The following is a 72,089-nucleotide window of genomic DNA, read 5'->3' as shown; positions in this document are numbered from 1 at the left end:
CTCAGAAGGCAAAGCCTTTCTGACTACACAATATGACACAAATAAAAACCCAAGAAAATAGAAAACAGAAAGTCTCATGAGTGGGACGCCTTAAGCATCGGTGTCTGGTGTGGTGCTGCTAGTGAACCTGAAGCGACATCCTCATCCACTGTCTGCTGAATGTGATAAGTGTCAAAATATACATATTTTAGTACATGTATTTTATACACTTAGCATGTATTCTTATAGGAATGGATGACCGTTTTATGTTTAATCGAGTATTATATGCTTCGCAGGGCATGGACGAGCCATGGATAACACGAGGATACGATTTGGACGAAAAAGAGAAGAAAACCAGGTCTCGTAGTACTATAGCGTATTTCATTGTAGCAGATTACTGTAGCTGGGGTACTATAGCAGGATCATTATAGCAGATGTACTGTAGCTGAAACACTATAGCATTCACTGTAGAACCTGGAGAATTTTCTGGCCAGAAAGTGTTCTAGTTCATGCGGCCTCAATACAGCCTGGGATTGACCCCGAGATTGACACTGTAGCACATGGAGGCAAGAGATTTGGCCTAAGCCATACGGCCTCAATGACCGCCTCATTGACCCCGGGATTGACCCTAGGATTGACCCTGTTATTGACCCCGGTATACATTGATTTGGGGGTATAAAAGCACATCTCTAGGACAAAGCAAACAGACTTCTTCTTGGCCTTTTGGGCTACCGCCACCACACTTTCTTGAGGCCTTCTGGCTATCTTCCAGTAATGATCCTTGTGGGAAACGTGCACACATCATCAACAAGTGGGAGAGGAGTAAAGGAGAAGGAGTTTGAGTGAAGTTCATAACCACCATTGCATCACCATTCAAAGCTTGATCGATTCAAGGAGATCAAAACCTAGAGGGGGTTTTCATGACTTCTTTTATGTTTTTGTCTTCCTTGTATGATGTATAAGTCTCCCTTATCATAAGGGATTAACTTATTTTGGTATTAAGATTTGGATGAATCCTACGGTTCATCTTGTATAAGAACTTGGGATGTTGATATTCATTTAATTAGATGGTTGTTTGAGATTCTATTTGATGCTTAGAATTACATTTATGGAGAAATCCATAATTCTATTATGAGTTGTATGCATAGATGTGACCTACTCATGCGTACTAGATCTAGGAGAGATGAAAAAGGGATGCCTATGCTGACACACCGAGAGATCGGGTGTTGGTAGCCCTCCATTGTTAGGTTTTAGTGGAATAATAGTAGGTTTACTCTTATTTAGTGAACTCCTAGAACTTAATGCAATTATAGGTGTGTTGATCCGGAAGAGATTCTGATTAACATTCGTATGGGATTAGGGGTTAGTCGTTGAGAGATTGGGGCTGATCTACTCATGAGGTTTCTATGTCTCAACAATCGTCAATGCATCTTTAAACCATCGTAGTTTGGGCCTTAATGATAACCCTAGGTGGATTCCTTGTCCAAACACTCCTTTCTCATGCTTCATACTTCCTTGTTTGTTTACATCCATATGCTAGTTACCCGGCCATAGGATTAGCTTAGATTTGTGTATTTGTTTTAATTCTTTTTCACTTATACTAATTTGTAGGCTAGAAAATAGATGAAAAGTGAGTAATAATACTTCCTTGGCCGTGGAATATGACCCTTATGTCACTCACAGGGTATTACTTGGCGATTCTGCACAATTTCAAGGAAATAATCAGTATGTGATCAAGGCGCTCCACAATCTGTACTAGGTTCTCTAGGATTGTGGTTACTACAGCCTCAAGGTGAGCATGATGCTTATGAAATCAAATAGAAGATGTACCAGGATCAGATGATGCTACTGGCACTGGCTCTATAACCATAGGCTCTCCCTCAAGTGGTGCATTAGGGACTTCAGTAGGCTCATCATCAAACAATGACACCACTAACACATATCCACATGAACTTGTGCATCACACTATGCCCATAAGTTAAAGAGTGACCAGTCCCAAAGGTGTAAGTGTACTAATCTTCTCTTCCCCTCACACTGAATGAAGGAGACCCATCTTGAACAGGAACCAAGTAATGAATAACCTGGTGAAGAGTACTTCTATTTGCAAATACTAACTCTGATGGCGAAGATAGTCAGCTACAATGTATCGCAGATAAAGGGCGTCTCTTTGAGTCATGGAATAGAGGTATAGAAAATCTAACTTGCTAAGTGCACCTGTACCATCACTATGACCAGTCACAAACCTACTGAGAACAGTATGTATATACTTGTGTGCTAGTCATGAAAGCAGAGAGCCCTTCGACTGGCCAGGAACTAACTGATAGCCGTCGCACAAATCAAGAAATACTTGGCTCTATGTAATACTAATAGGGTAATCGGTAAGAAGCTGCTACGCATACTCTATTGTGTCAACATAGTTCTCATCACACTAGCTGAGTAATGTTGCAAATTCTAGCAACGACGCCCTTGTCAAAATCAGTATCTACCATGGAGTGATTGAAGGACAATGAGGAAAGAACATCCAGAATAATGTCTCGCGAACAAGATCACAAATGGTAAGAAGTTGGTTCCAACCCACCACATGAACAAGTGCTCAAACCTCATCAGCGAGTCTGATCTCCTTAAGTGTATCAAATCAATGTAGCATTATTGTCCAAACTTAAGCTTATGGAGACACTAGAACCTTTGGTGATGTTCAGGTTCAGCAATATGATCTCTGGTGGTGGTGTTGGCTCCCTGTCTTGGCGAGGACATTTCAGAGCCACTTTCTTGGTCCCAGACACTGTACCTATGAGTAACACATCAAAAGAAGTTAGCTCGGCATGAATTTGGTGAGTACAAGAGTCCACATGGGTGTGTAGGCAAGCCACTCGCCCGCGTGGCCTTGTTTGCCATGAATCTAGCCACATGGGTGCATAGGCTAGCCATGCAGCCGTATGGGCAATATTTTTGCTAGGCAGAAGGGCCACGTGAAAGTTTAGGTTTCTTGGCCATATTCGGCTAGCCCACGTGACCCCTTGGGCTGGCAACATGGTCGGGTGGGCTGCCAATCAGCCACACAGTCGCGTGAGCTTAGCCACGCGCCCGTGTTGGTCCCCAACCTTGGTCAAAAGGCTAATGTCAAACTTTAACGACCTTCTAAACTTGATTTACATGCATTCTAAGGTGTTTGCCATGAATTTTTAGATGCATTCTAAGGATTTGAGTGTTAGTGTCTAGATCTTTGATTGATTGCCCGCAAGTGTACGGGGTCGCCAAGTAATACCTTGAGCAAAAGCCCAAGGATCGTATTCCACGGGGTTAAGGAGCTCCTATTACTCCTCCATCACTCATTTTCTAACCTTACAATTCAAGCATGGTATACTAATCTAATACAAGCAAGATTGTAAATAAAACACAAGTGTAACAACTCCAAGTCAAGCAAGAAAATCACAAGAGCAATGATGATAAGAATAGGCCTAGGGATGAGGATTCCCAAGAGGGGTCATCAAGATATAAGGATGCATGAAAATACATGGCACAGGTGATTTAGACCGACGGACCTCAACAATAGTTCAACCCCAATTTCTCGGCGGCTAAACCCTAATCCCATACAAATGATGACAAGGATCTCTCCTTAATCACATTCCTACGATTGCATTAAGTGAATGGAGATCACGCAACAAGGACACACTTAACCTAAGTTTATCCTCATGGTTCGGAGGGGCTACCTACACCCAATTTCTCGGCATGTTGGTCAACAAATACCCCTATTAGCTCATTAACGATCTAGTACACGCGAGTAGGTCACATCTACAGGTACAACTCAAATAAGAACTAAGGATTTCTCCACATAATAGTTCTAGGCATGAAACACAATGAGCCAAATCATAAATCACACCAATGCATATCAAATATAAATGTAGCATCCAAAATACAAGATGAACCCCCCAAGGTTCACCTACATCCGACGGCCTTGGGGTCTAGTGTGCCATCATACAAATAAGTATCTCAAACACAACAAAAGCAAGAAGTAAATGCATAAATGACACTCCCTAGTCCGAATGATGAAGAAGAGAGAGAATGTTGGCCGAATGATGCTTCTTCTAGCCCTAGAGATGTCGAATGATTCTCCTCCTTTGATGATGAGGCTTCCCCTTTAAGTTCAAGCTCTTGATCTTCCCAAGCTTCAAGCCAAACTCTCCCAAAGAATGGTGTCTTCATTTCTCTCCTTCCTACAAGTGATGGCTGCCCAAAAACCCTTCAAAAGTTTGCCCTAGAATCTCCAAGAAGTCCAGCCAAAAAGTCCCCAATCTTTCTCCAAAAATCCCTCTATATACCACTCATCATACCCGCTTGATGGCCTCCATCCCGAGTGCTATACCACTCCCTATAGCCCCCTTGATGGCCTCCATCCCGAGTGCTATACCACTCCCTATGGCCCTCTTGATGGCCTCCATCTCGAGTGCTATACCACTCCCTATGGCCCCCATCATGAGTGCGATACCACTCGCTATGGAGCTCAACATTGACACTATTTGGGGTAGGCAAACTCCATCAAGTAAATATCTTCTATTATAGCTACAGTGATCATCCCGGGCTCAATACCGGGCAGCGTTGAGGCCGTATGCCATGATCCAAATCCTGACTTGAAACTCTCCAGGTGCTACTTGCTACAGTGTCGATGCTACATTACTTCCAGCTACAGTACTGCGCCTTGGTTTTCTTCTCTTTTTCACCCGAATCATATCCTCGTGTCATCCATGGTGTTCCCGTGCCTTGCAAAGCAAATAACACACGATTAAGCACAAAACGGGCATCAATTCTAATGATAATACATGCTAGAGGTAACAAATACATACACTCAAATATGTACATTTAGACACTTATCAATCTTTTAGATGCTTTTGTTGTGCTTTTCTTCTGGATCAATTGGTGTTATCATGTGCTTAAATGTATATGGCAAAGTTGTTAGTCATTTGAGCGAGTTTGTTGTGTTTTCCCTGGTATATTTTGCATGATAGGGCAGGTTTTGAGTGTATTGAGATGTTTAGGAATTTCTGCAGAGCCTCCATTTTTTCTAAGTCATCCAGAGAAAACACACGGCCATGTGAAATTTCCATACAGCCGCGGGTCTCTACTCTGAGCTCTTCCCAAGAGGGCACAGGGATGTGGACTTGCCCCTGTTAACGACCTTCTGATAGTCACACGCCCGTGGGTAATTTCTGCACGGGCGTGCGTTTTCCTGCAGAGACTGAGATTTTTCCCGACAAGACACAGGGGCGTGGACTCGCCCCTATGGATGACCTTGTGATAACCACACGGGCATAGATAATTTCCACACGCCCGTGTGGATCTTTGCAGAAGAGCTCTCCACCATCCCGAGAATACACAGGGACATATGGGTGCCCCTGTAAGCTGGCCCTGTGAATGTCCACACCTGTGTGGAATTGTCGTACGGGCGTGTGAAACACTTAGAAGAATTTCTCGGGTTGGACAGAGAATACACAGGGGTGTGCGTCTGCCCCTGTGGGTCAGGCACATAGGCGTGGGTAATTTCCACACGGTCATGTTGATGTATTCAGAAGCATAGGACGTCATCCCGAGAAATCACAGGGTCTTGAGTCTGCCCCTGTGGGTCTCTCCTGTGGAGTCACACGGGCGTGGATAATTTCCACACGCCCATGTGGATGTACAGAACTCAAAAAGGTTGCATTTTCTATTTATAAATTTATTTTTCCTTTTCATCTTTTCACTCCCAAACATTCTCATAACGCATCCTTGCACTCTGCCGACCTCTCACCGTCATTTTAGAGGATTGTTACTTGTGTTTTCCGGCCGGTTTCTATTCTTTCATTCTCATTTCATGGGTAAGCTTCTCTTTCTCTCTTCTTTGCCCAATCTTCATTTATTTTGCAGCACCAACATCATCTTCACCAGTAGTGGCAACAAATGCACCAGCTATTGACACCAACACTTGAGGCATATTTACCTTCTTTGTTCTTATTTTTCATATTTTATTTTTGCATTTTATTTTGGACTTGTATATTCAGAAAGGATCTTCCTTCTGAGTTTATCTTTTATTTTTGTCTCGAGATGTATTTCATTGCTCTATCTTTTATATACTCTTGTCAGTATTGCAATTGAGAGTTAGTCATGGACACAGTCAAGGTGTTTTACACTTAGCCGTGTGTGGTTCACAACCCGTTGGAACTTCACTCCCAAGGACTTAGCTCCATCAAATGCACCACTAGGAGTCAGGGTAGTGTTGTTTCGATTGCCTACTCCCACATGTGTTTTAAGTTGTATTACTTTTATTGTTCCAGCATGTGTACATTGAAGGCAATGTACATCTTAAGTGTGAGGGGGGAGGGGAGTTCACATTGCACATGTCCTTTATATAAATTTTGATTGACATACATGCTAAGGTAGCCAATGGCGGTTCACCTTAGTTGCAATGATTGTATTCTCGAGTTTAGTATAATTTAACGCTAAATGTTTTCATGCTCTAGTTTGTTCTTGAATTTACAGGAATTTTTGCCTAATTGACACTTGTTGCATCACTCGCTCATGAAACTCTTTTAGGAAACTCAAGTTTGTTATTTAAGGGACTAATTAGTTTTGTTTCTTGTGCTATTTTGCTAAAAAAATTGGAAAAGGCAAAGAAAGAAAAAATAGATATATTTTTTAGTTGTGCATTTTGGGTGGAAAGAGCTACCACCTATGAAGTATGAAGCTACTCTCATAAGTTGGATACTAGTTATGCCCTAATGAGAGAAAGAGCTATCTCATGGGATAAGTGAAAGCTACCACCCCAGTAGAAAGAGCTAACACCTCGAAAGTGTGAAAGCCACCTTAGCGGCAGCTTGGAAATGGTTACCTTAGAGGATATGTGAAGCTACTACCATCTTGTTGTTTTGTAATGTTTTGTAGATAAATAAGTCCCTTTTACTTAGAACTTTGAGGAGTATACTTTGGGTTGAATTGAGTGAGTTTATACACACTTATATGATTTCGGGTTGTTTTCTTTTTTGATTCATGTTTTTGGCGAGAGCATTGATTTTTCGTATTTAGTGTTGAAATTTCCCTTAGTTGTAGAATGCTCTCCTTGCATTCTTTGGTGAACCTAAGGTTGAGCGCTTTCAATCTTTCATTATTCGATGCTTCAATGTTTTATTTCTTTGCTTGAGGACAAGCAAAAGCTTAAGTGTGGGGGAGTTTGATAAGTGCTTGTGCGATAAGAATGTGAAGTGTTCTTTCCTTATGATGACCATTACTTTTATTAGGTTTAAGCGCTAATACATGTGTATTAGTGTTCTTTTGTTCATGTAGGGTTGAGAAGCTAAATATTGAGAAAAGAAGGCAATGTAGATCGTGAATGCACTATTTGATGAAATCTTGGGAATGAACAAACGTGAAGACACAAGTCTAGCTCAAGATATGAGAATTTGTGCCAACCTCCAGGTATTCAATCGAGTACAATGATGTCGAGGGGCACATAGGTAATCACATTCAGGTATACTGATTTGTCCATTGATAGCAAGATCTTCATAAATGAGGCCGTTTATTGAAGAAGCGATGTGATCTATGGCGTAAACGTGTGCCCGTTTATGTTACCTCGATGAAAAACATGGATTTTGGAGTATTTTTGGTCACAACTGTAGCAGATTACTGTGCTGAAAATGAGATTTCCAAAGAATCCACACGGGCGTGTGGAAATTTCCCACGCCCGTGTGGATGCCTGATTCCAGCCCTCTCAAAGCTCCGATTCAGCCATATTTCAGCATCCTTTTTCCCATCTTTTATCCAACTTTTGAGAGGCCGGCGGTTAGGGTTTAGAGGGGATTTGACAAAGGCTTTTTGGAGTGGTTCTCTGGCTTTGACACCTTGATTCTCTTGGAAGATAGTTATTGGGGGAGCTTTCATCGGTACTGATTTGGCGAGTTGTGCCCTAGGCTTGACAAGGAGACCTTTAGAGAAGATGAGCCCACTCTACAAGATCATTGACATAAATACCGAGGGGGGTCTTTCCATGGATTACATGTTTTTATTTTCAATTTCATTATTGATTGTATCTTGCTCCGTGGAGAGCTAAAACCCCTAGTGGGTACTTGGATTTTATAAACCCTAGGATGTTTTTATTTCATTGACCTTTTATTATGCTTCCCTTAATTGATGTTTCTAATTGAGTTTTAATCTTGAATGCTTGTTGGATGATTTCTCCTTTAGAGTGACACTAGGATTGAGAGACCATCTTAGTAACCTTTCTGGATTAGCGACACACTATGAGGGTTACACTAAGCAAGTTTGGAGAGGGTTGAGATGGTGAATCAAGAGGTAGTAGAGCGTCCCCTTTCCCTTCTGATGTGTTTTATCCTACTTCCATGTTCCTAGAGTTCTTTGCAGTCATAGTAGAGTGAATAGGCTAAGGGATGACCTCCGCTGGGGCCTAGTTGCACAGGCAACAGAGTGAAGCGTTGAAGTGACTTTAGCACCCAGGGCTTAATTGCATCTAGGGGTCTTTCGCCTGGACCAAAGGATTAGATCTATATATTGTAATAGTGTTTATCACTTGGAATCCCTAGAGTGTCTTGCAACTCTACACAGTGTGAGGTGTTGAGATTGATGGATTTCTCCACCGGGACATAGTGTTGAGTTAGTCACGGTTGACCTTAAGTTTGGGACTGTGTGTTTAAGGATTTCCACAACTTATTAAGCATCAATTAGGATACATAATAGTTGGTCTATCACTTGAAATATTAGTCCTAGTGGGACCATTGTCCGAGTACCCCACTTCTATCGATTGCAAGGGGCGTTGTCACTTGCTAAGGGGATGTTCCGCTACCTCTCTGCTCACCCTCTGGTCGCTCTCCAACCTAGCTTTGTCTAATCCTAATGAAGCATCACTAATTCACAAGGATTACCAATATAGATTCTCAACCCTAGTATCACTCTAAGGAAGAATCAATTCAACAAGCATTCAAGGTTGGAACTCAATTAAAATATCAATTAAAGAAAAAAATACTAAAAAGGTCAATGAAAAAAAATCATTCTAGTGTTTACAAGTTGATAAGTGCTTGTGCGATATGAATGCGAAGTGTTAATTCCTTATGATTGAGCAATACTTTTCTCAGGTTTTTACACTAATATGTGTGTTTTTATGTTACTTTTATGCAGGTAGGGTTGTGAGGCCAAGTATGAAGGAAATAGGCCAATGTGGATCATAATGCACCTATTTTGGAGGAAATCTTGCTAAGGTCCAAACGCGAAGACATAGGTCAGGTGTGAGATGCTAGAGTGTGTGCCAACCTCCTAGCATTCGAGTGAGCACATCCATTTGGAGGGGCACAAAGGCAGTCACACTCGAGCACTCCGATTTATGCACATAAGAACGAGAGCTCCACCAACATGTATATCATTGAAGAAGCAAGTGATTCACGATGTAAACGTGTGCCTGTTTGCGTTACCCCGATAAAAATACGAAATTGGGAAGTTATTCAGGTCGAAGACTGTAGAAGAGCATTGTAGAAACACTGGAGCATGTACTGTAGCAGCACTGTTTACAGCCGGCCAAGAAATCAGATAAATAGAGAATCCACACGGGCATGTGGAAAATTATCCACGGCTGTGTGGAAATTCCGCACGGGCGCGTTTACCGTCTACACCCGTGGGGTCGCCCGATTTTAGCCCTATTTAAAGCTGATTCAACCCCGATTTTGGCATTCTTTTCTCCACCTTTTCCCCAACTTGAGAGAGGGCTTCAGCTAGGGTTTTGAGGGGTATTCGCTAGGTTTTTGGAGAGGTTCTATGGCTCAAACATCGCGCGTTGTTTGGAAGAAGGTTATTAGGAGAGCTTTCGTCAGCATCGATCCGGTGAGGTATATCCTAGGCCGGACAAAGGATCCCTTGCGACGAGTAGAGGACTCTCCACAAGACCATCAACACGACCATCGAGGGGGTTTCTTTATGGATTCATTGCTTTTACATTCGATTTCTTTGATTGTACTTAGCTCCATGGAGAGCTAAACCCCTAATGGGTACTTGGGTGATTGTGAACCCTAGGATGTATTCGTTTCATTGAACTTCTTTATTATGCTTTCAATAAATTTATGTTTATTGTGAGTTCCAACCTTGAATACTTGATTGTATGAACATTTCCCCTAGAGTGACACTAGGGTTGAGAGTTCTTGTTGGTAACCTTGTGAGTGAGTGACACACCACGAGCGTTAGACAAAGCTAGGTTGGAGAGGGTTGAGAGGGTGAGTCGAGAGGTACAGGAGCGTCCCCTTTCCCCTCCGACGTGATAGATTCTACCTCCGTTCCTCGAGTTCTTTGTGGCCATAATAGAGTGAATGGTCTAAGGGATGAATCTCCACTGGGCTTAGTTGCGCGTGTAACGGAGTGAAGCGTTGAGGGGATCTTAGTATCTAAGGCTTAATTGTGGTTAGGGACCTTCCGCCTGGACCAAAGGGTTAGGTCTATAATTAGGAAGAGATTTATCACCTGGAATCACTAGAGCTCATTGCAACTTTATTCGAGTGTGAGGTTGAGAGATTATTTAATCTCTCCTCCGGGACATGAATAGAGTTAAGCATAGTTGACCTTAGATTTGGGACTATGTATGTAAGGATTTACACGACTCACCATTGCATTGATTAGGAAGCATAATAGAGAGTTCTTGCACTTGAAGCGATTATCCTAGTTGAAGCATCATCTGAGTACCCCATCTTTATCGATTGCCTTACCTCCTCCTTACTTTTGCTCTTTTACTAGTTGCTTTTAATTGTTGAGAATTGAATCATTGTCACACTTATCATTATTAATATTCCACATAGCTAAGAATCGAATTAAGTATCTTTACTCCCTACTCCCCTCGTGGATTCGATACCCGCTCACCCGGGATTATTACTTCGAGAAACCCTGCACTTATGGGATATACACAAGGGGACCTTTGTCAAGTTTTTTTGGCGCTGCTGTCGTGGAACTAGGCGCTTAGAGATACTTTGCACTTTGTTTTCTTAGCTATTTCACCACACATTCTAATTCATATCTTTTTTTATTCTATCATCGCTCGATTGTCTTTTTTTCTTTATTTTTTTGGTGCAGCTCTAGGTTATGACCCGAGGGAATCCATCAATATTGATTGAAGGAGGCCCTGAGCTTGAACGTACACTTAGAAGAAAAGGGAAAGAACCTGTCCAAGAACAATATAATCTAGCAGATTTGGAAGTAGAAGGATATCAAAACATGGCAGAACAAAATGAGCAACAATGAACACTATCCGATTATGCCAGACCTTCAGTGTTGGGGACACAATCGAGTATTGTGCGTCCCCCAATTACAGCTCAGAACTTCGAGCTAAAGCCGGCATTCATCCATATGCTGCAGCAGTCCGCACAATTCAACTGTTTGGTCGATGAGGATCCAAACAGTCACATAGAGACCTTCCTCGAGGTGTGCGACATGTTGAAGATAAATGGTGTGATGGATGATGCCATCAAATTTACAGCCTTCCTATTTTCCTTAAAGGGGAGAGCAAAGCAGAATTTCAGGTTGGAAGAATCATCCCAATTTTTCATGGAGTAATCAAGGACCACAGAAGACCATGGGGCCATCGGGTTTCCAACAACAACAACAAGCCCCTCAAGTGGAAAACAGAATTTCAGGCTTGGAAACCCGAATGACGGATTTGGAGAAGCACTTGGCTAGATTTGTTCAATCGGCAAATACAAGGTTTGAATCAGTCGAGGCTACACTTTGCAATCACACCGCCTCCTTGCACAACCTTGAAAATCAAGTGGGGCAAATTGCGAAGTCTCTCTCCGAAAGGCCACATGGAAGTTTACCAAGCATCACGGAAACCAATCCTAGAGAACATGTAAAAGCGATCACTTTGAGAAGTGGTTATGAGGTTGAAGGGAGGCTTCCGAGTGAAAAGCCGAAAGAACACGCACCCGAGGTTGTAGAGGTTGAGAAGGGAGTAAATAAAGAGAAAGAGGTGGCACCCCCACCATTCAAGCCAAGAATCTCTTACCCCTCTAGATTGAAGAATGACTAAGGGATGAACAGTATAAGAAGTTCTTGAGTCTGTTCAAGCAACTCCACATCACTATTCCTTTTTTAGAGGCATTGGCTCAAATGCCTAAGTACGCGAAGTTCCTAAAAGATCTATTGACCAACAAGAGGAAATTGGAGGAGAGTGCTTCAGTGGTGCTAGATGCTTCATGCTCGGCGATGTTGCAAAAGAACATGCCAAACAAGAAGAAAGACCCGGGAAGCTTCATCATTCCGTGTAACATCGGCAACTTAGGTGAGGAAATGGCATTGACGGATTCAGGGGCAAGTATCAACGTCATGCCATATACTTTCTTCCAAAAGCTAGGCTTAGGAGAACCTAAGCCTACTCGGATGACTTTACAATTGGCGGACCGAACGGTACGACATCCGAGAGGCATCATTGAAGATGTGCTTGTCAAGGTGGTCAAGTACATTTTTCCGGTTAACTTTATAGTGCTAGATGTTGATGAGGATGCGAATGTACCCTTGATACTTGGGAGACCATTCTTGCGGACTTCCAAAGCATTGATTGACATGGACGGCGGAGAGCTCACATTGAGAGTTGGAGATGACAAGTTCACATACCGCTTTGCTGAAGCCATGCGGCATTCTCTTGATTTCAATGACACTTTATACTTTCTAGACACTACTGATGAGCTTGTTGATGAATATGTGCAGGAAATGTTCAACCCGGATCCATATGAAGGTTTGTTCGACCAAGAGGAGAGTAATGAAGAAGTAATGATGCTTTGTTCGACTGGAGAAGAAACATCTACCCCGGAGATCTTGAAGACGGTGCTCCGGAAAATGAAGAGGGCTCGGAGATGCCACCGAAAACGCTCCAAGATTGTTGGAGACGTACATGAGCCAAGGAAGTTGGATGAACCATTGCTAGGTGGTCCGAAGCCCGAGAGTAAACCCTCTACCCTCAAGAGATTTTGCTCATCATGCTTTCAAGCCATGGGTGAGAGGGCAACCTTCATTTATGAACCCCCGTGAGGTAAGAAAGATACGTCAAGCTTAGTGACATTAAACAAGCGCTTCTTGGGAGGCAATCCAAGTGTTTATTGTTCTCGCACCTTTTAGTTTAGTTTGTTTTCATGAATAAACTGTTAAGTGTTGGTGTTTAAATTTTTAAGAGCTTGTGCTGCGATTTTGTTGTGGGATTTTTAGAAGTATTCATTGTGTGTTTTGTTGAGAGTTGGTGAAGTTTGATCGTTTGAGTTCTATTTCGTGTTTTTATCTGGTAAATTTTGCATAGTAAGGCAGGTTCTGAGTGTGTAAAAACATGTTCAGAATAGTTTTGTAGAGCCTGCAAGTTTTTTTTTAAGTCATCCAGAGAAAACACACGGGCGTGTGGAATTTTCACACGCCCGTGGGTGTTTACTGCGAGCTCATCCAGAGAAAACACAGGGGCGTGAGGCTGCCCCTGTGAGTTAAGCATGGAATGTCCACGCTGGGGAAATTTCAGACGGGCGTGTAAGACATGATATTTTTCTGATGTCCGTGGAAGCCAGTGGGCGCAGCGCTTGCCTCTTTGTGGGTCCGGGCGGACGGGCGTGTGTAATCTCGACGCCTGCAGTGGATGCATGAACGCGAAAAAGTCACGAGTTCTATTTTCAAAAAGAAGATGATTCCTCCCTCTTCATGACTCCTTTTCACTTGAAAAACACTCTCACAATACCTCCCGAGTCCATAGCGCCAGCTTTGGTGATTTTAGCTAAGTTTTTCGGATCGGCTCTTCATTTTCTCACCCTCCTCATCGGTAAATCCTTGTTCATCATCTTCTTCATCAATTCATAGTTTCTATCGATTAATTTGGTTAATAATGCTTCGTTTCTTCAATTAGAACGATAATTTATGTTTAGAACGAGTTAGAAGTATTATTAGTTGTATTTTTGGATTGTTGATGCGGGTCGCGCGGTTCCTCACGACTGTGAATCTACACAAAGCGTCTGGAAATTCTCACACCCACTCGCGTGGATTTCGCAAAGCATTGTTTTTTTATCAACTTGTTTGATCAATTTTCATTTAAATTTTTGGAGATCATGGCACCTAGGTCAAAAGAAGCAAGCTGATAAGAGGGCTCACATGAGTCATCCCCCGAGCCCAATGGCATGCGATTTGGCGATTCCCCGAACATCAGGTCCGCTATGAGCGCTTTGTCGGGACTCCGCTTCGCATGCACTCGATTTCTAGACACGCACTATATTAAGTGGAGCTTCAAACTAGGGAGATGAGTTTGCCGATGAGATCGAGGATCTAGTTTCGTATGGTGCTTGGCAGGCATTTGTCGACAATTAGAGAGCCATCTATCCCGAGAGTTTGTACTCGGAGGTGCTATCCCTGCTCGAGTTTGATAGAGCGATTCGAGCTTCAATAGTTTGGACACCATCTCGCCTCAGTAGTATTTGGACGCCACCATAGCTTGAGCATTACGCAGCTTTCTCCGTCCCTACTTGGCTTGTAACGAGGAGGCATTCACGGATACGTAAGAGTATGCACAGCCTGCATACCGATTATCCTGGAACCTTGACTCGCAGAGCTTACAGAGTACCATGTGGTCAAGGTCGCAAGACGAGCTAGGTGTCCCGTGCCACGCATCTTTCCCCGACCGCGATACTCGATATTTGCACGCCATCATGAGTAGGTCGGTGAATGGCCGCGGTGATAGTACTGGTGTTTTGAGCCGTCAGGAGCTGCTGTACTTGTACTTGATGGTAGAGTTCGTACTGATTTATTTAGGGCACATTCTGGCAGAGTACATCAGGCACCAGGGATACTATGCTAGACTGGGAGCAATCTTCTCGGGCCCCTACATTACGAGATTAGTGCTGGGCATGGGTCTCTTAGATCTCGATTCAGGGGCCGAGAAGATGAGTGTACCCGCCACCTGAGCTTTAGAGACATACGGTTGATGGGGCATGGTCCGCAGTGGTTCGGATAGTGGGGTCTTTGCTTTAGTCCCTACCAGGCCCAGAGATAGTGAGGGGAGGTGATGAAGCCGGGAGCATCTCAGCCTGCCCTCCCGAGCCCTCACCCACTATCGACAGAGACCCGAGGTACCTCCAAAGCACTGAGGAACCACCCCCAAATCCCAGATAGCCACCATCTCGAGCTAATGATCGCTTTGAGAGGCTCCGAGAATGCTATAGGAGTGGTCCGAGCTGAGGTTGCCGAGATTCAGGCTACGCAGGCCACTCAGTATACAGAGTTCATGGCATGTTTCGACATATTACAGCAGATCCTAGAGCGAGAGGTTGCTTCATCATTTTTCCTGTAGCCGAGGACCTTCAGTCCTCGGCCGCCCTCCAAGACTCTCCATCCCCGACTCCAAAGACCGGAGGACCCACTATATGCTTCCACATCACAGCTAGAAGCATAGAAGGAGCCCGAGAGTGACTCCGACACTTGACTTTTTCTTTTTACTTTCGCATTTTTACTTTTATTCTATTTTATTGTTTTTTTAGACTTGTTCACTCCGAAAGGATTTTTTTCCTTCTCGAGTTTATATTATGTTGCATTTACCGAGTTGTATTCTATTGGTTCATCTTTTTATACACTCGAGTTATTTTTTTGTTTTTCTTGAGCATCACCGAACCCCCTCGCATGCGCAAGTGTATGGTCTTGTCATCTTGGGAATTGAGACTTAGTCATGGGCACGGCCAAGGTAAGCTCAGCACTTGGCCGTGTGAGCTTCACAACCCGCTGGAACACTACTCCCAATGAATTAGCTTCATCAAATGCAACACTAGGAGTCGTGAGTATTGTTTTGATTGCTTCTCCCACATCTATTTTTTTGAATGATATATTTTGAGTGAGCTTGCATGTGTACATTGAGGACAATATACAACTTAAGTGTGGGGGACGGAGTTTCATAATGCGCACATTTTTTTTATTGTTTTTGATTGATATATGCTCACATAGCCAATGGCGGTTCACCTTAGTTGCAATGATTGTATTCTTAAGTCTAGGATAATTGTTAACATTGAATGTTTTCATGCTCTAGTTCTTGCTTGAATGTTTAGGAATTTTTGCCCGATTTATACTTTATGCACTACTCACCCTCTGAACTCTATTGGAAACTCATGTTCGAATGTTTAGGAATTTTTGCCCGATTTATACTTTATGCACTACTCACTCTCTGAACTCTATTGGAGACTCATGTTCGATGTTAAAGGGACTAGTTAGGTTTACTTCTTTTGCTAAATTATTTTGAAAAATGAAAAATAAGGAACAAAAATAGTTTTTATTATTTATTTGTATTTGTTGGGTGGAAAGAGCTACCACCCTATGAAGTATGAAGCTACTCTCACAAGTCGATACTAGTTATGCCCCTAATGAGAGAAAGAGCTATCTCATAGGATGAGTGAAAAGCTACCACTCGGATAGAAAGAGCTACCACCTCGAAAGTGTGAAACCTACCTTAGAGGCCGCTTTGGAAAGGGCTACCTTAGAGGATGTGTGAAGCTACTACCATCTTTTTAAAAATTTTTGTCACTTTTTGTAGATAAATAAGTCCCTTGTACTTAGAACTTTGAGGAGTATACTTTGGGTTGTTTTTGAGTGAGTTCACACACATACACAAAAAATTCGGGTTTGTTGTCCTTTTTATTCAAGTTTTTTTAGCTAGAGCATTGATTTTTTTCATATGTAGTGTTGAAATTTTCCTTACTTGTAGAATACTTTCTTTGTATGCCCTCGTGAACCTAAGGCCAAGCACTTTTCAATATTTTCTTCATTGATGCACGTATCGTTTTAATGTTTGCTTGAGGACAAGCAAAAGCTTAAGTGTGGGGGAGTTTGATAAGTGCTTGTGCGATATGAATGCGAAAGTGTTCATTCCTTATGATCGAGCATTACTTTTCTCAGTGTTTTTTTACACTAATATGTGTTTTTTTATGTTACTTTTATGCAGTGTAGGGTTGTGAGGCCGAGTATGAAGGAAATAGGCCAATGTGGATCATAATGCACCTATTTTTGGAGGAAATCTCGCTAAAGGTTCAAACGCCAAGACATAGGTCGTGTGAGATGCTAGAGTGTGTGCCAACCTCCCAGCATCTCGAGTGAGCACATCCATTTGAGGGGCACAAAGGCGAAATCACACTCGAGCACTCGATTTATGCACATAAGAACGAGAGCTCCACCAACATGTATATCATTGAAGAAACAAGTGATCCACGATGTAAACATGTGCCCGCTTATGCTACTCCCCGATAAAAACAGAATTGGGAAGTTATTCGAGTCAAAGACCGTAGCGTAGAATGTAGCAACACTCGTAGCATGTATCGAGCAAAGCATTTTTTTCACAAACCGCCGAGAAATCAGAGAAACAGAGAATCCACACGGGCGTGTGGAAATTATCCACGATTGTGTGGAAATTCCGCATGGGCGCGTGTACCATCTACACCCGTGGAGTCGCCCGATTCCAGCCCTATTTAAAGCTGATTCAACCCCGATTTTGGCATTCTTTTCTCCACCTTTTCCCCAACTTGAGAGAGGGCTTCAGCTAGGGTTTTGAGGGGTATTCGCTAGTTTTTCGGAGAGGTTCTATGGCTCCAACATCGTGCGTTATTTGGAAGAAGGTTATTGGGAGAGCTTTCGTCAGCATCGATCCGGTGAGGTGTATCCTAGGCCGGACAAAGGATCCCTTGTGACGAGTAGAGGACTCTCCACAAGACCATCGACACGACCATCGAGGGGGTTTCTTTATGGATTCATTGCTTTTACATTCGATTTCTTGATTGTACTTAGCTCCATGGAGAGCTAAACCCCTAATGGGTACTTGGGTGATTGTGAACCCTAGGATGTATTCGCTTTCATTGAACTTCTTTATTATGCTTTCAATAAATTTATATTTATTGTGAGTTCCAACCTTGAATACTTGATTGTATGAACATTTCCCCTAGAGTGACACTAGGGTTGAGAGTTCTTGTTGGTAACCTTGTGAGTGAGTGACACACCACGAGCTGCTAGACAAAGCTAGGTTGGAGAGGGTTAAGAGGGTGAGTCGAGAGGCATGTGAGCGTCCCCTTTCCCCTCTGACGTGATAGATTCTACCTCCGCTCCTCGAGTTCTTTGTGGCCATAATAGAGTGAATGGTGTAGGGTGAATCTCAGCTGGGCTTAGTTGCGCGTACAACGGAGTGAAGCGTCGAGGGGATCTTAGTATCTAGGGCTTAATTGTGGTTAGGGACCTTCCGTCTTGACCAAAGGGTTATGTCTATAATTAGGAAGAGATTTATCACCTGGAATCCCTAGAGCTCATTGCAACTTTATTCGAGTGCGAGGTTGAGAGATTATTTAATCTCTCCTCCGGGACATGAATAGTGTTAGGTATAGTTGACCTTAGATTTGGGACTATGTATGTAAGGATTTCCATGACTCACCATTGCATTGATTAGGAAGCATAATAGAGAGTTCTTGCACTTGAAGCGATTATCCTAGGTGAAGCATCATCCGAGTACCCCATCTTTATCGATTGCCTTACCTACTCCTTACTTTTTCTCTCTTTCTTGTTGCTTTTAATTGTTGAGAATTGAATCATTGTCACACTTATCATTGTTGATATTCCACATAGCTAAGAATTGAATTAAGTATCTTTACTCCCTACTCCCTATGGATTCAATACCCGCTCACCCGGAATTATTACTTCGACAAACCCGTGCACTTGCGGGATATACGCAAGGGGACCTTGTCACAAGTCCAAGCACCGAGTAGGGATTTAGCTCTCCATGGAGCAATATACAATCAATAATAAAAATGAATGTAAAAGCAAGCAATCCAGAAGTAAAACCCCATCGTAGTCCGTATCGATGGTCTTACGGGGGCGCATCATCTTCTCCAAGGATTCTCTCATTAAGCCTAGGACACACCTCACCGAATCGATGCAGACGAAAGCTCCCCTGATAACTCTCTTCTAAATGAATGCGATGTCGAAGGTGGTGGAACCACTCTAAAGATGGGGAAAAGATGAGAAAAGGATCCTTCAAAATGTCTAACATCGCGGTATTTATAGGGGCTAGAATCAGGTATCCACACAGGCGTGTAGAATTTTCACACGGCCGTATGGATTTGTAGAAACTGCTACAGTAATTCACCAAAAATGCTCCCGAATACACTCTTTTCATCGAAGCCACATGAATGGGCACACATCCATGAGGTAGATCGCTTCGCGTCTTTAATAAAACCACATTGACCAAGATATTGCTAGTATTACACAAGTTGGAACACATGAGTATGACTGCCTTTGTACCCCTCCACTTTGTGTATTTGCTTGAGCATTATAGAGGTTGGCACATACCAACATGTATGTGATCATAACTTGTGTCTTCACGTTTGTTCAATCTGAGACTTCATCAACAAATGCATCCAGAATCTACTTTTGTTTCTTTTCTTCAACAATTGTCTCCACAACCCTAAATGCACAAAAGAACACATATACAGATGAATAAGCGATAAATCTGAGAAACATAATTCTTAATGTAAGAAAAGAATACTTCATATTACTTATACACAAGCACTCATCAAACTCCCCCACACTTAAGCTTTTGCTTATCCTCAAGCAAAAATAAAACATTCACGCATATAAAAAGGAAAATTAATAGTGCTTGGCCTTAGGTTCACAAAAAGCATGCAAAGGAAGCATTCTACAAGTAAGGGAAAAATTCCAATCACTTCAAGAAGCATCCATGGAGAGCTAAAAGCTTGAATCAAAAAGGACAACAACCCAATATCATGTAATTGTGTGTAAACTCACTCAAGCTAACCCAATGTCTACTGCTCAAAGCTGTAAGTTAAAGGGACTTATTTATGTGCAAAAAGAAAAAGAGGAGGTAGTAGCTTCACACATCCTCTAAGGTAGCCTTTCCTAAGTGGCCGCTAAGGTGGGTTTTACACTTTCGACATGGTAGCTCTTTCTACCGAGGTAGTAGCTTTCACTCATCCCATGAGATAGCTCTTTCTCCCATTAGGGCATAAGTAGTATCCAACTTATGAGAGTAGCTTCATACTTCATAGGTGGTAGCTCTTTCCACCCCAATGAACAACAACAAAAGAAACTATTTTTTTAAAAGAAATTAAAGACAAGAAATGAACTAAAATAGTCCCTTTAAATGTAGAACTTGAGTTTCCACAATATTTAATGAGTGAGTAGTGCAACAAGTGTCAATCAGGCAAAAACTCCTAAAAATTCAAGTAAAACTAGAGCATGAGAACATTCAATGTAAAAAATTCTCCTAAACTTTAAGAATACAACTATTACAACTAAGGTGAACCGCCATTGGCTACATGAGCATGAACAATGGAGCATAAATATAGAACAAGTGTAATGTGACTCCCCCTCACACTTAAGATGTACATTCCCTTCAATGTACGCATGAAAGCACAATAAAGTATAACAATCAAAACATGTGTGGAGATGGACAATTGAAACAATACTCCCTTGAACTCCTAATGATACATTTGATGGAGCTAATTTTATTGAGAGTTGAGTTCCAATGGGTTGTGGAGCACACACAGCCAAGTGGGAAGCACAATAACCGTGTCCATAACTATTCCTCAAATTCCAAGACTCACAAGACTATCTGCATGTATACACAAGATGGTTCAGTGAAGCTCAACAAAAACAAAATAAACTCGAGTCTATAAACATATGAAAGTGAAGGATCCTTTCAAAGTAGTATATGTCCATAAGAAAGTAAAAAAATAAAAACGAAAACATAAAAATAAGTAAAGTAAAGACGCCTTAAGCTTCGGTATCTGGTGCTGCTATCTCTGTTGCTGCTGCTGGTAAAGAAGATGCTATTGGTGGATCAAGTGGTACTGCTGGTGGTAGTGATGGAGATGTCGGTGGAGTGCGGGGTCTTATAACAAATGGGAAGGTCGCGTCTCACTCGAGTAACTGCTGTAAAGTATCGAGATGCGCCATCATCTCTACATGGTACACGACCTATGTCGAGCAATCCTTAGCCAACTCTGACTGTAGCATCCCTACCACACTCTCGAGCCTCTCAAAGTGATCATGGGCTTGAGTCGGTGAAAAGATCCACACTGGAGGTGGCTCCTATGCCACAGGGGATGCGTCGGTCTCGATCTGCTCGGGCTATGGCTCTTGCGCAGGATGAGACACCTCTGTTGCCTCCTCCTCACCCTCGGCTGTCTCATGTGGGTCTGTGATCATCCCCATTAAACAAATGGTCTCTGATAAGTGCTTGTGCGATATGAATGCGAAGCGTTCATTCCTTATGTTGAGCATTACTTTTCTCGGGTTTTTACACTAATACATGTGTTTTTATGTTACTTTCGTGTAGGCAGGGTTGTAAGGCCGAGTATGAAGGAAAGAAGCCAATATGGAGCACAATGCACTGATTTTGGAGGAAATCTTGCTAAGGTCAAAGACGAAGACATAGGTCGGGTGTGAGATGCTAGAGTGTGTGCTAACCTCCTCGTATTTAAGTTTGGCACATCCAATTAGAGGGGCACAAAGGCAGTCACACTCGAGCATTCCGACTTATGCACATAGAACAAGAGCTCTACCAACTTGCCTATCATTGAAGAAGCAAGTGATCCATGACGTGAACGTGTGCCCGTTTGCGTTACTCTGATGAAAGTATGGATTCGGGAAGCTATTCAGGAAGACACTGTGGCAGAAAAATGTAGTAACACGACAGCGAGTATTGTAGCAGCACTGTTCATATCCGGCAGAGAAAACAGGAGTTCAGAGAATCAACACGGGCGTGTGGAAATTATCCACGCCCGTGTGGAAATTCCGCACGGCCACGTGAAGTATCCACGCCCGTGTAGTCGCCCGATTCCAGCCCTATAAAAAGCTTATTCAGCCCCGATTTTAGGATTCTCTTCTCCATCTTTTCCCCAACTTAAGGGAGGGCTTCGGCATGGGTTTTGAGGAGTATTGGCCAAGGTTTTGGAGAGGTTCTATGGCTCCAAAATCGTAATTCCTTAGGAAGAAGATTGGTAGGGGAGCTTCCATCGAGGCGCATCCTATACCAGACGAGGGAATCCTTGGACGACGAGTAGAGGACTCTCCACAAGACCATCGACATGACCATCGAGGGGGTTTCTTTATGGATTCATTGCTTTTACATTCGATTTCTTTGATTGTACTTAGCTCCATGGAGAGCTAAACCCCTAGTGGGTACTTGGGTATTTGTGAACCCTAGGATGTATTCGTTTCTTAGAATCTCTTTATTATGCTTTCAATAAATTGATGTTTATTGTGTGTTCCAACCTTGAATGCTTGATTATATGAACATTTCCCCTAGAGTGACACTAGGGTTGAGAGTTCTTGTTGGTAACCTTGTGAGTGAGTGACACACCACGAGCGTTAGACAAAGCTAGGTTGGGGAGGGTTGAGAATATGAGTCGAGAGGTACAGGAGCGTCCCCTTTCCCCTCTGATGTGATAGATTATACCTCCGTTCCTCGAGTTCTTTGTGGCCATAATAGAGTGAATGGTCTAAGGGATGACCCTACGCTAGGGCTTAGTTGCACATGCAATGGAGTGAAGCGTTGAGGTGATCTTAGTATCTATGGCTTAATCGTGGTCAGGGACCTTCTGCCTAGACCAAAGGATTAGGTCTATAATTAGGAAGAGATTTATCAGTTGGAATCCCTAGAGCTCATTGCAACTCTATGCGAATGCGAGGTTGAGAGGTTATCTAATCTTTACTCCGGGACATGTATAGAGTTAGGCATAGTTGACCTTAGATTTAGGACTATGTATTTAAGGATTTCCATGACTCACTATTGCATTGATTAGAAAGCATAATAGAGGGTTCTTGCACTTGAAATGATTATCCTAGGCAGAGCATTATCCGAGTACCCCATCTTTATCGATTGCCTTACCTCCTACTTTACTTTTGCTCTCTTACTTGTTGTTTTTATTGTCGAGAATTGAATCATTGTCACACTTTATCACTATTTATCTTTCACATAGCTAAGAATCGAATTAAGTGTTTTTATCCCCTATTCCCTGTGGATTCGATACCCGCTCATCCGGGACTATTACTTCGATAAACCAGTGCACTTGCGGGATATACGCAAGGGGACCTTGTCAAGTTTTTGGCGCCGTTGTCGGGGAGTAGGCGTTTAGAAATACTTTGCACTTTGTTTTCTTAGCTATTTCACCATACATTCTAGTTCATATCTTCTTTATTCTATGATCATTCTGATTTCTTTTTCTTTCTTTTTGGTTGCAACTTTAGGTTATGACCCGAGGGAATCCCTCAATATTGATTGAAGGGGATCACGAGCTTGAACATACACTTAGAAGAAAAGGGAAAGAGCCTGTACAAGAACAGTCTAATTTAGCTGATTTGGAAGTGGAAGGATCTGAAAACATGGCAGAACAGAATGAGCAACAACAAACATTATCCGATTATGCTGGATCTTTCGGTGTTGGGGACACAATCGAGTATTGTGCGTCCCCAGATTACAGCTCAGAACTTTGAGTTGAAGCCGGCATTCATCCACATGTTGCAGACAATCCGAGTCAGCTTTCAACGATTTGGGTCGATGAGGATCCAAACAGTCATATAGAGAGTTTTCTCGAGGTGTGTGATATGCTGAAGATAAACGGAGTGACAGATGATGCCATCAAGTTGAGAGCCTTCCCATTTCCCCTAAAGGGGAGAGCGAAGCAATGGCTACACTAGTTACCTAGAGCGTCAATTACCACGTGGGAGGAGATGGTAGAAGCTTTTCTAGCCCGTTATTTTCCTCCCGGAAAATCAACAAAGCTTAGGAACGAGATCTCATCCTTTGTTCAGTTGGAATTGGAGTCTCTATTCGAGACATGGGAAAGGTTCAAGGAGCTCTTGAGAAAGTGCCCGCAACATGGATTCCCGGAGTGGATGATTGTTCAAACATTTTACAATGGTTTGAACCTGAGTAAAAGGCAACTCTTGGATGCGGCAACAGGAGGTACCTTAGGTAGGAAGACCCCCAATGAGGCCCGTCAATTAATTGAGGAAATGGGGTTAAACAGCTACCAATGGAATGCTAGGGAGAAAAAAAAAGGTGGCCGGTCTCCATGAAATAGATGCGGTAACTTCATTGGTGGCTCAAGTGGAGAATTTGAGTAAGAAGTTAGATCTTCTAACTTCAAATAGAGTAGCGGCCGTGACTAATTGCACTGGGTTTGAGAGTTCTTGTTGGTAACCCTTGTGAGTTAGTGACACACGACGAGAGTTAGACAAAGCTAGATTGGATAGGGTTGAGACGGTGAGTCGAGAGGTAGCGGAGTGTCCTATTTCCCCTCTGATGTGATTTATTCTACCTCCCAGAAAATCTGCAAAGCATAGGAATGAGATCTCGTCCTTTGTACAGTTGGAATTGGAGTCTCTATTTGAGATGTAGGAAAGGTTCAAGGAGCTCCTGAGAATGTGCGCGCAACACGGATTCTTAGAGTCGATGATTGTTCAGACGTTTTACAGCGGGTTGAATCCGAGCACGAGGCAACTCTTGGATGCGGCAACACGAGGTACCTTAGGTAGCAAGACCCCCAGTGAGGCCCATCAACTAATTGAAGAAATGAGGTTAAATAGCTACCAATGGAATGCTAGGAAGAAGAAGAAGGTGGGCGGGTTTCATCAGATAGATGAAGTAACTTCATTGGTAGCTCAAGTGGAGTCATTGAGTAAGAAGTTAGATGTTCTTACTCAGAATATAGTGGTGGCCGTGACTACTTGCACCGGGTGTGGTGGAGGACATGCTTCTTCCGATTGCCCGATCTCTATTAGTGATGCATCTTTGGTTGAGAATGTTGATTTTGTGGTTAATGTGATGAGGAATCAAGGGAATCCATATATCAACACCTACAATCCCGGTTGGAAGAATTATCCCAATTTCTCGTGGAGTAACCAAGTTCCACAAAAGGCCCTGGGGCCACCGGGTTTCCAACAACAACAAGCCACAAACATGGAGAACCGAGTTTCCAGTTTGGAGACCCAAATAACTGATTTAGAGAAGGCCTTGACTAGATTTGTGCAATCATCGGATACAAGATTTCAATTAGTTGAGGCTACACTTTGCAACAACACCTCTTCTTTGCACAACCTTGAAAATCAAGTGGGGAAAATTGCGAAGTCTCTATCGAAGAGACCACAAGGAAGCTTGCCAAGCAATACCGAGACCAATCCTAGAGAGCATATGAAGGTGATCACCTTGAGAAGTGGTCGTGAGGTTGAAGGTAAGTTTTCAAGTGAGAAGTACAATGAACACGCACCGGAGGTCATAGAGGTTGAAGATGAAACAAGCAAAGATAAGGAGGTCGCATCCCCACCTTTCAAGCCAAGAATCCTCTATCCCTCTAGGTTCAAGAATGACCAAACAGATGAATAGTATAAGAATTTCCTGAGTTTGTTCAAGCAACTCCACATCAACATTCCTTTTGTTGAGGCATTGTCTCAAATCCCTAAGTATACAAAATTCTTGAAGGATTTGTTGACTAACAAGAGGAAGTTAGAGGAGAGTGCTTTAGTGATCTTAGATGCTTCTTGTTCAGCAGTTTTGCAAAAGAACATGCTGAACAAGAGGAAAGACCCGGGAAGTTTCATCATTCCGTACAACATTGGCAATTTGGGTGAAGAAATGGCATTGGCAGACTCAGGTGCTAGTATCATCGTCATGCCATACACCTTCTTTCTGAAGCTAGGCTTGGGCGAACCTAGGCCTACTCGGATGACTTTGCAATTGGCAGACAAAACGGTGAGACATTCGAGGGATATCATCGAATATGTGCTTGTCAAGGTGGACAAGTACATATTTCCTATAGATTTTGTTGTGCTAGACGTCGATGAGGATGCGGATGTACCATTGATACTTGGGAGGCCGTTCTTGCTGATTTCCATGGCATTGAATGACATGGATGGCAGGGAGATAGCTTTGAGAGTTGGAGATGACAAGCTCACATACCGCCTTGCTGAAGCCATATGGCATTCTCTTGATTTCGTTGATACTTTGTATTTTCTAGACACTACTGATTAGATTGTTGATGAATATATGCAGGAAATATTCAATCCAGACCCGTACGAGGGTTTGTTCGACCAAGAGGAGGAAAATGAAGAAGTAATGATGCTTGGCTCGATGGAAGGAGTACCATCTACTCTGAGGATCCTGAAGAAGGTGCTACAGAAGATGAAGAAGTTGAAGAGATGCCACCGGAAATGCTCCAAGGCTGTTGGAGATGGGCGTGAACCGAACAAATTGGATGTAACATTGCTAGATGGCCCCAAGCCCGACAACTCCCCCTCTACCTTCAAGAGACTTTATTCATCATGCTTTCAAGTTATGGGTAAGAGGGCAACCTTCATCTATGAACCCCCATGAGGTAAGACAAGGTACGTCAAGCTTAGTGATGTAAAACAAGCATTTCTTGGGAGGCAACCCAAGTGTTTACTGTTTTCTTAGTTAGTAGTTTAGTTTTTGTGCAAATAATGTGTTGAGTGTTGGTGTCTTTATTTTTAGATTCTTTTGTTGTGTTTTATTGTGGGTTTCAAATGTCATCGTGTGTTTTCATGTGGATTTGGTGAAGTTTAGGTTGTTTGAGCTTAATTTTTTTGCGTTTTCTCTGGTTAAAGTTGCCTTGTAAAGCAAGCTCTGAGTGTATAGTTATGTTCAAAAATTTTCTACAGTACTTGCAAAGTGCTCTAAGTGTCCAGAGAAAACACACGGCCGTGTGGAATTACCGTACACGGGCGTGCGTTTTTGTTCAGAGCTTATCCAGAGACAACACAGGGGCGTGGACACGCCCCTATGAGAGACCTTGTGATAGTCCACGCCCGTGGGTAATTTCCATATGGGCGTGCGCCTTCCTGCAGAGACTTAGTAAATTATCCCGAGAGCACACAGGGGCGTGGACTCGCACCTGCGGGTGAACCTGTGACAAACGCACGAGCATGGGTATTTTCCACAAGCCATGCGGGTCTCTGTAGAAGAGCTCTTTCCATCCTGAGAAAACACAGGGTGTGAGCGTGCCCCTATGAGTTGGAACTGTGCATGTCCACGCCCGTGCGTAATTTCCGCACGGGCGTGTAGAACACTTTCCGATTTTTCTCGATTATACAGAAAAGCCACAGGGGTGTTCGGCTGCCCCTGTAGGTCGAGCGCATGAGCGTGGGTATTTTCCAGATGCCCGTGTGAGAGCATCCAGAGATAATGAGGGTTTTCCCAAGAGTGCACATGGAGGTGTACTTGCCCGTGTAAAGCTTTCCTGTTGAGGCGCAGAATTCCAAGAGACGCGAGTTTTTTTTTAAAAATTCTTGTAAATACATTTTTCTTCATCTCTAATCACTGGAAACCACTCATGATTAACTTCCCGGCCGCTCACCATTGTTTTGGAGGATTTTTCTTCACATTCCGCTCCGATTTTTGAAGTGTTCACCCTCTTTTCTTCACCAATTCATTTTTTTAGTGGATTAAAAGTCTTGAGTTGCACGTATTTTCACTTTATAATGGTCTATGAATATCTAGACAACATTTAATAGTGGTTTTGAGTTGTATTGTTGGAGGATTGTTGTGCAACCGTGTGGTTTTCACGTCCCGCAGATCCACATGGGCGTGGATAATGTCCATAGGCCCATGTGGAATTCTGCAAGATGTTTTTGAGCCTTGTTGATCATTTTCTCATCAAATTTTGCAGATATGGCACCTCGAGTAAGGACACATGAAGCGAAACATCTCCGAGATACCCTGCCTGAGCCGATGCACTTAAAATTCTCGAATGCCGAGCATTAGGCTCGATTTGAGAGATTATTAACGCTCGGTTTTGGTCAGAATCGCTTTGTAGACTTGTAGGTGCTGAGAGATATTCAGGGGGATAACGAGCTAGCTGATGAGATTGATGAGATGCTAGCAGTGGGGAGCTAGAGGAGGTTATTAACGATTTGTGAGCCACCTTTCCGAGCAGTGACACTAGAGGTGTTGGCGTCTTTCGAGTTTGATCATCCGTATGGGAAGGTTGACACCATGGATGCTATATAGTTCCGAACATTTGGGCATCCATTCTGCATGAGTGTCACTGAGTTCTCGATTTGTATGGGCCTGTACGACAGTACGTACATAGGTACAGAGGAGTATAGACGTCTGCCAACATATTTCCCATGTACAGTGACTCCGCATCAGGCGTACAGGGTTTTGTGTGGACATGGATAGTATGAACCGGGAGTGTCTAAGGCCACCAGCCTATCCCAGTTGACCTACAGGTATTTGCACTTGGTCCTCAGCAAGTCTGTGTCTGGTCAAGGCAACAACACAGCTGTTTGAGCAGGAAGGACTTACTTTATCTATATTCCATGGTCCACAATGTGTCGATTCATTTGGGGCACATAGTGGTAGACGTTTTGAGGCACTAAGGCCAGTTTGTGAGAGTGCGATTACTATTTGCTAGTCCTTACGTCACAAGACTCATCTTGGGAATGGGCTTGATGGACGCTATACGTGGTGCTCTGAAGACAGTTGTGCCTGCCCCCGTGGGATTTGAGACGATCAGGATGATGGGGTTGGTACACAAATGTGGGCCTGGGACATATATCATAGTTGCGTCCACCTAAGAGACCACTGGGAGCGGAAGGGATGTAGCGTAAGGTCCCCGACAGATTCCCGGGCCTTAGTTTGCACAGACGGGGTCCAGAACACCCCTGCAGTACAGGAGACATTCTGGTGATCAATACCCATTTTTACTCCTCCTAGAGATCATGATCGTATTGGGAGGCTCGAGAATGCTGTGGGTGAGCTTCGGACCGAGATCGTAGAGCTCTGGGCTATATAGATGACACGTCCATATATGCGTGTAAACCGCAAGTGCACGGGTGCTGAAGTAATAATCCCAGATGAGTGGGTATCGTATCCAGACAGAGTAGGGAATAAAGACACTTAAGTTGTTTCTTAACTAATGTGGAAGATGAATAGTGATAAGTGTGAGAAAATATGAAATAACGAAAATAAAAACAACAATATATAGGGCACAAGTAAAGGAGAAGGTAAGGCAATCGATAAAGATGGGGTACCCGGATATTGATCCGCCTAGGTCAATCGTTTCAAGTGCAAGAACCCTCTATTATACTTCCTAATTGATGCAACAATGAGTCGTGGAAATCCTTAAATACATGATCCCAAATCTATGGCCAACCATGCCTAACTCTATACATGTCCCGGAGGAGAGATTGAATAACCTCTCAACCACGCACTCGCATAGAATTGCAATGAGCTCTAGGGATTCTAAGTGATAAACCCTATTCCTATGTATAGACCTAACTCTTTGGTTCAGGTGGAAGATCCCTAGCCACAATTAAGCCCTAGGTGCTAAAATCATTTCAGCGGTTCACTCCGTTGCACTCGCAACTAAGCCCTAGCAGAAGGTCATCCCTTAGCCCATTCACTCTACTATAGCCGCAAAGAACTCTTGGAACGTGGAGGTAGGATAGATCACACCGGAGGGGAAAGGGGACGCTCTGCTACCTCTCGACTCCCTCTCCTAATCCTCTCCAATCTAGCTTTGTCTAACTCTCATGGTGTGTCACTCACTCACAAGAGTTAACAACAAGAACTCTCCACACTATTGTCACTCTAGTGGAGTTTTCATACAATCAAGTCTCCAAGATTGGAACTCACAATAAACATCAATTAATTGAACGCATAATAAAGAGATTCAATGAAATGAATACATCCTAGGTTTCACAAATACCCAAGTACCTACTATGGGTTTAGCTCTCCATGGAGGTAGATACAATCAATGAAATCGAATGTAAAAACAAACCATCCATAGAAAACCCCCTCGTTAGTCGTGGTGATGGTCTTGTGGAGAGTCTTCTACCAGTCGCAAGGGTCCCTTGTTCGGCCTAGGATACACCTTGCCGGATCGGTGCCGACGAAAGCTCTCTCACTAACCTTCTTCCAAATGGCACGCGATGTCGGAGTCGTAGAACTTCTCCAAAGCCCTAGCCAATATCTCTCAAAACCCTAGCCGCCACCCTCTCTCAAGTTGGGGAAAAGATGGAGAAAAGAATGTGGGTGCCCCTGTGGGTGCCCCTGTGGATTTTTCACAAGGGCGTGTGGAATTTCCATATGCCCATGTGGGTTCTCTTTTTTGTTGTTTTCTCGGCCGGCTGTAAACAATGTTGCTGCAGTAATTTTTGCTACAGTATTTTCTACAATACCCTACTACAGTACCGGCCTAAAATACTTCCAAATCCATACTTTCATCGAGGTAACACAAACGGGCACACATTTACGTCATGGATCGCCTTGCTTCTTTAATAACGGATATGTTGGTAGAGATCTTGTTCTATATGCACAAGTCGGAATACTTGAATGTGACTGCCCTTGTGCCCCTCCAAATAGTTGTGCTAACTCGAGTACGAGGAGGTTGGCACACATTCCTGCATCTGGAACCCAACCTATGTTTTCGCGTTTGACCCTTAGTAAGATTTCCTTTAAATTAGTGTATTATGACCCACATTGCTTCTTTCTCTCATAATCAGCCTCACAACCTTACCTGCATAAAAATAACATAAATACACACATATTAGCATTAAAACTAGAGAAAAGTAATGCTCAACATAAGGAAAGAACGCTTCGCATTCCTATCGCACAAGCACTTATCAACAGACCACACAGTATACTGAGATGTTGGCCTGTTTTGATATGGTACAGTAGCTATTGATTAGCAGACCTCTGGCCCCTCCTGTATCCCCACCACTATTCCCACCTGAACCTTTTGAGTACCTAGCAGAAGAAGAGGAGCCAGAGCACTGCACCGACACTTGATTTTTTCTCTTTTGTTTTATTACTTTTTGCATTTCATTTTGGACTTGTATATTCAGAAAGGACTTTCCTTCTGAGTTTATTTTCATTTTATTGTCTTGAGTTGTATTCATTGCCTTATCTTTTATATATACTCAAGCTGTTTTGTTTTTGTTGAGTTTTACTGAACCCCCTCGTATATGCGTGTAGATAGTCTTGTCAACATGGGACTTGAGAACTAGTCATGGACATGACCAAGGTGCTTCGGCACTTCGTCGTGTGTGCTTCACAACCCATTGGAACATCACTCCCAATGATTTAGCTGCATCAAATGCAAAACTAGGAGTCAGGGGAGTATTGTTTTGATTGCTTCTCCCACATTTGTTCTTGTTTGATATACATTATGAGTGACCTTGCATGTGTACATTGGGGACAATGTATAACTTAAGTGTGCGGGGAGTTTCATAGTGCATACATCTCTTTTATATTAGTTTAGATTGATATACATACTCACATAGCCAATGGCGGTTCACCTTAGTTGCAATGATTGTATCCTTGAGTTTAGGAGAATTTTTAACATTAAATGTTCTCATGCTCTAGCTTTTGCTTGAATTTCTAAGAATTGTTTTTCTCGATTGTCACTTGTGCACTACTCACTCTTTAAACTCTTTTTGAAACTCATGTTTGATGTTAAAGGGACTAAGTATAATTGTTTCTTTTGTTGAGTTCAAAAAAATTGGAAAAATCAAAAGAAAGAACAAAATAGTTTTATTGTTCAGTTGTGTTTGTTGGGTGGAAAGAGCTACCATCTATGAAGTATGAAGCTAATCTCATAAGTCGGATACTTGTTATGCCCTAATGAGAGAAAGAGCTATCTCATAGGATGAGTGAAAGCTACCACTCTAGTAGAAAGAGTTACCACCTCGAAAGTGTGAAAGCCACCTTAGTGGCCACTATAGAAAGGGCTACCTTAGAGGATGTGTGAACCTACTACCATCTTTGAAATTTTGTTACTGCTTGTAGATAAATAAGTCCCTTGTACTTAGAAATTTGAGGAGTATACTTTGGTTTGTTTTGAGTGAGTTCACACACTTACACGATTTCCTGTTTGTTGTCCTTTTTGATTCAAGTTTTTAGCTAAACCATTGATTTTTCGTATTTAGTGTTAAAATTTCCTTTGCTTGTAGAATGCTCTCTTTGTATGCTTTGGTGAACCTAAAGCCAACCACTTCCAATATTTCCGTCAGCTATGCAAATAATGTTTAAATTTTTGTTTGAGGACAAGCAAAACCTTAAGTGTGGGGGAGTTTGATAAGTGCTTGTGCGATAAGAATATGAAGTGTTCTTTTCTTATGATGAGCATTATTTTTATCAGGTTTTAACGCTTATATGTGTGTATTTATGTTACTTTCATGCAGATAGGGTTGTGAGGCCGAGTATTAGAGAAAGAAGCCAATGTGGATCGTAAATGCACCCTTTGGAGGAAATCTTGAGATGTTTCGAACGGAAAGAAATAAGTCAGGCTTGAAATGCTGGAATGTGTGCCAACCTCCTTGTATTCAAGCTAGCACAATGATTTGGAGGGGCAAAAGGCAGTCACATTCTAAGTTTTCTGGCTTGTGCATGTGTAACGAGATCTCCACCAACACGGTCGTTTATTGAAGAAGCAAAGCGATCTACAACGTAAATGTGTGCCTGTTTACATTACCTCGATGAAAGCATAGTTTCGGGAGTGTTTCAGACCGGAACTGTATCAGGACTACTGCAGTAAAACACTGTAGTAGGTACTGTTCATAGCCAGGCGAAGAAGGATTTGGCCAGAGAAGCCACATGGACATGTGGAAATTCCACAAGGCGGTATGGAATATCCGCAGGGGCGTGTGGAATCCAGATTCCAGTCCTTTAAAAGCCGACTTCAGCCCCGATTTCAGCATTCTTTTCTCCATATTTTCCCTAACTTTAGAGAGGGTTTTGGCTAGGGTTTTGAAAGTATTGGCTAGGAATTAGGAGAGGTTCTATGTCTCAGACATCGCGCTCTATTTGGAAGAAGGTTAGTGGGAGAGCTTTTGTCGGCACCGATCCGGCGAGGTGTATCCTAGGCCGGACAAAGGATCCCTTGCGATGAGTAGAGGACTCTCCACAAGACCATCGATACGACAATCGAGGGGGTTTCTTTATGGATTCATTGCTTTTTCATTGGATTTCTTTGATTGTACTTAGCTCCATGGGGAGCTAAACCCCTAGTGGGTACTTGGGTGATTGTGAACCTTAGGATGTATTTGTTTCTTTGAACTTCTTTATTATGCTTTCAATAAATTGATGTTTATTGTGAGTTCCAACCTTGAATGCTTGATTGTATGAATATTTCCCCTAGAGTGACACTATGGTTGAGAGTTCTTGTTGGTAACCTTGTGAGTGAGTGACACACCACAAGCGTTAGACAAAGCTAGGTTGGAGAGGGTTGAGAGGGTAAGTCGAGAGGTATAGGAGCGTCCCCTTTCCCCTCTGACGTGACAGATTCTACCTCCGTTCCTCAAGTTCTTTGCGGCCATAATAGAGTGAATGGTCTAAGGGATGAATCTCCGCTGGGGCTTAGTTATGCGTGCAACAGAGTGAAGCATTGAGAGGATCTTAGTATCTAGGGCTTAATTGTGGTTATGGACCTTCTGCCTGGACCAAAGGGTTAGGTCTATAATTAGGAAGAGATTTATCACCTGGAATCACTAGAGCTCATTGCAACTTTATTCGAGTGTGAGGTTGAAAGATTATTTAATCTCTCCTCCAGGACATGAATAGAGTTAGGCATAGTTGATCTTAGATTTGGGACTATGTATGTAAGGATTTCCATGACTCACCATTGCATTGATTAGGAAGCATAATAGAGAGTTCTTGCACTTGAAGCGATTATCCTAGGTGAACCATCATCCGAGTACCCCATCTTTATCGATTGCCTTACCTCCTCCTTACTTTTGCTCTCTTACTTGTTGCTTTTAATTGTTGAGAATTGAATCATTGTCACACTTATCATTGTTGATATTCCACATAGCTACGAATCGAATTAAGTGTCTTTACTCCCTACTCCCTGTGGATTCGATACCCGCTCACCCGGGATTATTATTTCGACAAACCCGTGCACTTGTGGGATATACGCAAAGGGATCTTATCGTGCACTCTTTCCTGATTTAGTGCTACCTATTTAGAGGGATTTTTCACTTGGTTTTCTGGCAGAATCAATGGTTTCAAGTTCACCTCATCGGTAAGCCCTACTTCTTGTTTTTTATTCATCTATTCTTAATTTTAATCGATGAAACTGGTTAATGTTGCTTCATTTCTACAATTAGAGCGGTATTGCATGCTTAGAACAAAGTTAGAAATAATTAAATAGTGTTTTCTTGGATTTTGAGGCGCGCCCGTGCGGTTTTCATGTCCCGTCGATCCACATGAGTGTGGGGAAATTCCACGCGACCGTGTGGATTTCTGCAACAATACTTCATTGAGCCAATTTGTATGATTTCTTTTGTAATTCTTGCAGTTATGGCCCCCCAGTCAAAGAAGCAGGATGGTAAGCAGCCCTAAGAGTCATCTCCTGAGCCAGAAAACATGGATTTCATGATTCTAGAGCATCAAGCTCGCTTTGAGAGGTTATCGAGGCTACATTTTGGTCAGACGCATTTTCCTGACATCGATGCTTTACAGGAGATTCAGATGGTAGGTGCTATGGTGGAGGAGATAGAAGACATGCTGGCGGTTGGCTACTGGGGCTATTTATTGTCGATTAGAGACCCCACCATCCGCACATTGACGCTCGAGGTCCTAGCATCATTTGAGTTGGATCGCTCGTATCCTACTTTTGATAGTATAGGTGTTATACAGTTTTGAGCCCTCGGACAGTATCATAGCTTGAGCGTGACTCAATTTACTATCTTGATGGAGCTATATAATGCATCATATACAAAAACAGGGAGTATGAGCAGTTGCCCACTGATTATCCCTAGAGATTGACGCCGCAGCTTGCCTACAGGGCGCTGTGTGGACAAGGGCAGTATGAGCCCGGGGTTTCTAAGGCCACCTACCTCTCCAGACCGAGCTACAGATACATTCACACCATTCTGAGTAGGTCAGTGAATGGGAGTAGTGATAGTACTGGTGTGCTCACCCGATAGGAGCTATTATACTTATATTCGATGGTACAAAGCACACCGATATATTTGGGGCATATTCTGGCAGAGTATCTTCGACATTAGGGATAGTATGCTAGGATCGATGCCCTATTCTCTGGTCCCTACATTATGAGACTAGCCGTCAGTAGAGGTCTACTTGAAGCGATCAGAGGGGCTAAAAAGGTGACTGTACCCACTCTCCTGGGCATAGAGATGATGAGATTGATGGGTATGGTTCGCAGGGTCCAATCTGGAGTTTATGCATTAATTACACCTACCCCCGAGGTAGCAGAGGGAGATGATGTTGATGCCAAGGCTTCTCAGTCCGATCTTGAACCACAGCCGACACAGATGGATACAGAGGGATCTCGTGCAGCACAGAAATCCGTCCCTGGTGCACATGTTTTCACCATCTCGAGATTGTTTTGAGAGGCTCAAGAGTGTTGTGGGGGTGCTACGAACCGAGATTGCTGAGGTCCGAGCAGAGATATCGGAGGTCTGACGTTGCCTCATCATTTGTTCTTTGACCACGGACTCCTCAGGCTCCTCCAACATCACCATCACCACCTCCACCAGCACCCTTTTGTCTAGCACCAGCATCAGTAGCAGAGTAGAGACATGATGACACCAATACTTGACTTTCGTTTTCATTTCTTTACTTTTGTATTTTGTTTTGGACTTGCACTATTCAGAAAGGACTTTCTTTTTGAGTTTATTTTGTTATCTCGAGTTGTATTCATTACCTTATCTTTTATATATATTCGAGCTATTTTTGCTTTTATTAAGCTTTACTGAACCCCCTCGTGTATGTGTGCAGATGGTCTTATCAGTATGAGAATTAAGAACTAGTCATGGACACGGCCAAGGCGCACTGTGTGGTGCTTCACAAACCGTTGGAATTTTACTCCCAAGGATTTATCTCCATCAAACGGAACACTAGGAGTCAGGAAAGTATTGTTTCAATTGCCACTCTCACATCTATACTTGATCGATTTATTTTCTATTGTGCTTACATGGTACATTGCGGACAATGTACAACTTAAGTGTGTGGGGTGGGGGCGGGGGGGAATTTGATAGTGCACATATCTTTTATATTAGCTTGATTGTTATACATGCTGACATAGCCGATGGTGGTTCACCTTAGTTGCAATGATTGCATTCTTAAGTTTAGGAGAGTTTTTAACATTGAATGTTCTCATGCTCTAGTTTTTACTTCAATTCCTAGGAATTTTTGCTCGATTCACACCTGTTGCATTACTCACTCTTTAAACTCTTTTGGAAAATCAAGTTTGATGTTAAAGGGACTAGTTATAGTTGTTTCTTTTGTTAATTTAAAAAAAAAGTGGTTTCATTGTTTAGTTGTGCTTGTTGGGTGGAAAGAGCTACCACCTATGAAGTATGAAGCTACTCTCATAAGTCGGATACTAGTTATGCCCTAATGAGAGAAAGAGCTATCTCATGGGATGAGTGAAAGCTACCATCCTGGTAGAAAGAGCTATCACCTCAAAAGTGTGGAAGACACCTTAGTGGCCGCTTTGGAAAGGGCTACCTTAGAGGATGTGTGAAGCTACTACCATCTTTTCATATTTTCAATACTTTTTGTAGATAAATAAGTCCCTTTAACTTAGAACTTTGAGGAGTATACCTTCGGTTGACTTGAGCTAGTTTACACACACTTACATGATTTTGGGTTTGTATTTAATGTTGAAACTTCCCTTACTTGCACAATGCTATCTTTATATGCATTGGTGAACCTAAGGCCAAGAACTTCCAATTTTTCCTTCATCTATGCCTCTAATGTTTTAATTTTTGCTTGAGGACAAGAAAAAGCTAAAGTGTGGGGGAGTTTGTTAAGTGCTTGTGTGATAGGAATGCGAAGTGTTCTTTCCTTATGATGAGCATTACTTTTATCAGGTTTTAGCTCTAATATGTGTGCATTTATGTTATTTTCTTGCATATAGGGTTGTGAAGCCGAATGTTAAAGAAAGAAGCCAATATATATCATGAATGCACCATTTGGAGGAAATCTTGAGAAGGATCAAACGCGAAGACATAAGTTGGGCTCAAGATGCGAGAATGTGTGCCAACCTTCGTGTATTCAAGTTAGCACAATGATTTGGAAGGGGCACAAAGGCAGTCACATTCGATTATCTTGTCTTGTGCATTAATAGCAAGATCTTCACCGATGAAGCCGTTGTTGAAGAAACAAAGTGACCTATGACGTAAATGTGTGCCGGATTATGTTATCTCGATGAAAACACGGATTTGAGAGTGTTTTAGGCCGATACTATAACAAGGCACTATAGTAAACAATGTAGCAATTCATTGTAGTAGGTACTGTTCACAACCGGCCGAGAAAAGTGAATTTCAGAGAATCCACATGGGCGTGTCGAAATTATCCACATCCGTGTTGAAATTCCACGGGCCGTGTGGTGAATCCATAGGGGTGTGTGGATACCCTTGCCAAAAAGTCCCTCCAAAATAGGGCAAACGCCCTATTTAAAGACCAAAACCGCGCCTGTCACGTTCCCTCATGCGCCCGTGTGGATTTTCCACGCGGCCGCGTGGGCTGCAGGAATTGCTATAATGAAATTTCTACAGTGAAGGGATGCGATCCGAACACTCTTCTCTTGAGGCCACATGTCCGGGCACACGTCCATGTGGTAGGCTATAAAACTTTTCTTCATCGACATATCTTTCAGAGGTCATGCAATCTTCACAAAGAGAAGGAACATGAAGATGTGGGTGCCTATGTGTCCTTCCAACTAGTGAATTGACTTGAATCTTCTTGGAAGTTGGCACACATCTCCATGTTTATTAACTCCTCTCGTGTCTTGGTCTTTGAATTGAACAAGAACTCCCAACATTGTGTCTTTATAGCCTATCTTTGCTTCCTTTTTACTCTTCAAGGCATTCACAACCTATATGCATAAAAGAACACCAAATACACAATATGAGACATAAACCATGGTAAAAATGATGCTCAATGCATGTAAAATATATATAAAAATATGTCTACTCAATCACTTATCATGCTTCCTAAGGTACCTCCTGATACTGCATCAAGTAACTGCTTTGTGCTTGGGTTCAAACCTTTGCAGAAAGTTTGGATGATCATCCACTCGAGGAGCCCGTGCTGAGGACATTTCCACAAGAGATCCTTGAACCTATCCCATGTCTCAAAAAGAGATTCCAATTCCATTTTCACAAATAAGGATATTTCATTCCTAAGCTTCGCATATTTCTAGGAGGGAAATATCGTGCAAGAAAAGCTTCTACCATCTCCTCCTAAGTAGCGATCGATGCTCTAGGTAATGAATGTAACCACTACTTTACTCTTCCCTTTCAAGGAAAATGGGAAGGCCCTTAACTTGATAGCATCATCCATTACTCTATTAATATTGAGCATATTGCATATTTCCAAGAAGTTCTCAATATGATTGTTTGGATCCTCATTAGGCAAACCATTGAACTGTGTTGACTACTACAACATCTGGATGAAGCCTGGCTTGATTTCAAAACTCTGAGCTGTAATCGGTGGCTACACAATACTGGACTACGTACAAAGAACTATGGGTCTTGCATAATCTGAGAGTGTCCTCTGCTGCTCATGCTGTTCTGCCATATTATCAGACCATTCACCTTCTATCTCAGCTTGATTTGATTGTTCTTGCATAGGTTTTTTTCCCTTTCTATGAATTCTTCTTCTAATGTTTGGATCACTTTCAACCAATGTCGAAGGGTTTCCTCGAGTAATAATCACTAGAGCTACAACTAAAGAAAGAAAAATAAATCAGAACGACGGAAGAATAAGAAAGTGTGAAATAGAACAAGTGAGGAATAGCTAAAATAGCAAAGTGCAAAATGCTTCCAAAATGCCTATTCCCCAGCAACGGTGCCAAAAACTTGACATACCCCTTATGTGTGTAAACCGCAAGTGCAAGGGTTTCTGAATTAATAAAGTACCCTGGTTAGTGGGTAGTTGATAAGTGTTTGAGTAGACATATTTTTATATATGTTTAACATGCATTGAGCATCATTTTTACCATGGTTTATGTCTCATATTGTGTGTTTGGTGTTCTTCTGTGCAACTAGGTTGTGAATGCCTTGAAGAGTAAAAAGAAAGCAAAGATAGACTTTAAAAGACACAATTTTGGGAGTTCTTATTCAATTCAAGGACCAAGACATGAGAGGAGTTCATTAATGTGGAGATATGTGCCAACTTCCAAAGATATTTGTTAAGTGCTTGTGCGATAAGAATGCGAAGCGTTCTTTCTTTATGATGAGCATTACTTTTGTTAGGTTTTAGCGCTAATACGTGTGTATTTGTGTACTTTTATGCAGGTTGGGTTGTGAGGCCGATTATTTGTGAAAGAAGCCATTGTAGATCGTTTTACGCATTATTTGGAGGAGATCTTGAGAAGTCTCAAATGCGGAGACATGAGTCAGGTTTAGAATGCTAGAATGTGTGCCAACCTCCTTGTATTTCGAGCTAAGGCAATGATTCAGAGGGGCACGAAGGCAGTTACATCCTAGTATTCTGGCTTGTGCATATTTAGCAAGATCTCCGCCAATGTGACGTTTATTGAAGAACCAAGATGATCTACAATGTTAATGTGTGTCTGTTTACATTACCTCAATGAAAGCATGGATTCGGGAGTATTTCAGGCCGTAATGTAGCAGAGTAATGTAGCAATCACTTCAACAAATCATTGTAGCAAGTACTGTTCACAGCCGGTCGAACAAGGAGCAAAATAGAGGAGCCACACGAGGGTGTTAAAATTCCACACGCCCGCGCGTTAATTCCATAGGCCCGTGTGGAATATCCGCAGGGGCGTTTGGAATCCCGATTCCAACCCTATTTAAGGCTAATTTCAGCCCCGATTTTCAACAATCTTTTCTCCAGCTTTTCCCCAACTTGAGAGAGGGCTACGGCTAGGGTTTTGAGAGGTATTAGCTAAGGATTTGGAGAGGTTCTATGGCTCCGACATCGTCATCACTTTGGAAGAAGTTTGGTAAGGGAGCCTCCGTTGGATTGATTCGGCGAGGCGTATCTTATACCAGACAAGGGGATCTTGCGACGAGTAGAGGACTCTCCACAAGACCATCGCCACGATTATCGAGGGGGTTTTCCTATGGATTGCTTTTTGACACGTCCGAATATGCGTATAAACCGCAAGTGCACGGGTGTCGAAGTAATAATTACCCGGTGAGTCGGGTAGTCGAATCCACAGGGAACGGAAGTATTAGTAATAACCACTTCTCAATTATCTAGTCGGAATCAATGAATATGATGAAGTGAACTAATTGAAAGCAAAGCAAACAAGTATGCAAGAAATAAAGTAGAAGAGTCTCAATCACTAAGGATGAGGTATTCGGGCAATGATCCCCCTAAGATCTTCCTTGAAGCTCAAGATTCACTAAATGCTCTAGAATCGAGTCTAATGAGTCGAGGTAGTCCAACGATAACCAATCCTTGTCTCCAAGCAAAAAGGCACTAGTCCCCTACAAGGTCCCGTGGAGAAATCGACCAATCTCAACACTTCACACCCTATATGACCGCAATATGCTATAAGGAAACCTAAGAGTGAAACCGATTCCTAAATGTAGATCCAATCCTAATTCCCGGCGAAGGATCCTAACCCCCTACAAGGTCCCGCGGAGAAATCGAGCAATCTCACGCCTCACACCAAATATGGTTGCAAAGAGAATATGGAATACGGAGATAGGAAACACTCAATCGAAAGGGAAAGGGGACACTCCTCCATCTCAAGGCTCACCCTCTCAACCTTCTTTAATCTTGGAAATCTAACTCTAATGGAGACCTCTCACATCAAAGTATTAAATCATGCAATGTAAATCAACCACAAGGATTAACAACACTAGCAAGCAATTAAATCACAAGATTAAAACTCAAGACAACTCGGATTAACTAGAAGCATTAAGAGAATCAATCCAACATATAAATCTTAGGTTTCACATGCCCAAATACCCACTAGGGTTTAGCCCTCCATGGGCCTAGTTACAAAACAATAATGGATACAATGAAAAGCAATAAAACCCATAGAGAAAACCCCCTCGAATTCACGTGGATTGGCCTTGATTGGTAGTTCTACGTCTTGAAGGGTTCCTCTCCTAAGCTAGGTTACCAATGGCTCCCCAAAATGCTATGACGTCAAAGGAACCTATCAAAGTTGGTGAAGAACTCCCTCTCAATCGGCAAAGACCTTCTCCTCAAACCCTAGCCGCCTCTCTCTCAATGTCTATGCTCAAAGCTCCGCCAAAAATTTTCTTTAGAATCGGCCAAAAGGTGTATTTATAGCCTCACATCGCGTCTGTCACGTGCCCCCACACGCCCATGTGGATTTTCCACGTAAAATTACTACAGTACTTTTGCTACAGTGATTTCCACAAACGCGATGATAAACATTCTCCTCTTAAGGCCACACGATCGGGGCACATGATCATATGGTAGGCTATACGGCTTTTCCTTCATCATTGCTTCTTGAAAGGTCTTGAAATCTTTACAAAGAGGAGGAATGTGGAGACATGGCTGCCTTTGTGCCCTTCCATTAATAAATTGGCTTGCAAAACTATGGAAGTTGGCACACATCTCCCCATACACGAACTGCTCTTGTGTCTTCCAACTTGATTTGTACAAGAACTCCCAATATTATGCCATGATAGCCTATCTTCGCTCCCTTTTGAATTCCCAATGCCTTCACAACCTTTATGCATAAAAGAACACCCAATACACAAAATGAGACATAAACCGTATAAAATATGATGCTCAATGTATGTAAAACATGCATAAAAACATGTTCACTCAAGCACTTATCGCTTTCTTTTATATTTGATTTTATTATTGTTTGTATTGTGCTCCATGGAGAGCTAAACCCCTAGTGGGTACTTGGGTATTTGTGAACCCTAGGATGTATTAGTTTCATTGAATCTTTTTATTATGCTTTCAATTAATTGATGTTATTGTGAGTTCCAATCTTGAATGTTTGGTTGTTTGAATACTCCCTTAGAGTGACACTAGGGTTGAGAGTTCATGTGGTAACCCTTGTGAGTGAGTGACACACCACGAGAATTAGACAAAGCTTGATTGGAGAGGGTTGAGAGGCTGAGTTGAGAGGTACAGGAGCGTCCCCTTTATCCTCCGGTGTGATAGATTCTATCTCCGTCCCTAAGTCGAGAGGTTAGGGACCTTTCTTATGGACCAAGGGTTAGGTCTACAATTAGGAAGAGATTTATCACTTGGAATCCCTAGAGCTTAATGCAATCCTTTTTACGAATGCGAGGTTGAGAGGTTGTTCAACCTCTCCTCTGGGACATGTAGAGGATTAGGCTTGGTTAACCCTAGATTCAGGGCCATGCATTAAAGGATGTCCCTGACTCACCATTGCATTAGTTAGGAAGCATAATAGAGAGTTCTTGCACTTGAAATGATTTTCCTGTGCGGATCAATACCCGGGTACCCCATCTTTATCGATTGCCTTACCTTCTCCTTTACTTTTGCTCTCTTTCGGGTTGTTTTACTTTTGAGAATTGAATCTTGTCACACATATCACTATTCATCTTTCATATAGTTAAGAAGCAAATTAAGTATTTTTATTCCCTTTTCCCTGTGGATACGGTACCCCACTCACCGGGATTTAATTACTTTGACAACTCCGTGACTTGCGGGGATCCCTGTCAAGTTTTTGGCGTCATTGCCGGGGAATAGACATTTAGAGATACTTTGCACTTTTTTTCTTTAGCTATTCCTTTATCCATTCTATTTAACATTTTCTTTTCTATCATCATTCTGATTTGTTTTCTTTCCTTTGTGCAGCTTCAGGTTGATGATCCGAGGGAACCCCTCAATATTGATTGAAGGAGATTCCGATCTTGAAAGAACACTTAGAAGAAAAGGGAAAGGATCTTTTTAAGAACAATCTAATCTAGCTGATTTGGAAGTTGCAGGGTCAGATAATATGGTAGAACATAATGAGCAGCAGAGGACACTCTCTGATTATGCTGGACCCTCAGTTTTGGGCAGACAATCGAGTATTGTGCGATCGCCAATTATAGCTCAGAATTTTGAGCTAAAATCAGCATTCATCCACATGTTGCAACAATCTACACAGTTCAATGGTTTAGGCGATGGGGATCCAAACAGTCACATAGAGAACTTTCTCGAGGTGTGTGATATACTCAAGATAAACGGCATGACGGATGATGCCATCAAGTTGAGAGCCTTCCCATTTTCTCTAAAAGGGAGAGCAAAGCAATGGCTACACTCATTACCTAGAGCCTCGATTACTACATGGGAGGAGATGGTAGAAGCTTTTCTTGCCCGTTATTTCCCTCTTGGAAAATCTGCAAAGCTTATGAATGAGATCTCATCTTTTGTATAGTCTGAATTGGAGTCTCTATTCGAGACATGGGAAAGGTTCAAGGAGCTCCTAAGAAAGTGCCCACAACATGAATTCCGGGAGTGGATGATTATTCAGACTTTTTACAACGGGTTGAATCAGAGTACAAGACAACTCTTGGATACGGCAGCAGAAGGTACCTTAGGTAGCGAGACACCCGATGAGGCCTGTCAACTTATTGAAGAAATGGGTTTAAACAGCTACCAATGGAATGCCAGGGAGAAGAAAAAGGTGGCCAGTCTTTATGAGATAGATGCAGTAACTTCATTGGCGGCGCAAGTGGAAAATTTGAGTAAGAAGTTAGATCTTCTAACTTTAAACAGAGTGGCGCCCATGCTCCCTCCGATTGCCCGATCTCTATTGGTGATGCATCTTCAGTTGACAACGTCGATTTTGTAGGTAATGTCATGAGAACTCAAGGAAACCCATATAGCAATACCTACAATCCAGGTTGGAAGAATTATCCCAATTTCTCGTGGAGCAACCAAGGTCCACAAAAGGCCATGGGGCCACCGGATTTCAAACAACAAGCCCCGAACGTGCAAAACAGAGTTTCAGGTTTGGAAACCCGAATGAATGATTTGGAGAAGGCCTTGACTAGATTTGTGCAATCTTCAAATACAAGGTTTGAATTAGTTGAGGCTACACTTCGCAATCACACCGCCTCTTTGCCTAACCTTGAAAATCAGGTGGGGCAGATTGCAAAGTCTCTCTCAGAAAGGCCACATGGAAGCTTACCGAGCAATACCGAGACCAACCCTAGAGAGCATGTGATAAGTGCTTGAGTAGACATATTTTTATATATGTTTTACATGCATTGAGCATCATTTTTACTGTGGTTTATGTCTCATATTGTGTATTTGGTGTTCTTTTATACATATAGGTTGTGAATGCCTTGAAGAGTAAAAAGGAAGCAAAGATAGGCTATAAAGACACAATGTTGGGAGTTCTTGTTCAATTCAAGGACCAAGACACGAGAGCAGTTCATAAACGTGGACATGTGTGCCAACTTCCAAGAAGACTCAAGTCAATTCACTATTTGGAAGGGCACAAAGGCAGCCACATCTTCATATTCCTTCTCTTTGTGAAGATTGCAAGACCTCTCAAAGATACGTCGATGAAGAAAAGTTTTATAGCCTACCACATGGACGTGTGCCCGGACTTGTGGCCTCAAGAGAAGAGTGTTTGGACCGCGTTTCGTGAAAAGTACTGTAGAAATCTTATTGTAGCAACTTCACTGTAGCAGTGCTGTAGTAAAATTACTGTTCACGCGGCCACGCGGAAATTCCACGCGCCCGCGTGGAAATTTCTGCAGCCCACGCGGGCGCGTGGAAAATCCACACGGGTGCGTGAGGGCACGTGACAGACGCGATCTAAGGCCTATAAATAGCCGTTTTGCCCTATTCTTTCTCATCTTTTGTGCGGCTCTTGAGGGGTGAGACGGCTAGGGTTTGGAGACGAGGTCTTTGTGGCTTTGGAGGCGCTTCGTCACCAACTTTGATCGATTCCTCCTCCGTCATAGCATCAAGGAAGCCACCGGTTAACCTAGCTTCGGAGTGGGTCCTTCAAGACGTCGAAGCTCTCAATCAAGGCAATCAGTTCATATATAAGGGGGTTTATTTCTATGGTTTTAATGTACTTTCATTCATTGATGGTGTGTTTTGTATGTTGCTCCATGGAGAGCTAAAACCCTAGAGGGTATTTGGGCTTGTGAACCCTAGGATTCTCATCTCTTGTGGATTTGCTTAGTGTTTCTATTTAATCTGAGTTTGATTAAGTTTTAATCTTGTATTCTCATTGCTTGCTTGTTTAATTAATCCTTGTGGTTGATTGGATTTGCATGATTTGTTACTTTGATGTGAGAGAGATCTCCATTAGAGTTAGAACTTCAAGGTTAAAGAGGGTTGAGAGGGTGAGTCATGAGATAGTGGAGTGTCCCCTCTCCCTTCCGATTGAGTGTATTCTATCTCCGTTCCTTAAGCTCTATGCAACCATATTTGGTGTGAGGCGTGAGATTGAGAGATTTCTCCTCCGGGACCTTGTAGGGGGTTAGGATCCTTCGCCGGGAATTAGGGTTGGATCAATCTTTAGGAATCGGATACAACTCCTGGAATCCCTAGAGTGCTTTACAGTCATATGTGGTGTGAGGTATTGAGATTGAGCGATTTCTCCACCGGGACCTCATAGGGGACTAGTATCGATGATCGGGAGGCCGGATCCGATTATATTTGGATTTCCATGACTTAACTTACTCATCATAGAAACACTTTGCTTATTCGGTACCTAATACCTGAATCCTAGGGGGAGCATTGCCCGAATACCCCACTTTTACTGATTGAGATCTCCATCCATTTAACCCTTGCGTATTTGTCTCCAGTATTCACTTCTTCACAAATTAGATCACCACACCTTTCAATTTATCATTAGGTTAGAAAGCAGAGAAGAAGTTAGTACTAGTAGCCCTGTTGCCTGTGGATTCGACTACCCACTCACCGGGGTAATTATTACTTCGACACCCGTGCACTTGCGGTTTACACGCATATTCGGATGCGTGTCAAGTTTTTGGCGCCGTTGCCGGGGAATAGGATACTAGGAATGCTAGGACTTTGTTGCTCTAGCCACTTATCTTTTTCTTTATTTTGTCTATTCCATACTTTCTTTTTCTTCCATCATTCTCATCGATTTTTATTTTGTTTTTATCTATTTCACTCTATCTTCTTCCATTGTTCTATTTTGTTTTATTTTGTCTTATTTACTTTTTCTTGCATGGAACTTGCATGATGATTAATCCAGTTGTAGATTTATATTTTCAGGTTGATGCTCTCACTAGAAAAATTGATCAATTTATCAATGTTCATAAACAACACAATCCATATAGCATCAACTATTATCCAAATCAAAGAAGCTACCCAAACCTCTTGTGGGATATTGATGGACAACAATGGGAAGCACCTTAACAAGAACTTCAATGGGATGAGAAAGTTGAAGAAGATGTACTTCGGTTGGAAAGAGTGTTACCAAGATTTATTGAAGCAACCGATGCCCGTTTCGAAAATATTGAGGCCACATTAAGTTGTCACGATGTCTCCATCAAAAACATTGAGCATCAATTAGGAGAGATCTTGGACATGCTTGCTAAGGAGAAAGAAGAATTTGAACAAGCAAGGCAAGTATCTCCGGGACATGATGAGGCCATGAACAACATGGAAGAAATTGGGCAAATTGAGTACATTGGGGCAGAAAATGAAAAGCAAGAAATTGAATATCAATTTGAGATTTTGGATTGTGTGACTGAAGATTGTGCTTGTGAGAGAGAAAATTTTGAAGGGGATTTGCTAGTGTCATGCTCCTCTCAAGTTGAAAATACATTAGAAGAAGCAAACCCTAAGGTTATGGAACAAGCATCTTTCTTTGGGATTGATCAACTCTTACAATGCAAGAGAGAGGTTTTGGGAAGGGAAGAAGATGTGGGTAGGAGATTGAAGCCATCCAATGACCCACCTGTGCTAAGCTTGGACAATTCCCAACCCAAATTGTTTCCTTGGAGGCCAAAGGTAAGATGGTTGGATTCTCCAATTAATATTCCACCCCGACAACTAGATTCTTGGTTTAAAGGAAGTAGCTATGCAATGTCTAGTCGGGAGGAACACACTCTTTTCAAGCCTCCATAAGGTAAGGAAGAGGTACGTCAAGCTTAGTGACGTAAAACAAGCGCTTCTTGGGAGGCAACCCAAGTTTTTAATTGTTTTCTAGCTTAGATTTTTATTTCTGCAGTAATAAAATCATGAGTGTGTGCTTTGCTAGATTTTTGTTGGTGTTTAGTTCTTCATGAAGATTTTTGGTTGTTTAGTTTAAATGTATGTGTGTGGCATGGTTTAGGATGATATTCATGTTTTTAGTTGGAAAATTGGACTTAATTTCATATAAATATCTCTATGGATGTGTTTCTGCAGAAATTCTGCAGTCCACACGGGCGCGTGGAATTTCGACGCGCCCGTGTACAGTACCCACGCCCCCATGTGGAGTTTTCACACCCCCATGTGGGTTAAATTGATGAAGAGGACCACTATTCACAATTTCCATTCACACATCCCTTCATCTTTCTCACACACCCACACTCCCAAACATTTTTCCTTGGTCATTAAAAGGTTTAGAAGGGTTTTGCCGGCCATTTAATCATACTTTATTCCTTAATTCACACCGGTGAGCTCTCATTTTTCTAACATTCTCCATGCCTCCATTTTTCAAACATTATGTGGATATCTTGGTTCTTATGCATTGTTCTTCATGGAAATCACCTTAATATGCTTGAGAATACTTTTATAAGAGTTTTGGAGTGCCGTTGTGGGTTGGTATGGCATTTTTGGCCATAACATAGCTCTCACGCGGTCGTGTGGGATGCCCACGCGACCGCGTGGGCTGAAAAAAAAAATGCCCAGGAAACCCACGCGGGCGCGTGGAAAATCCACACGACCGCGTGGATCCACGCGGACGCGTGGATTTTTCACGCGCCCGCGTGGGCTGCTTTCAGGCCAAAAATTGGCCACACGGGCGCGTGGATTTTCCACGCGCCCGTGTGGATTTCTGCAGCTTGCCATTTCATGTATATTTGCATTTCTTTGGCAGTTTTCTTGCAGGTATGCCACCAAGGACCGAAAAGCTTTGATCGTATATGATTAACCTTGGATGGGAACATTCTTTTGACACACCGGCAACACCAGAAGACGACGTCGATGCTTGAGGCGTCCCACTCATGATTCTTTAGTTTGCTTTACTTTTGTTTTCATTTTTTTAGTTTTTATTTTATCTTTTAGAGTTTAGTTAACTTTGTGTTTTGTTTTGTTTGTTCGAGTTTGGGCTTCATGTGTTTACTTATAAAAACTCGTACATCTTTTCTATTTTGTTGAGCTTCACTGAACCCCTTGTCTACATGCAGATGGCCGTGAGAGTGATGTTGATGGTGTTTTAGTCATAGACATGATCATGTGATATTGTCACATGGTCGTGTGAGCTTCACAACCCATACAACAAGCCCATGAGTTAGACTTCACCAAATGATTAATGAGGAGTTCAGGGGAGTATTGTTTTAATTGCATTCCCACACACATTATGCTTCCATTGTTATTATTTTTATTGTTCTTGCATACGTACATTGAGGACAATGTACATCTTAAGTGTGGGGGAGGGTTCACCTTATACATGACTTTTACTTGTGTTTTCATGAGCATGCTCTTGTTGCCAATGAAGGTTCACCTTAGGGTTAAGAGTTTAATTCTTAGTTTTTGGAGGTTATAAACATGGATTTTATCATGCTCTAGTTTTCATCCAATTTTATTGAATATTTTTGTCCGATTGCTCTTTCTGCACTTTTCTCAATCATTAGACCTATGAAGACTCTAGTTCATTATGTTTGTGACTTTAGTGTGCTAGTTTTTATTTGAAAAAAACGAAAAAAAATCATCAGAGGAAAATCAGAAAAAAATCAGAAAAATTTGAAAAAAAAAAAGAAATGGAAATTGTTTGTTGTTTGTACATAGGGTGTGGAAAGAGCTACCACCCATGATGTATGTAGCTACTCTCATAACTCGGATACTTGTTATGCCCTAATGAGAGAAAGAGCTATCTCATGGGATGTGTGAAAGCTACCATCCTCGGTAGAAAGAGCTACCACCTCGAAAGTGTGAAAGCCACTCGGGAGGCATCTTGGGAAAGGGCTACCTTAGAGGTTGTGTGAAGCTACTACCTATTCTTTATGTTTATAAATAAGTCCCATGTTAATAAAAACTTGGTAGTGGACATAGTGTTGACATGAGTTGAGTTTTTTACACACACACGCATTCGGATTTTATTTCATTCATTTTTTATTGGATTGTTTGCTAGAGCATTGATTGTTTTGTCTAGTGTTTGATTCTCTCCATGACTGTAGAATTTTATTCTTGTACTCATTTGGTGAACCTAAGGCCAAGCACTTCTCTTTTCTTTCCATAGGTATAATGTTTAATTTTGCTTGAGGACAAGCAAACACTTAAGTGTGGGGGAGTTTGATAAGTGCTTGAGTAGAGATATTTTTATATATGTTTTACATGCATTGAGCATCATTTTTACTGTGGTTTATGAATCATATTGTGTATTTGGTGTTCTTTTATGCATATATGTTGTGAATGCCTTGAAGAGTAAAAAGGAAGCAAAGATAGGCTATAAAGACACAATGTTGGGAGTTCTTGTTCAATTCAAGGACCAAGACACGAGAGCAGTTCATAAACATGGAGATGTGTGCCAACTTCCAAGAAGATTCAAGTCAATTCACTATTTGGAAGGGCACAAAGGCAGCCACATCTTCATATTCCTTCTCTTTGTGAAGATTGCAAGACTTCTCAAAGATACGTCGATGAAGAAAAGTTTTATAGCCTACCACATGGACGTGTGCCCGGACATGTGGCCTTAACAGAAGAGTGTTTGGACCGCGTTTCGTGAAAACTACTGTAGAAATCTTATTGTAGCAACTTCACTGTAGCAGTGCTGTAGTAAAATTACTGTTCACGCGGCCGCGCGGAAATTCCACGCGCCCGCGTGGAAATTTCTGCAGCCCACGCGGGCGCGTGGAAAATCCACACGGGCGCGTGAGGGCACGTGACCGACGCGATCTAAGGCCTATAAATAGCCGTTTTACCCTATTCTTTCTCATCTTTTGTGCGGCTCTTGAGGGGTGAGACGGCTAGGGTTTGGAGAGGAGGTCTTTGCGGCTTTGGAGGCGCTTCGTCACCAACTTTGATCGATTCCTCCTCCATCATAGCATCAAGGAAGCCACCGGTGAACCAAGCTTCGGAGTGGGTCCTTCAAGACGTCGAAGCTCTCCATCAAGGCCATCAATTCATATATAAGGGGGTTTATTTCTATGGTTTTAATGTACTTTCATTCATTGATGGTGTGTTTTGTATGTTTCTCCATGGAGAGCTAAAACCCTAGAGGGTATTTGGGCTTGTGAACCCTAGGATTCTCATCTCTTGTGGATTTGCTTAGTGTTTCTATTTAATCCGAGTTTGATTAAGTTTTAATCTTGTATTCTCATTGCTTGCTTGTTTAATTAATCCTTGTGGTTGATTGGATTTGCATGATTTGTTACTTTGATGTGAGAGAGGTCTCCATTAGAGTTAGAACTTCAAGGTTAAAGAGGGTTGAGAGGGTGAGTCATGAGATAGTGGAGTGTCCCCTCTCCCTTCCGATTGAGTGTATTCTATCTCTGTTCCTTAAGCTCTATGCAACCATATTTGGTGTGAGGCCTGAGATTGAGAGATTTCTCCACCGGGACCTTGTAGGGGGTTAGGATCCTTCGCCGGGAATTAGGGTTGGATCAATCTTTAGGAATCGGATACAACTCTTGGAATCCCTAGAGTGCTTTGCCGTCATATGTGGTGTGAGCTGTTGAGATTGAGCGATTTCTCCACCGGGACCTCATAGGGGACTAGTATCGATGATCGGGAGGCCAGATTCGATTATATTTGGATTTACACGACTTAACTTACTCATCATAGAAACACTTTGCTTATTCGGTACCTAATACACGAATCCTAGGGGAGCATTGCCCCGAATACCCCACTTTTTACTCGATTGAGATCTCCATCCATTTAACCCTTGCGTGATTCGTCTCCGGTATTCACTTCTTCGCACATTAGATCACCACACCTTTCCATTTATCATTAGGTTAGAAAGTAGAGAAGAAGTTAGTACTAGTAGCCCTGTTCCCTGTGGATTTGACTACCCACTCACCGGGGTAATTATTACTTCGATACCCGTGCACTTGCGGTATATACACGCATATTCGGATGTGTCAGCATGTGAAGGCGATCACTTTGAGAAGTGGTCGTGAGGTTGAAGGAAGGCTTCCTTGTGAGAAGCCAAAAGAACACGCACCCGAGGTTATAGAGGTTGAAGAGGGAACAAGTAAAGAGAAGGAGGTGGCAACCCTACCTTTCAAGCCGAGAATACCTTATCCCTCTAGATTGAAAAATAACCAAGGGGATGAATAGTACAAGAAGTTTCTGAGTTTGTTCAAGCAACTCCACATCAATATTCCTTTTGTTGAGGCATTAGCTCAAATACCTAAGTATGTGAAATTTTTGAAAGGCTTGTTGACTAAGAAGAGGAAGTTGGAGGAGAGTACTTCAGTGATTTTAGATGCATCTTGCTCTGCGGTGTTGCAAAAGAACATGCCAAACAAGAAGAAAGACCCGGGAAGCTTCATTATTCCGTGTGATATTTGTAATCTAGTTGAAGAAATGACATTGGTGGACTCAGGGGCTAGCATCAACATCATGCCATACACTTTCTTTCAAAAGCTAGGCTTGGGCGAGCCTAGGCCCACTCGGATGACTTTGCAATTGGCAGACCGAACGATGCGACATCCAAGGGGAATTATTGAAGACGTGCTTGTCAAGGTGGACAAGTAGATTTTTCTGGTTAACTTTGTAGTGCTAGACGTCGATGAGGATGCGGATGTACCCTTGATACTTGGGAGACCATTCTTGCGGACTTCCAAAGCATTGATTGACATGGACGGCGAGGAGCTAACTTTGAGTGTCGGAGATGACAAGCTTACATACCGCCTTGCTGAAGCCATGCAACATTCTCTTGATTTTGATGATACTTTGTATTTTCTAGACACTACTGATGAGATTGTTGATGAATACATGTAGGAAATGTTCAATCCGGGCCCGTATGAGGGTTTGTTCGACCATGAGGAGGAAATTGAAGATGTAATGATGCTTGGTTAGACTGAAGAAGTACCGTCCACCCCGGGGATCTTGAAGAAGGTGCTTCAGAAGATGAAGAGGGCAAGGATACGCCACCAGAAACACTCCAAGACTGTTGGAGGTGAGCGCAAACCGAATGATGAACCATTTCTAGGTAGTCCCAAGCCCAACAATTCACCCTCTACTCTCAAGAGACTTTGCTCATCATACTTTCAAGCCATGGGTAAGAGGACAACTTTCATCTATGAACCCCCCTAAGCTAAGACAAGGTACGTCAAGCTTAGTGATGTTAAACAAGTGCTTCTTGGGAGGCAACCCAAGTGTTTACTGTTTTTCCTAGTCATACTTTAGTTTTACATGAATAACTTGTTAAGTGTTGGTGTCTTCATGTTTAGATGCTTGTGCTATTTTCATTTTGGTGGATTTCTGTGTCGTGTGTTTTCATGTGGATTTGGCAAAGATTTATATGTTTGAGCTTGTTTCTATTGTTTTTCACTCGTAATTGTTGCATAAAAGAGTAGGCTCTGAATGTGTAAACATGTTCAAAAAATTTCTGCAGAGCCTGTAGAGTTTTTCAAGTCATCCAGAGAAAACGCATGGGCATGTGGAATTTCCACACGCCGGTGGGGTTGTATTACGAGCTCATCCAGAGAAGGCAGAGGGGTGTGGACTTGCCCGTGTGAGCGACCTTGTGATTATCGCACGACCGTACAGAATTACCACACGGGCGTGCGTTATCCTGCAGAAACCAGGGAATTTTTTCCCGAGAGCACACAGGGGCGTGGACTCGCCCCTGTGGGCGACCTTGTGACCAACGCACGGGCATGGGTATTTTCTGCAAGTTCTTGCGGATTTCTGTAGACGATCCCTTCTCCATCCGAGAACGTACAGGGGCGTGCGAATACCCTTTTGAGTTGGGCCTGTGATTGTTGATAACTGCTTGTGCGATATGAATGCAAAGCGTTCTTTCCTTATGTTGAGCATTACTTTTCTCGGGTTTTTACACTAATATGTGTGTTTTTATGTTACTTTTATGCAGGTAAAGTTGTGAAACCAATTATGAAGGAAAGAAGCCAATGTGGATCACAATGCACCGATTTTGGAGGAAATCTTGCTAAAGTTCAAACGTGAAGATATAAGTCGGGTGCGAGACGCTAGAGTGTGTGCCAACCTCCCCGTATTTGAGTTTACACAACCATTTGGAGGGGCACAAGGGTAGTCACACTCAAGCACTCTGACTTATGCACATAAAACAAGATTTCCATCAACTTATCCGTCATTGAAGAAGCAAAGCGATCCACGACATAAATGTGTGCTCGTTTATGTTACCTTGATGAAAAGTGGATTCGGGAGTATTTTTGGCAGAAAACTGTAGCAAGTAACGTAGCAAATCACTGTAGTAGTTACTGTTCACAGCCGGCCAAAAATGACAGTTTCAGAGAATCTGCACGGGTGTGTGGAAATTACCCATGCCCCTGTGGAAATTCCACTAGGCCGCCCACAGGGGCTTGTTGATTCCTGATTCCAGCCTTATTTAAAACCAATTCAACCCGGATTTCAGCATTCTTTTCTCCATCTTTTCCCCAACTTGAGAGAGGGTTTCGGCTAGGGTTTTGAGAGGTATTGGCTAGGGTTTTGGAGAGGTTCTATGGCTCCGACATTGTCATTCCTTTGGAAGAAGGTTGGTAGGGGAGCTTCCGTCGAGACATATCCTATACCGGACAAGGGAATCCTTGGACAACGAGTAGAGGAATTTCCACAAGACCATCGACACGACTATCGAGGGGGTTTCTCTATGGATTCATTGCTTTTACATTCTATTTCTTTGATTGTACTTAGATCCATGGAGAGCTAAATCCCTTGTGGGTACTTGGGTATTTGTAAACACTAGGATGTATTTGTTTCATTGAATCTCTTTATTATGCTTTCAATTAATTGATGTTTGTTGTGAGCTCCAACCTTGAATACTTGATTGTATGAACATTTCGCCTAGAGTGACACTAGGGTTGAGAGTTCTTGTTGGTAACCTTGTGAGTGAGTGACACACCACGAGCGTTAGACAAAGCTAGGTTGGAGAGGGTTGAGAGGGTGAGTCGAGAGGTACAGGAGCATCCCTTTTCCCCTCCGACGTGATAAATTATACCTCCATTCCTCGAGTTCTTTGCGGCCATAATAGAGTGAAGCGTTGAGGTTATCTTAGTATCTAGGGCTTAATCGTGGTTAGGGACCTTCCACCTGGACCAAAGGGTTAGGTCTATAATTAGGAAGAGATTTATCACTTGGAATCCCTAGAGCTCATTGCAACTCTATTCGAGTGTGAGGTTGAGAGGTTATCTAATCTCTCCTTCAAGATATGTATAGAGTTAGGCATAGTTGGCCATAGATTTGGGACTATGTATTTAAGGATTTCCACGACTCACCATTGCATTTATTAGGAAGCATAATAGAGGGTTCTTGCACTTGAACGATTGTCCTAGGCGGTGCATTATCCTAGTACCCTATCTTATCGATTGCCTTACTTCCTTCTTTACTCGTACTCTCTTACTTGTTGTTTTTACTTTTGAGAATTGAATCATTGTCACACTTATCACTACTGATCTTTAACATAGCTAAGAAACGGATTAAGTGTTTTTATTCTCTACTTCCTGTGGATTTGATACCAACTCATCCGGATTATTACTTCGACAAACCCGTGCACTTGCAGGATATACGCAAGGGGATCTTGTCACCACGGCCGTGCGGAGTTTCAGCACGGGTGTGTTAAACACTTAGTGATTTTCTCTCGGTTGGACAGAGAGCGCAAAGGGGCGTGCGGCTTCCCCTGTGGGTCGAGTGCACGGGCATGGGTAATTTCCACATGCCCGTGCGAGTGTTTTCAGAGATAGCAAGAGCTATTCTGAGAGTACACAAGGGCGTGCGTCTGTCCCTGTGGCTCTCCACTGTGGAGACACACGGGCATGTGGAATTTCTGCACGCCTGTGCGGATATACAAAACTCAGAGGGGACGAGTTCTTTTAAAGAAGACTTGTATCTCTTCATCTACATCCTCTCCACTCTTTTTAGAATACTCTAGCATTGGTTTCCGACCTCGTACTACCGATTTTGGAGGATTTTTACTTGGTTTTCCGTCCTATTCCTATTCTCCTCATCTCAACTCTTCGGTAAGCCCCTATCTTTGATTTTCTTTGCCAATTCTTGATTCTAATCGATGAACTTGCTAAGAATGCTTCGGTTTTGCAATTAGAGTGTATGAGCATGCTTAGAATGAAGTTAGAAGAGTTTTAGAAGTGTTTTGTTGGATTTTTGAGGCGTGGACGTGCGGTTCTTCACGCCCTGTTGATCCACATGGGTGTGCAGAAATTCCTTATGACCGTGTGGATTTCAGCAGCATCATTTATCCAGCTTGTTTGATTGATTTCCTTTGAAAATTTGTAGGATATGGCACCTAGGTCAAAGAAGCAAGCAGAAAAACGGCCCCGGGAGTCATCCTCCGAGTCTGAGGGCATGAGTTTCCTATTCCCGAGCATCAGGCTCATTTTGTGTATCTATCGAGACTTCAGTTTGGACAGACTCGGTATCTGGATAGTAGCATACTCCGAGAGTTATAGCAAGGGAATGAATTTGTTGAAGAGGGTGAGGACCTTGTTTCAGTATGGCGGTGGAGTCAGTTATTGAGGACTAGAGAGCCAACCATCTGTGAGCTCACACTGGAGATTTTGTCGTCATTTGAGTTGGATAGATCGTGTGAGAGATTCGACAACATGGACGCCATCCAGTTCAGAGCATTTGGACATCACTACTACATGAGCATCACGCAGTTCTCAGTCTTGCTTGGGCTATATGAGGAGGCATTCACAGACACTGAGGAGTATTCTCAGCTACTAACTGATTATCTTGGAGCTTTGACCTCTCAGAGAGCCTACCGAGTATTGTATGGTCAGGGTCAGTATGAGCCAGGGGTGTCCAAGGGCACATGCTTTTCCCGACCTGCCTACCGATACTTACACGCCATTATGAGTAGGTCGGTGAATGGCCGTGGTGACAACACAGGTGTTCGAAGCCGGCAGGAGCTTTTATATCTGTATTCGATGGTGCAGTGCATACCGATTCATCTGGGGTACATCCTTGCAGAGTACATTCATCATCAGGGGCATTATGCTAGATTGGGAGCGATCTTCTCGGGCCCCTACATTACGAGACTAGTCATGGGCATGGGCCCCTTGGACGCGATTCGCGGGGCTGAGAGGAAGAGTACTTCTGCTCCCCTGAGTCTGGAGACGATGAGATCGATGGGTATGATCTGCCGAGTACGGATGGGGGTATATGCCTTGGTTCTACCCACTCTAGAGATGGCTGAGCATGAGGGTAATGATGCAGAGGCTTCTCAGCCTGCCCCCGAGCCTCAGCCGATGCCGATGGAGATTGACGCACCTCCGGTGATAGGGGACCCACCCCTGGTACATATATTCTCACCATGTCGAGCCCATAATCATTTTGAGAGGCTCGAGAGTGCCGTGGGGGTAGTACGGGCAAAGATTGCTGAGGCACGAGCGAAGATAGCAGAGGTGCGCGCGACGCAGGCCGCACAGTTCATAGAGTTCATGGCGCGTTTCGACGTTTTACAGTAGATTCTTCAGAGAGATGCTGCTGCACCTTTTGTACTGTGACCGCGCACCTCCCAGATGCCCCATGCATCACCATCATTGGACCCACCACCACCTTCTGATCCAGCACCAGTAGCAGAGTAGCTAGAGCATGGCAGCGACACTTGACTTGCTTTTATTTCTAGTTGCATTTTATTTTGGACATGTTATCCTCAGAAAGGACTTTCCTTCTGAGCTTATTTTCATTTTGTTGTCTCGAGTTGTATTTCTTGCTCTATCTTATATATACTCGAGTTTTGTTTTTCTTTTATTGAGCTCTACTGAACCCCCTCGTGCATGTGTGCAGATGGTCTTGTCATAATGGGAATTGAGAACTTGTCAAAAACTCGGCCAAGGTGCTTCGGCACTTGGCCGTGTGTGCCCCACAACCCATTGGAACATCACCCCCAAGGATTTAGCTCCATCAAATGCACCACTAGGAGTCAGGGGAGTATTGTTTTGATTGCTTCTCCCATATTTATTCTTGATTGATATACATTATAAGTGAGCTTGCATGTGTACATTAAGGTCAATGTACAACTTAAGTGTGGGGGAAAGGGGGGAAGTTTCATAGTGCACATATCTTTTACACTATTTTGATTGATATATATGCTCACATAACCAATGGCGGTTCACCTTAGTTGCAATGACGGTATTCTTGAGTTTAGGAGAATTTTTAACATTGAATGTTCTCATGCTCTAGTTCTTGCTTGAATTTGTAGGAATTTTTGCTCGAATAAAATTTTGTGCACTTCTCACTCTTTAAAATCTTTTGGAAACTCAATTCTAAGGTTAAAGGGACCAGTTTTAGTTTTGTTTATTTTGTTGCTTTACTAAAAAAAATATAGTAAATGGAAAAAAGAAAAAAGAGAAAACAAAGTGTTTTTATAGTTTAATTGTGCTTGTTGGGTGGAAAGAGCTACCACCCATGATGTACGAAGCTACTCTCATAAGTCGAATACTAGCTATGCCAAATTGAGAGAAAAGACCTATCTCATGGGATGTGTGAAAGCTACCATCCCGGTAGAAAGAGATACCACCTCGAAAGTGTGAAAGCCACCTTAGCGGCCGCTTTGGAAAAGGGCTACTGATAAGTGCTTGTGTGATATGAATGCGAAGCATTCTTTCCTTATGTTGAGCATTACTTTTCTCGGGTTTTACATTAATATGTTTGTTTTTATGTTACTTTTATGCAGGTAGGGTTGTGAAACCAATTATGAAGGAAAGAAGCCAATGTGGATCACAATGCAACGATTTTGGAAGAAATCTTGCTAAGGTTCAAACTTGAAGATATAAGTCGGGTGCGAGATGCTAGAGTGTGTGCCAACCTCCCTGTATTTGAGTTTGGACAACTATTTGGAGGGGCACAAGGGCAGTCACACTCAAGCATTCCGACTTATGCACATAGAACAAGATCTCCATCAACTTATCCATCATGGAAGAAGCAAAGCGATCCACGGCATAAACGTGTGCCCGTTTATGTTAGCTCGATGAAAAGTGGATTCGGGAGTATTTTTGGTAGAGTACTGTAGTAGTTACTGTTCACAGCTGGCCGAAAAAAATGACAATTTCAGAGAATCCACACAGGCGTGTGGAAATTACCAACGCCCGTGTGGAAATTCCACATGGGCGTGTGAAAAATCCACAAGCCCGTGTAGTCGCCTGATTCCGGCCATATTTAAAGCCGATTCAGCCCCGATTTCAGCATTCTTTTCTCCATCTTTTCCCCAACTTGAGAGAGGGCTTCGGCTAGGGTTTTGACGGATATTGGCCAAGGTTTTGGAGAGGTTCTATGGCTCCGACATCGTCATTCCTTAGGAAAAAGGTTGGTAGGGGAGCTTCCGTCAAGGCGTACCTTATACCGGACGAGGGAATCCTTGGACGACGAGTAGAGGACTTTCCACAAGACCATCGACATGATTATCGAGGGGGTTTCTTTATGGATTCATTGCTTTTACATTCTATTTCTTTGATTGTACTTTGCTCTATGGAGAGCTAAACCCCTAGTGGGTACTTGGGTATTGTGAACCCTAGGATGTATTTGTTTCATTGAATCTCTTTATTATGCTTTCAATTAATTGATGTTTATTGTGAGTTCCAACCTTGAATGCTTGATTGTATGAACATTTCCCCTAGAGTGACACTAGGGTTGAGAGTTCTCGTTGGTAACCTTGTGAGTGAGTGACACACCACGAGTGTTAGACACAGCTAGGTTGGAGAGGGTTGAGAGGGTGAGTCGAGAGATACAGGAGCGCCCCTATTTTCCCCTCCGACGTGATAGATTTACCTCCGTTCCTCTAGTTCTTTGCGGCCATAATGGAGTGAATGGTCTAAGGGATAAACTTCCGCTGGGGCTTAGTTGCGCATGCAACGGAGTGAAGCGTTGAGGTGATCTTAGTATCTAGGCCTCCATTGTGGTTAGGGACCTTCCATCTTGACCAAAGGGTTAGGCCTATAATTAGGAAGAGATTTATCACTTGGAATCCCTAGAGCTCATTGCAACTCTATACGAGTGCGAGGTGTTGAGATTGTTCGATTTCTCCTCAGGGACATGTATAGAGTTAGGCATAGTTGACCTTAGATTTGGGATTATGTAATTAAGGATTTCCACGACTCACCATTGCATTGATTAGGAAGCATAATAGAGGGTTCTTGCACTTGAAAAATTATCCTAGGCGGAGTATTATCCGGGTACCCCATCTTTATCGATTGCCTTATCCCCTTCTTTACTTTTGCTCTCTTATTTGTTGCTTTTATTGTTGAGAATTGAATCATTGCCACACTCATCATCATTGATCTTTCACATAGCTATGAATCGAATTAAGTATTTTTATTCCCTACTCCCTGTGGATTCGATACCCGCTCATCCGGGATTATTACTTCGACAAACCCATGCACTTGCGGGATATACGCAAGGGGACCTTGTCAAGTTTTTGGCGCCGTTGCCGAGGAGTAGGCATTTAGAGATACTTTGCACTTTGTTTTCTTAGCTATTTTACCATACATTGTATTTCACATTTCTTCTCTATCACCGTTCTGATTTGTTCTAAAAAAAAAAAAAATATTATTTCACACTTTCTTATTCTTCCATCATTCTTATTTGTTTTCTTTTGTCATTTCTTACTTTTTCTTGCAAGGATTTTAAATGATGATTGACCCAGTCGTTGCTCTATATTTGCAGGTCGAAGCTCTCACTAAAAAAGTTGATATAATTGTTACTTCACGACAACAAAACATTCCTTGTTATAACGCATATCATCCAATTGAAGTGCGCTACCCAAACGTATTATGGGATGTTGAAAATGAAAAAGGAGAAGCTGAATACCATTTTGATATTTTGAACAGTGTGAATGAAGATTGTGCTTGTGAGCGAGAAAATTTTCAAGGGGATTTGCTAGTGTCATGTTCCTTTCAAGCTGAAAATACACAAGAAGAAGTAAATCCTAAGGTAATGGAACAAGTACCACTCTTTGGGATTGATCAATTCATAAATTGCAAGAAAAAGTTTTTGGGTTTGGGAGAAGATGTGGGTAGGAGATTGAAACCATCTAATGACCCACCTATGCTAAACTTGGACAATTCCCAACCCAAATTGTTTCCTTGGAGGCCAAAGGTAAGATGGTTGGACTCTCCAACAAATATTCCACCCCGGCAAGCAAATTTTTGATTTAAGGGAAGTAGCTATGCAATGTCTAGTCGGGAGGAGCATACTATTTTCAAGCCTCCATAAGGTAAAGAAGAGGTACGTCAAGCTTAGTGACGTAAAACAAGCGCTTCTTGGGAGGCAACCCAAGTATTTACTGTTTGCTAGTGTCTAGTTTAGTACTTGCATGAATAAGAGCTTGATTGTTGGTGTTTTGATTCTTATATGCTATTGCTATGCTTTTCTTGTGCACCGTTGGTACTATCTTGTGCTTTCATGTGTTTTGGTGAGGTTTTTGGTCGTTTGAGCGTATTTTTCATGTTTTCTCTGGTTAAAATTGCATTATTAGGCAGGCTTTGAGTGTATATTTGTGTTCAGGAATTTTCTCCTGAGCCTGCAAAATTTTCTAAGTGTCCAGAGAAAACACACGCCCGTGTGGAATTTTTGCACGGGCGTGCGTTTTTGTTCAGAGCTCATCCAAAGAAGGCACAGTGGCGTGTGGCTGCCCTTGTGAACGACTATGCGATTTTCGCACGCCCGTGGGTAATTTCCACACGGGCGTGTAAATTCCTACAGAGTGTGGCTGATTATCCCGAGAGCACACAGGGGCGTGGACTCACCCCTGTGGGTGACCTTGTGAACCACACACGGGCGTGGGTAATTTCCACACGCCCGTGCGAAACTCTACAGAGGAGTTCTCTCCATCTCGAGAATACACAGGGACGTGTGGCTCCCCTTGTGAGTTGGGCATGTGAATGTCCATGCCCGTGGGGAATTTCCGCATGGGCGTGTAGAACACTTGGCATTTTTCTCGGATGTTTAGGGAAGCCACAGGGGCGCGCGGCAGCCCCTGTGGATCGGGCGCACGGGCATGGGTATTTTTCGCACGCCCGTGCGAGAGCAGTCAGAGTCGAAGGAGTGTTTTCCCGAGAGCTCACAAGTGTGTGTGTATGCCCCTGTGGCTCTCCTGTAATGAGGCGCACGGGTGTGGGCAATTTCCACACGCCCGTGTGGATGTATAGAAATGCTAGAACCGCAGGTTTTCTTTAAAATCTTTTCAGGTTTCTTCATCTTTTGACCCTCAAACACTTTGAGAACACATCCTTGCTCTCTCCTGACCTCTCACCGTCATTTTAGAGGGTTGTTAATTGAGTTTTCCGGCCATTTTCTAGTCTTTTATTCTCATTTTGTCGGTAAGCTTCTATTTCTCTTTTCTTTGCCAATCTTCATTTATTTTGCAGCACCAGCGTCATCTTCACCAGCAGCTAAAACAGATGTACTAGATATTGACATTGACACTTGAGGCGTCTTTACCTTCTTTGTTCTTATTTTCCGCATTTTTTTTACTGCATTTTATTTTAGATTTGTATACTCAGAAAGGATTTTCCTTCTGAGTTTATTTTCATTTTGTTATCTCGAGTTGTATTCATTGCTCTATCTTTTGTATACTCAAGTTGTTTTTGTTTTTATTGAGCTTCACTGAACCCCCTCGTGTATGTGTGCAGATGGTCTTCTCATCATGGGAATTGAGACTTAGTCATGGGCACGGCCAAGGTGCTTAGGCACTTGGCCGTGTGAGCTTCACAACCCGTCGGAACACTACTCCCATGGAATTAGTTTCATCAAACGCAACTCTAGGAGTCAGGGGAGTATTGTTTTGATTGCTTCTCCCACATTTGCTTTTGAATGATATACATTTTAAATGAGCTTGCATGTGTACATTGGGGACAATGTACATCTTAAGTGTGGGGGAGAGTTTCATAGTGCACACATCTTTTCTATTGTTCTTGATTGATATATGATCACATAGCCAATGGCGGTTCACCTTAGTTGCAATGATTGTATTCTTTAGTTTAGGAGAATATTTAACATTGAATATTTTCATGCTCTAGTTTTGCTTGAATGTCTAGGAATCTTTGCCCGATTTATACTTGTTACACTTCTCACTCCTTAAACTCTATTGGAAACTCAAGTTTGATGTTAAAGGGACTAGATATAGTTGTTCTTGTGTTAAATTCTGTAAAAAAAAAAAACCAAAAACAAAAATGGAAAATGAAAAGAAAGAACAAAATAGTTTTATTGTTTATTTGTGCTTGTTGGGTGGAAAGAGCTACCACTTATGAAGTATGAAGCTACTCTCATAAGTCGGATACTAGTTATGCCCTAATAAGAGAAAGAGCTATCTTATAGGATGAGTGAAAGCTACCACTCCGGTAGAAAGAGCTACCACCTCGAAAGTGTGAATGCCAGCTTAGCGGCCGCTTTGGAAAGGGCTACTTTAGAGGATGTGTGAAGCTACTACAATCTTTGAAATTGTTGTCACTTTTGTAGATAAATAAGTCCCTTTTACTTAGAATTTTGAGGTGTATACCTTGGGTTGTTTTGAGTGAGTTCACACACGTACACGATTTCGGGTTTGTTGTATTCTTTTTTTTTTTTTATTTTTTATTCAAGTTTTTGCTAGAGCTTTGATTTTTTGTATTTAATGTTGAAATTTCCCTTACTTGTAGAATGCTCCCTTTGTATACTTTCGTGAACCTAAGGCAAAGCACTTTTAATATTTTGTTCATTGATACACAGAATGTTGAAATTTTTGTTTGACGACAAGCAAAAGCTTAAGTGTGGGGGAGTTTGATAAGTGCTTGTGTGATATGAATGCGAAAAATTCTTTCCTTATGTTGAGCATTACTTTTCTCGGGTTTTCACATTAATATGTGTGTTTTTATGTTACTTTTATGCAGGTAGGGTTGTGAAACCAATTATGAAGGAAAGAAGCCAATGTGGATCACAATGCACCAATTTTGGAAGAAATCTTGCTAAGGTTCAAACGCGAAGATATAAGTCGGGTGCGAGATTCTAGAATGTGTGACAACCTCCACGTATTTGAGTTTGCACAACCATTTGGAGGGGCACAAGGGCAGTCACACTCAAGCATTCCGACTTATGCACATAGAACAAGATCTCCATCAACTTATCCATCATTGAAGAAGCAAAGCGATCCACGGCATAAACGTGTGCCTGTTTATGTTACCTCGATGAAAAGTGGATTCGGGAATATTTTTTGGTAGAGTACTGTAGCATGTATTGTAAAAAAATCACTGTAGCAAATCACTGTTCACAGACGTCCGAAAATGACAGTTTCAGAGAATCCACACGCATGGGCGTATGAAAAATGCACAGGCCCGTGTAGTCGCCCGATTCCAGCCCTATTTAAAGACGATTCAGCCCCGATTTCAGCATTCTTTTCTCCATCTTTTCCCCAATTTGAGAGAAGGCTTCAGCTAGGGTTTTGAGAGGGTATTGGCCAAGGTTTTGGAGATGTTCTACTGCTCTTACATCATCATTCCTTAGGAAGAAGGTTGGTAGGGGAGCTTCCGTCGAGGCGTATCCTATACCGGATGAGGGAATCCTTGGACGACGAGTAGAGGACTTTCCACAAGACCATCGACACGACTATCGAGGAGGTTTCTTTATGGATTCATTGCTTTTACATTCTATTTCTTTGATTGTACTTAGCTACATGGAGAGCTAAACCCCTAGTGGGTACTTGGGTATTGTGAACCCTAGGATGTATTTGTTTCATTGAATCTCTTTATTATGTTTTAAATTAATTGATGTTAATTGTGAGTTCCAACCTTGAATACTTGATTGTATGAACATTTCTCCTAGTGTGACACTAGGGTTGAGAGTTCTCGTTGGTAACCTTGTGAGTGAGTGACACACCACGAGCGTTTGACACAACTAGGTTGGAGAGGGTTGAGAGGGTGAGTCGAGAGGTACAGGAGCGTCCCCTTTCCCCTCCGACGTAATAGATTTTACCTCTATTCCTCGAGTTTTTGTGGCCATAATAGAGTGAATAGTCTAAGGGATGAACTTCCGCTTGGCTTAGTTGCGCGTGCAACGGAGTGAAGCGTTGAGGTGATCTTAGTATCTAGGGCTCAATTGTGGTTAGGGACCTTCCACCTTGACCAAAGGGTTAGGTCTATAATTAGGAAGAGATTTATCACTTGGAATCCCTAGAGCTCATTGCAACTCTATACGAGTGCTATGTGTTGAGATTGTTCGATTTCTCCTCCGGGATATGTATAGAGTTAGGCATAGTTGACCTTAGATTTGGGATTATGTAATTAAGGATTTCCATCACTCGCCATTGCATTGATTAGGAAGCATAATAGAGGGTTCTTGCACTTGAAACAATTATCCTAGGCGGAGCATTATCCGGGTACCCCATCATTATCGATTGCCTTATCCCCTTCTTTACTTTTGCTCTCTTATTTGTTGATTTATTGTTGAGAATTGAATTATTGTCACACTCATCATCATTGATCTTTCACATAGCTAATAATCGAATTAAGTATTTTTATTCCCTACTCCCTGTGGATTCGATACCCGCTCATCCGGGATTATTACTTCGACAAACCCGTGCATTTGCGGGATATACGCAAGGTGACCTTTTCAGCTACCTTATAGGATGTGTGAAGCTACTACCCTTGTTGAAATATTTGGTACTCTTTGTTGATAAATAAGTCTCTTATACCTAGAACTTTGAGGAGTATACTTTGGTTTGACTTGAGTGAGCTCACACACTTACAAGATTTCAGGTTTGTTGTCCTTTTTGATTCAAATTTTTAGCTAGAGCATTGATTCTTTCGTATTTAGTGTTGAAATTTCCTTTATTATTAGAATACTTTCTTTGCATGCTTTGGTGAACCTAAGGCCAAGCACTTCCAATAGTCCTTTCATCTATGCATACAATGTTTTAACTTTTGCTTGAGGACAAACAAAAGCTTAAGTGTGGGGGAGTTTGATAAGTGCTTGTGCAATAAGAATACAAAGCATTCTTTCTTTATGATAAGCATTACTTTTGTCAGGTTTTAGCGCTAATATGTGTGTATTTATGTACTTTTATGAAGGTTGGGTTGTGAGGCCGATTATTTGTGAAAGAAGCCATTCTAGATCGTTTTACGCATTATTTGGAGGAGATTTTGAGAAGGCTCAAACGCGGAGACATGAGTTAGGTTTAGAATGCTAGAATGTGTGCCAACCTCCTTGTATTCGAGTTAAGGCAATGATTCAGAGGGGCATGAAGGCAGTTACATCCTAGTATTCCGGCTTGTGCATATTTAGCAAGATCTCCACCAACGTGACCGTTTATTAAAGAACCAAGATGATCTATGACGTGAACGTGTGGCCATTTACATTATCTCGATGAAAGCATGGATTCGGGAGTATTTCGGACCATTACTGTAGCTGGGTACTACAACAAATCACTGTAGTAGGTACTGTTCACAGCTGGCCAAAGAAGGAGCAAAATAGAGGAGCCATACGGGTGTGTAGAAATTCCACATGCCCGTGCGTTAATTCCACAGGCCAGTGTGGAATATCCACAGGGACGTGTGGAATCCCGATTCCAACCCTATTTAAGGCCGATTTCAACCCCGATTTCAACATTCTTTTCTCCATCTTTTCCCCAACTTGAGAGAGGGCTACAGCTAGGGTTTTGAGAGGTATTGGCTAGGGATTTGGGGAGGTTCTATGGCTCCGACATCGGCATCTCTTTGGAAGAAGGTTGGTAAGGGAGCCTTCGTCGGATTGATTCGGTGAGGCGTATCTTATACCGGACAAGGGGATCTTGCGACGAATAAAGGACTCTCAACAAGACCATCGCCACGACTATCGAAGGGCTTTTCCTATGGATTGCTTCCTTTTACATTTGATTTCATTATCATTTGTATTGTGTTCCATGGAGAGCTAAACCCCTAATGGGTACTTGGGTATTTGTGAACTCTAGGATGTATTAGTTTCATTGAATCTTTTTATTATGCTTTCTATTAATTAATGTTATTGTGAGTTCCAATCTTGAATGTTTGATTGTTTGAATACTGCCTTAGAGTGAGACTAGGGTTGAGAGTTCATGTGGTGACCCTTGTGAGTGAGTGACACACCACGAGAGTTAGACAAAGCTTGATTGGAGAGGGTTGAGAGGGTGAGTCGAGAGGTACAGGAGCGTCCCCTTTCCCCTCCGGTGTGATAGATTCTACCTCCGTTCCTTGAGTTCTTTATGGCCATAATAGAGCGAATAACCTAAGGGATGACCCTCCGCTGGGGCTTAGTTGCGAGTGCAATGGAGTGAAGCGTTGAGGTTATTTTAGCATCTAGGGCTTAATTGTGGTTAGGGACCTTTCTTCTAGACCAAGTGTTAGGTCTACAATTAGGAAGAGATTTATCACTTGGAATCCCTAGAACTTAATGCAATCCTTCTTACGAGTGCGAGGTTGAGAGGTTGTTCAATGATAAGTGCATGTGCGATATGAATGCGAAGCATTCATTCCTTATGTTGAGGATTACTTTTCTCAGGTTTTTACATTAATATGTTTGTTTTTATGTTACTTTTATGCAGGTAGGGTTGTGAGGCTGAGTATGAAGGAAATAGACCAATGTGGATCATAATGCACCTATTTTGGAGGAGATCTTGCTAAGGTTCAAACGCGAAGACATAGGTCAGGTGTGAGATGCTAGAGTGTGTGCCAACCTCCTCGTATTCGAGTGAGCACATTCATTTGGAGGGGCACAAAGGCAGTCACACTCGAGCATTCTGACTTATGCATATAAGAACAAGAGATCCACCAACATGTACATCATTGAAGAAGCAAATGATTCATGACGTAAACGTGTGCCCGTTTGCGTTACCCTAATGAAAGTATGGAATTCGGGAGTATTTTCGGCCAGAGTACTGTAGCATGTACCGTAGTAAACCACTGTAGCAAGTACTATAATAGCACTGTTCACAGCCGGCCGAGAAATCAGAGAAACAGAGAATCCACATGGGCGTGTGGAAATTATCCACGCCCGTGTGGAAATTCCATAGGGGTGTGTGACATCATACACACCCGTGTAGTCGCCCGATTCCAGCCCTATTTAAAGCTGATTTCAGCTGCGATTTCAGTATTCTTTTCTCCATTTTTTCCCCAACTTGCGAGAGGGCTTCTGCTAGGGTTTTGAGGGGTATTGGCCAAGGTTTTAGGAGATTTTCTACGGCTCCGACATCGTGATTCCATTAGGAAGAAGGTTGGTAGGGGAGCTTCGATCGAGGCGTATCCTATACCGGACGAAGGAATCCTTGGACGACGAGTAGAGGACTTTCCACAAGACCATCGACACGACCATCGAGGGGGTTTCTTTATGGATTTATTGCTTTTACATTCGATTTCTTTGATTGTACTTAGCTCCATGGAGAGCTAAACCCCTAGTGGGTACTTGGGTGATTGTGAACCCTAGGATGTATTCGTTTCAATGAACTTCTTTATTATGCTTTCAATAAATTGATGTTTATTGTGAGTTCAAAGCTTGAATGCTTGATTGTATGAACATTTTCCCTAGAGTGACACTAGGGTTGAGAGTTCTTGTTGGTAACCTTTTGAGTGAGTGACACACCATGAGCGTTAGACAAAGCTAGGTTGGAGAGGGTTGAGAGGGTGAGTCGAGAGGTACAGGAGTGTCCGCTTTCCCCTCCGACGTGATAGATTCTACCTCCGTTCCTTGTGTTCTTTGCGGCCATAATAGAGTGAATGGTCTAAGGGATGAACCTCCGCTAGGGCCTAGTTGCGCATGCAATGGAGTAAAGCGTTGAGGGGATCTTAGTATCTAGGGCTTAATTGTGGCTAGGGACCTTCCGTTTGGACCAAAGGGTTAGGTCTATAATTAGGAAGCGATTTATCACTTGGAATCCCTACAGCTCATTGCAACTTTATTCGAGTGCGAGGTTGAGAGGTTATTTAATCTCTCCTCTGGGACATGAATAGAGTTAGGCATAGTTGACATTAGATTTGGGACTATGTATGTAAGGATTTCCATGACTCACCATTGCATTGATTAGGAAGCATAATAGAGAGTTCTTGCACTTGAAACGATTTTCCTAGGTGAAGCATCATCCGAGTACCCCATCTTTATCGATTGCCTTGCCTCCTCCTTACTTTTGCTCTCTTACTTGTTGCTTTTAATTGTTGAGAATTGAATCATTACCACACTTATCATTGTTGATACTCCACATAGCTAAGAATCGAATTAAGTGTCTTTACTCCCTACTCCCTGTGGATTCGACCCCGCTTACCCCGGATTATTACTTCGACAAACCCGTGCACTTGCGGGATATACGCAAGGGGACCTTGTTATTCAACCTCTCCTCCGGGACATGTAGATGATTAGGCTTGGTTAACCCTAGATTCGGGGCCATGTATTAAAGTATGTCCCTGACTCACCATTGCATTAGTTAGGAAGCATAATAGAGAGTTCTTGCACTTGAAACGATTTTCCTAGGCGGATCAATACCCGAGTACCTCATCTTTATCGATTGCCTTACCTTCTCCTTTACTTTTGCTCTCTTTCGGGTTGTTTTACTTTTGAGAATTGAATCTTATCACACATATCACTATTTATCTTTCATATAGTTAAGAAGCAAATTAAGTATTTTTATTCCCTTTTCCCTTTGAATACGATACCCCACTCACCTGGGATTTATTACTTTGACAACTCCATGCACTTGCGGGGTGCCCTGTCAATATTCAATTCAATTTACTAGTTCGAAAGACACAAAGACAGTTACATCTTCATGTTCCTTCTCTTTGTGAAGATTGCAAGACCTTTCAAAGATGCATCGATGAAGAAATGTCTTATAGGCTACCACATGGATGTATGCCAGCCCATGTGGCCTCAAGAGAAGAATATTTGGACTGCGTTTATGAAAAGTACTGTAGCAAAACATTGCAGCATTTTTATTGTAGCAGTACTGTAGCAAAATTACTGTTAATGCGACCACATGGAAATTCCACACGGCCGCATGCAAATTCCTGCACCCCAAATAGGTTCATGAAAAATCCACATGGGCACCTAGGGGCACATGACATGCGCGGTTTTGGGTATGAATAAGACATTTGCCAAATTCTTTGAGGACATTTTGCAGTATTGGGGGCCGTTCGTCACCAACTTTGATCGATCTTCTCTCCATCATTGCATCAAGGGGGCCTTCAGCAACCTAGCTTTGGAGGAGGATTCTTCAAGACGTTGAGTGACCCATCAAGGCCATCTTCACGAATACAAGGGGGTTTTTCTCAATGGTTTTAATTGTTATTCATTGTATTAATCATTGTTTTGTAACTTTCCCCATGGAGGGCTAAACTCTAGTAAGTATTTGGGCATGTGAACCCTAGGATTTATTCTTTTGTATTGATTTTCTTTATGTTTCTATTAAATTCAAGTTGATTTGAGTTTTAACCTTGTGTTTCCATGGCTTGCATCTTTTATTGATCTTTGTGATTAATTTATTATGCATAATTTGTTACTTTGATGAGAGAGGTCTCGATTAGAGTTAGAATTTCAAGATTAAAGATGGTTGAGAGGGTGAGTCATGAGATAGTGGAGTGTCCCCTTTTCCTTCCGATTGAGTGTTTTCTAACTCCGTAATCCCTAGACTCTATGCAACCATATTTGGTGTGAGGCATGAGATTGAGAGATATCTTTACCGGGACCTTGTAGAAGGTTAGGGATCCTTCACCGCAAAATAGGGTTGGTTCCAACTTTAGGAATCGGTTTCACTCTTAGGTATCCCTAGAGCTTATTGCGGTTATATGGGGTATGAGGTGTTGAGATTGAGCGATTTCTCCTCCAGGACCTTGTAGGGGACTAGTACAAGTAGCTTGGAGGGAAGGGCAAGTTGTTCTTGGATTACCTCAACTTATTAGACTCGGTTTAGAGGCATTTAGTGAATCTTGAACTTCATGCTAGATTTTAAGTGGAACATCACCCGGGTACCTCATCTTTATTGATTGAGATCTCCTTTACTTTCTTTCTTGTCCACTTGCTTGCTTACTAATTTTCTTATAATTAAATCACTTCATCACATCCATTGATTTCTACTAGATAACTAAGAATTGGTTACTACTAATACTTCCATTCCTGTGGATTCAACTACCCACTCACCGGGGTAATTATTACTTCGACACCCATGCACTTGCAGTTCACACATAATTCGGATACGTGTAAGTAGTTGTATCACAAAATTTTGACACATCCCTTGCGTGTGTGTATCTCAAATGCACGGGTCGTCGAAGTAAGTACCGTGGTTAGTGGGTAGTCGTATCCATAAGGAATAGTGCTCAAAAACACAAATATTGCTATTTAACTATAATGAAGATGATTCAAGAGTGGTGTGAACAATATCAATGCAAGTAAAAATAGAGAAAAGAAAGAGATGCAATAGAAAATAAGGAGTGGCAATCAACAAAAAATGACGCACCCGGACATTGCTTACCCGAGGACTATTGTTTCAAGTGCAAGACTAATTATTAGGTCTCCTAAGCAATATTTAATGAGTCCAGGAAATCCTAAGACACACGGTCCCAAACCTAAGGTCAACCGTGACTAACCCTACACTATGCCACAGCGAAAATGATTACTCTCGATGCCTCAAACTGTACAATGTGCTTGTGTGATAAGAATGCAAAGTGTTATTTCCTTATGATGAGCATTACTTTTAGCAAGTTTAAGCGTTAATACATGTGTATTTGTGTTCTTTTGTGCATGTAGTGTTGTGAAGCTAAGTATTAAGAAAAAAAGCCAAAAGTAGATCGTGAACGCACTATTTGGTGGAATCTTGGAAGTAACAAACGCGAAGACACAAGTGGGCCACTAGGATACGTGAATGTGTGCCAACCTTCATTTATTCAAGCCATTACAATGACTTGTAGGGGCACGAAGGCAGTCACATTTGCTTATCCCAACTTGTGCAAAGATAGCAAGATCTTGAAGAAGCAACGCAATCTACGGCATAAATGTGTGCCCATTTATGTTGCCTCTATGAAAAGTGGATTCGGAGTGTTTTTGGCCCGGGGGACTATAGCAAGTACTGTAATAAATCAATGTAGTAATTCACTGTAGCAGTTACTGTTCATAGCCGGCCAAAATTCAAAATTCCAAAGAATCCACACGGGCGTGTGGAAATTCGACAGGGGCGTGTGGAACATCCACAGGCCCTTGTGGATGCCTAATTCCGTCCAATTTAAAAACATTTTCCAGCCCGATTTCAACATTCTTTTCTCCATATTTTCACCAACTTTCAAGATGGTGGCTAGGGTTTTGAGAGGTGTGGCAAGGGTTTTGGAGAGGTTCTACAGCTTCGATATCGCGCTCCACTTGGAAGAAGGTTATTGGGGCAGCTTTCATCGGCACCGATTAGGCGAGGTGTGCCCTAAGCCAGACAAGGGTACCTTTTGAGGAGACGTGATAGAGGGCACAAGTAAAGGAGAAGGTAAGGAAATCAATAAAGATGGGGTACCTGGATATTGATCCGATTAGGACAATCATTTCAAGTGTAAGAACCCTCTATTATACTTCCTAATTGATGTAACAATGAGTCATGGAAATCCTTAATTGCATGATCCCAAATCTAAGGTCAACCATGCCTAACTCTATACATGTCCCGGAGGAGAGATTGAATAACCTCTCAACATCGCACTCGTATAGAATTGCAATGATCTCTAGGGATTCCAAGTGATGAACCCTATTCCTATGTATAGACCTAACCCTTTGGTCCAGGTGGAAGATCCCTAGCCACATTTAAGCCCTAGGTGCTAAAATCACTTCAGTGCTTTACTCCGTTGCACTCACAACTAAACCCCAGTGGAAGGTCATCCCTTAGCCCATT

At 42.4% G+C, this 72,089-nt stretch overlaps 4 non-coding genes across 4 annotated transcripts; 1 reads left to right on the top strand and 3 right to left on the bottom strand.

The window, feature by feature from the left end:
• Positions 1-23,769: 23,769 nt before the first annotated feature.
• Positions 23,770-23,876, bottom strand: LOC120252026. Its single transcript, XR_005533579.1, has one exon. It is a non-coding gene; the product is annotated as a small nucleolar RNA R71 (small nucleolar RNA).
• A 452-nt stretch (positions 23,877-24,328) lies between these two features.
• Positions 24,329-24,435, bottom strand: LOC120252439. The gene has a single exon (XR_005533969.1). It is a non-coding gene; the product is annotated as a small nucleolar RNA R71 (small nucleolar RNA).
• Positions 24,436-38,063: 13,628 nt separating this feature from the next.
• On the top strand, positions 38,064-38,170 carry LOC120252126. The gene has a single exon (XR_005533673.1). It is a non-coding gene; the product is annotated as a small nucleolar RNA R71 (small nucleolar RNA).
• Positions 38,171-43,304: 5,134 nt separating this feature from the next.
• Positions 43,305-43,411, bottom strand: LOC120252141. Its single transcript, XR_005533687.1, has one exon. It is a non-coding gene; the product is annotated as a small nucleolar RNA R71 (small nucleolar RNA).
• Between the last annotated feature and the right edge of the window lie 28,678 nt (positions 43,412-72,089).

This window comes from Dioscorea cayenensis, chromosome 20 (genome assembly GCF_009730915.1).
Source record: "Dioscorea cayenensis subsp. rotundata cultivar TDr96_F1 chromosome 20, TDr96_F1_v2_PseudoChromosome.rev07_lg8_w22 25.fasta, whole genome shotgun sequence".
NCBI classification, from domain to species: Eukaryota; Viridiplantae; Streptophyta; class Magnoliopsida; order Dioscoreales; family Dioscoreaceae; genus Dioscorea; species Dioscorea cayenensis.
The sequence above is the reverse complement of the archived record's forward strand: the minus strand, read 5'-3'. Positions and strand labels throughout refer to the sequence as shown.